This window comes from Cololabis saira, chromosome 7, assembly GCF_033807715.1.
Source record: "Cololabis saira isolate AMF1-May2022 chromosome 7, fColSai1.1, whole genome shotgun sequence".
In the NCBI taxonomy this organism is placed as follows: Eukaryota; Metazoa; Chordata; class Actinopteri; order Beloniformes; family Belonidae; genus Cololabis; species Cololabis saira.
In genome coordinates, this window is record NC_084593.1 from 48,582,452 (window position 1) to 48,654,540 (window position 72,089).

Genomic DNA, 72,089 nt, shown 5'->3' on the forward strand with positions numbered 1-72,089 from the left:
AAGCATTTGCCATGGAAGTAAGGTATTACTCAATATCACCTGTGGAAATTTGGTTGTATGCAACACACACGTGTGGTGAAGGGGAGGAGTCAGCTGACCGTCATTACTTCAATGCGGAGTCCTTCTTTGACACCTTAAAAGTGATCTGGTCGTACTCACCCTCCTCTTCATCAGACTCAGAAGTGACATTCTGATAGGTCTTGATGAAATGAGAGTGTCTGTCACCGTTGCAAGAACTTTGTTGAGCAATCCATATAATGAATGAATGTGTTCCCGTTCTGAAGCAAATCAAAGGTGTGTTAGTCACTCAGTCTCTTTGCATGCTAAAGCAGCTTTGTTACTCTTCCCCCATAAAGCTTTTGTAATTCGCCGTCTATTGGCAGTTTTCCACTAGTACCTACTCAGCCCGGGTCGGCTCACCTCCACTCGGTTTGGTGCTTTCTCATTACGGGTCTACCCGTGCCGAGTAGATACATTTCTGTAACTATTCTGCCGAGGTTCTAAGGCTGAGTCGGCTGTATCTGACGTCATCACACTACAGGCCACCGATCGGTCGGGGGGTTGGAGTCAGACGTCTGAGTTAGGAGGCGGAAATCGGCGAAAAAACGACTTGCGGCTTCTGGTTCATTTTATTCAACCAGCAATGGCAGCAAAAGTCTGCCAAGAAGTGGCATGACCATATTGCAATTGTCCAAAATCGCCCAAAGGGCAATGTTGCTAGCATTTTGCTAGGAAGCTAAAGTCGCAAAAATCCCACTGCGCACCAGCGGGTGTACAGCACGACCCCGCTCTGATATAGAAAAAAAAAAAATCTCCTCGCATGGCTGGGGGGGCTGCGTGCTCCCAGCGCGACCAGGCCGCGGAGGAAAGCCCAGTTGGCTGAGTCCCAACAGAGGGTGATAAATGAGGCAGAGTCTTCAAACAATTGCAAAGCAGCTGTGAAATATGGTCTCACAGATGTACTGTATTTATTTTCTGTATAAAAATTTAATTTGGTGTTCAAAAAGTCTATTTTCAAACTTGAAAACTTGAAAAGGAAGGGGTCGTCTTATAATCAGGGTCGTCTTATATTCGGGCCAATACAGTATATGTTGTGAACACAGTGCCAGTGTGGAGACTTTTTATTGACACAGAAAGATATTTTTTTCTTTAAAATTCTACTCATTTTATTTATTTTTTATTGAATGTATCTGTTGCAAATAAAACCCGTCTTCCAATTCATTGCATTTTTCATTGCATTTTTAGCCTTGTTATTTTTATGGTAGAAGTATCATATCGGTACTTGGTATCGGCAAGTACACAAATTAAAATACTCATACTCATACTCGGTGTGAAAAAAATGGTATCGGGGTGTCCCTAATAACTAGAAAATTTCCGGAAATTTTGATATGGGCATGCCCTACTGCCCATTTGTCCCCTCTTGCTGCTTTGGTTTGGGGCAGTAGTGTTTGTGTTCGGGGTGGTTCTATGTCAGTTTGAAGGGTTTATGGTTGTATTGCATTCATTCCTGTGCTCCCCACAGGGGGTGTGGTTTAGGGTGATTAATAATGGCCAAGAAGTAGTTTAGGGTTGTTAAGAAACCGTTAAAAGTTGTTGATAAACCTTTTGGGATGGGGCCATTTGGCAGGCATTTTGACTTACAATTTATGTAAATCACAGCTTCATGAAATTTGAATATGTTGTAGTCCACAGCGAGTCGATTTTTGAAATATTTGAATCATGTCCGTACAATAACCTGTTGCCTAGCAACTAGCATCCAACATCAAATGGACATTTTTTTTTTATATTGAAAGTTTAATATCTCAAAAACTATAATAATTGGCATAATGAGGTACTGTCCTTTAGTGCAAATGGGGCCGAGTGTTTGAATGTTTGAATGATGTCTTTACGATAAAGTATGGCCAAGTAAAAAGGTACAGAATTTTTGCCCTTTTTTTGCTTGCTAGCCGCTAGTGTTGCCATGGTAACATTTGACTGAGAAAAGTAATGCCCATTGAGGCACGATGGAGACGCATCTAACGATGTATGCCATGCATGGGTGCACGTTGTGGTTCGGGCCGCATTAATGGACGAAAAAGCAGTCACTATATAATACACACGTAACGACTGCCGGTCTGCATGAGAGACCGTCAGCACGTTACAACAACAATGCAAACATAATCACGCCAACTGCTTTGGAAACTGGCGTGGTCTCTCACCATCGGTACCTCGTTCTGCTGTTTCCCACTCAGGAGCCAGTGTCTGGGGTTGAACCCACCAAACTCACTCCATGCTTTTGATAGGAAACAGGAACTCGAACCGCTTTGGTAGTGACAGAACACATTACACAAACGTAACGACCGTTGTTCGGCATTAGAGACCGCCGGCGCGTTACACAGTCATAAGCAGACAAAAAACAGCAACAATCAACAAACGCTTACCGCTTTAAACTAACTCTGCCCAGACACAAGCCTCTTACTTTGAGATGCCCTGGAGGTAGTCGGCGGCATCCTGGGATTTGTGGAACTCCTGGTTTGGGTCTCGGTCCACAGGGTACTGATTTTATGCTCCCACTGTTGGTTCAGTTTGAGCGGCTTCTGTTCCCTCTCTCTTTCTGCCTCTCGGAGAAAAACGATGAAGCGCCGCTGGCAACTCAGAGAAAGCGAGATTTGGGAAGCAGACCAGCGTTCCTTGTTTAACAGCTGGTTGGTTACTGTCATAACCTGGCCCATAGGCCATGACAAAAATGGACAACAACACAGTGCAAATAAGAATATGCTATTTATTTTAAAGGAAAATACGGCAACGCAAAATAAACCAACTTGTGAGGTGTGGAGGTCAGCATCAGTAGTGTCAGTGTGTGTGAATGTGGAAAATGTGTGGTGCGTGTTGTTAAGAAAAATAGAATCAAAAACCAAACAAATGAATGGGGCTGGCAGGGAAGAGCGAGCCACACTGAAGGCAGGGAGGTTTTTTAGCCTGGAACACTGGGCCCAGGTGCTCGAAATCAGCCCAATCAGCTCATCTCACACCAGACTCCTCAAAAACAAAACAGAGAGAAAGTCTGGCATGCCCACAATTAGACAGGGTCGTCACACCCCCCCCCCCCATAAAGTCGGGGTCCCAAAGGGATCACCGGCACTCCAACACCCGCTCCTAAAATACAAAATAGAAACAATTTAAATTACTCAAAAGATCAAAAGGAAAACAACAAAAAAAACAAATGTACACTTAAGTTCCCCCTGCACCCCCAACCTGCTACTCCCCCCACCCATCCTCAGCAACCTCGGTACCTGAGGAAGCAATTTAAGACAATAGGCAGAGCAATAACAAGTCTAGCATGCAGTATGAAACAGTATACACTAGCTCAAGAATTCAGCTGACGTCAAGATCATAGGCCTGCAAACACAGGCACCACCTCAGTAGCCTTTTATCCGGGCATCTTAGGGATTGTAAGAAGGTCAGCCTATTCCTACAGCAGGAATAGGCTGCAGTGGAGCATGTTTGATACTCTGGTTTGGTGTTCCCGTTACCTGACACACATGACAGGTTTTTATGTAACCAGCGACATCCCTTTTAACGCGCGGCCAAAAAAAAAATGCGTCAACATGTTGAGATAAGTCTTTCTCACACCAAAGTGTCCACTCTCATCATGGGTCATTTTTAAAACCAAGGGACGAAACTTAGCCGACACAACCAACTGGTAAACAGTCACACCCACAGCATCATCACCCAGATCGACCCATCTTCTGAACAACAGTCCATTTTGCAAGAAGTAGCCACTTGCCACACTACTTATCACAGAAACAGACGAAGTACGATCCTGAATTTCCTTTAAGGATGAATCACCCTGCTGCTCCTGCAGCAGTTCACTGTGTGACACAGACAGCGGAAAATCAGACAGAGGGGGAACCCCCAAATACACGTCACCACACCTCCTACTCAGATTTAGCCATGGCGCGTTTGACAACACAAGCAGAAGAGACCTCATGTGAAGAGACATCACTGGAGCCATCAGGAACAGAGTCAATCGGACAAAGTGTAACCACTGGTGATGGGGGAGTGTCAGCCCAAACACGGCTACCGCCGAGCCATTGCCCAATATAACCTGCACCCCTTCAATGGGCAGCCTCGGCCGCACTCCTACAGCCACCTCGCCTTGCACCAGCTCACAGTCAAGGATAATTTTGTGCAAGGGAATAGGCAGAATGGTCAAACCCATCCCCCGACTGAGGATGCGGTCACCGGTGTCAGTTTCTCCTGAAAAAGGCAACACAGAGTCCACTATGTACGAGTCATAAGCACCTGTATCCCTCAAGATTTTTATGGGAACTTTTGCCTCGCTTCCAACTAGTGACACAAAACCATCTCTTATAAAAGGATGATAGGCAGCTAGAACCTCAGGTTCACAACTATAGAGAAGCGCATCAGAGACACCGCCTGTAGCAACAGGTGCAGCAGCCCCAGCTGGTTTAATGTTAGGCTTCACCCCCTCTTTCCTAGTCTGTAACACAGGGCAGTCAGCTTTCCAGTGGCCTGTCTTGTGGCAATAGTTACAGCTTGTACCCTTATTGACATTACCTCGTGGTTTAGGGTCAAACTTAAACGAGCCAGCTTTCCCTGGCCGCATCTGGTCAGACGAAACAGCGCCAAACTGATTACCTCTCCACGTGTCATCACGCTCAGCCTTGCGCTCTCTAAAACTCCCCTTGTGGAGCAGCATATATTCATCTGTTGACACAGCAGCGTCCGCAGCAGTGGTAACCTTCTTTTCATTAATGTATGTTGCCATTTGGCCAGGGAGCACATTTTTGAACTGCTCTAAAATAACCAAATCACACAAGTCATCAAAAGTGGTTACCTCAAATGCAGTTATCCAGCGTTTAAAATGACTAGCCAAGTCCCTAGCAAATTCAACATACGTCTGGCCATTTCTCCTCTCCCACGACCTGAATCGCTGACGATATGCCTCTGGCACAAGCTCATAAATCCTGAGCACAGCAGACTTTATCTTCTGATAGCTAGCGCTATCTTCAGAGCTCAAAGAAGAATATGCTTCCTGTGCCTTACCCGTTAGAACGCACTGGAGCAGTAATGCACAGTCCGCATCAGACCAACTCCTCGTCTTGGCAACACGTTCAAACAACGCAAAAAAAACATCTGGGTCCCTCTCACTGAATTGTGGCACCAATCGCAGATTACTAATATCAAAAGGACAAACTTGTCTGCCCTGATCTTCAGACCCCTCACTATCTTTACCCAGAGACAGACGCCGTACCTCCAGATCTAATTTGATCTTTGTTTGTTGGCGGATCACCTCCACCTCAATCTGCCTTTTCACCTCCAGTTCATGTTTACGCTCATCAAATTGCAGTTGCAGCAAAATAATCTCTTTTTGTTGTTCAAAAGTTAGCCCATGCGTCTGGATAGACATAGTAGTGGAAACTGGAGGAAATGCCCCAGGATCAAAAGTCATCACTCCTATCTCAATTAACTTCGCCTTCACAGCCACTTTAATATTCTCCTTGAGACGTTTATCCCCAACAATAACCACTGAATAATGCTCAGCAATTCTAAGCAACTACTCCTTTGTGCATTTTTCTAAGGCGTCCTCAGACGGAGCAGCAAAAAACGCCTCAATTTCAGCCATTTCAACCCTGAATTCACACAACTATGACCAGTCCGCCAAAAAACTTTATACGTAACAGGTGCAGCAAGCCAGTGAAATTATCTTTGCGCGCCGAGCAACCACATCCCCCAGCTGAGTTTGGAGCTTCCCACTATTTTTTCAAAAAACAAAGGGAAAAGGTTAACCCAAAAGTAATGAAACAAAAGGAGATGGAGATCACAGCCAAAAAGAACAAAAGAGGGGTCAGCACAGGGCCAGCCACGCAATGGGCTGTCGGACCACGCACTTTCCCCACTAAATAAGAAAACTAAGGTAAACCTTTAACCAAAGAAAACCGATAACAGGACTACCGGCAATCTCAAACTAAAATAAGAAAACTCTTCCCATGTTACGAGGATGCGCACAAGAAACACCTGCCGTCTGGACACCTGTTACGAGCATAACTAATGACTGGTCCTACGACTAGAGCTCTCCCCTACCGAGCCCAAAGTAACAAAAACAAACAAACTTATGCAAACCAAAACAATGCACAACACCTCGGCACAAATCTTCCAACTTATCACATTCAGACAGCCAAACCAAACAAAGGAACAACCCAACAGCAGTGTGCCAGCACCGAACCCAAAGCAACTTTAAGCACCGGAACCCCACCCTGAACTGCAGGCCACCAAAACAAGGCAAACATGTAACTAGTCAACAGATGTTCAAAAGCTACCAAAATACAACTAAACTTTAACAGTTCCAACTAAATTACGCAGCATAACCAGGAACAAAACCGACGAGCCCCCATTTTGTCATAACCTGGCCCGTAGGCCATGACAAAAATGGACAACAACACAGTGCAAATAAAAATAGGCTATTTATTTTAAAGAAAAATACGGCAGCGCAAAATAAACCAACTTGTGAGGTGTGGAGGTCAGCATCAGTAGTGTCAGTGTGTGTGAATGTGGAAAATGTGTGGTGCGTGTTGTTAAGAAAAATAGAATCAAAAACCAAACAAATGAATGGGGCTGGCAGGGAAGAGCGAGCCACACTGAAGGCAGGGAGGTTTTATAGCCTGGAACACTGGGCCCAGGTGCTCGAAATCAGCCCAATCAGCTCATCTCACACCAGACTCCTCAAAAACAAAACAGAGAGAAAGTCAGGCATGCCCACAATTAGACAGGGTCATCACAGTTACGCTCCGCAGGGGGTACTTGTGAAGAGCGGCTCTTTTCCTCGGTTCTCCTCGTCTCCGAGCATGTAGCATTTGTAGCTCATGGAGAGATCAGTGGAAGAGCTTGGAAGCCTGGAAGAAAAGAGGCCTGGAAGAAAAGAGGGCGAGGTTTGGGAAGTCACTGCTATTTAACCACCAGCGGGGACGTGCTTCACATCAGCAGCGCCTGCAGACCAATTCACTGTCCTTACTGTACGCGAGTGACCTCAATCCCGCCCCCTTTTGACACCTCTACATGCCGTAAACTGCAAAGCCTGCTGGGCTTTGGAGTTATTCCTTAATTTCCTTTGTTTTCAGGCCTCCGAGCTGGGCCGTAAAGTTGAAATAAAGGCTTACCAGCTTCGCATAGGACTGTGGCCCAACACAAAACCGTGACACTTATGGCGCTTTTCCACTAGTACCTACTCAGCGCGCTTCTACCCGCCACACCCCCGTCTTGCGCTTTTCCACTAGGGCTGAGGCGGGTGGAGTCGCGCCAAGCAGATTTTTTTTTCTGTATCTTTTCTGCCGAGGTTCTAACCAGGCTAACCGGCACTATATCTAACATCATCACCCTCAACGCCACTGATTGGTCGGGGGTCGGGGCCGTCAGACGTTTGAATCAGGAAGCGGGAGTCAGAGCGAGAGCGACCCGCGGCTCGCAGCAATTTTATTATACAGCGCAAAAGTCTGTTTGGTGATCCAACTCTGAGGTGCAGATGTTCATAAACCTGGTGGCTGACGAGAGAATTAAAAAAGGGATGTAGACGGGCGATAAGGAACGATCAGATCCATAGGAGCTCTGTTTTACTGTTTTTTACTCTCAGCCACTCGCGGCTCCAGCTGATTTCTCATCTGCGCCGACACGAACAAAGGGGTTGCGCAATCGAGTACGTCACAGCAGCTTCGCTCCAACCCGCCCACTTCTCAAAGCGGTTGGAGCCGGGACGAGGCGTCCCGAGGCAAGTCGGGCTGAGTAGGTACTAGTGGAAAAGCGAATTAGATGCTACCCTGCTTCAGCACACCATGATACGAGGAGCCATGTCAAAAACAGAGCTTTCCAGACCTTTATGAAAAGCTGGTGACGAACGTTCATTTGAATCAGGTGTGTTGATGCAAGGAGACATCTAAAACATGCAGGGAAGTGTTGCCCCGAGGACCATTGTTGGGAAACACTGCTTTAAAACATGTTTTGTTTTTTTATTGCAGCCTTCGTCCCCAGATGACCAGTAGGCCTATAAAGACTTGTCCCGACCAAAGATTGCTTGAGGTAATTTTCTGACAGAAATCTTACGACATTGACAACTGACCAGCCCGTCAAACCGCAGCATGAAATTACGTTTTAATTCATGTGAATCACCTCTTCTGCCCAACCATGACCAGGTTAGTTTTTTTTGGTATACATAAATAATAAATGTCATTCACTTTCTTGTTTTGTTTATTGTTGATCATTTACTGTTACTGTGCATTCACATCAAAAGCATCACCGGCTGTGAACGCTCGCTGCGCATCTGCAATCAGCCCTGGGCTTCCACTTAAGCACTCTTCTTGTGTATGCCTGACTTGCCAGCGTTTTCCCCAAACTACTACTACTATTGTAATTTAGCTGATGCTTTTTACCCCCCCAAACAAGTAGTAGTAGTAGTAGTTTTCCCCGAACTACTACTACTACTGTAATTTAGCAGACGCTTTTATCTAAAGCGACTTACATCTGAGAGAACAAACACAACATTTCGCCAAGGGAGCAATTAGGGTTAATGGCCTTGCTCTGGGGTGGTTCCCCCCAGGTGGTTCCTCTTGGTTGCCATTCTGGGGCAAACCCAAGCCCACCTCTGTAGCCACTAGACTACCACTCCCTCTACCACAACTGATCACCTAGTGCCCTGCCTGTCCCTGACTTGTTTGCCTGTTTCTGTCCTGGTAATTACCTAAGCCTTCTGTCAGCCACCACGAGCGTCTTTGGTTTCCATTTGCCTGCTCCCTGGGCTGCCTGGCGATTCCTCTGACTGACCAGCATTTCAGTTCCTGTGTTCCGGCTTCCAGATCTACTCAGCATTCACACCACTCTCCTGCCACTCTTGAGCTTTATCACAATCCTGAGGACTGAACTTGGCTCAATTGCCAGCTTGGAGGTTGGCTTTAATAAATACTTTCATTGAACACTCCATGCTGTTGTGCTGCGCTTGGGTCTGCCACACACCCTTGTCACAACCTTGTTAAGGAGAGCATCAAACACACTCTTATCTAGCTGAAATAAAAAGAAGGCTTCCCAAAGTACGATCCATGGTGAAATAGGAAATTGAAGATATGAGTACATGTATGTATAGACACTTTTCTCCCTCCAGTTCTGCAGCGCAGCTTGAAAACCCACGTACTGTAAGCATCTGCTAGCGTCGGCAAGCAGTCCGACCTGAGCAACCACAGGAAATTTTTGTCGCTTTAGGTGTGAATCCAAGGTTAGCATCTGCTAATGATGCTATCTGCCGTGGTGGTTGGTTCAATTCTCACCATCATACAGTCTTAACGTCTTCCCCAAGGTTAAGTAAATGCAAGTCGTAGGTCCACAGTGTGAGATGTACTAATCTTATACAACGGTAGAAATCGTGTGGCGTACAAGAACCTTGAGACCATCCTCAATACTGGTCACATGTAGAAATAAAATTCATTAACTATTTCCCCTGTAAAGACAAAAATTAGTAGACTGTGTGAAATAACAAAAACAGATGTTAAAAATGAATACTCAAATCTTCACAACCATATTAAAAGGAAAAATAAATTAATTTTAGCTGAGAGAGTAATAAAAGTATCACAAAACAGGATTCTGCTCTGTTCACTTAATTATATTACAATAGTGGGTGTCATATTTAAAAATTTGGAAGAGGTTGGAAGAGGAGTTGGAGAGGAACTCCATTTCACACAGAAAAAGGAAAGGACATGTGTATTGAATGGACATACCTTGATTGAAAAATGAAATAAGATGATTACTGTGAACATGAAGGCAACTAGAGCCCGGAGAGAGCGGTGTGCATTCGCTGTGTGTAAGCGTGCTTCCGCATAAAATTAAAGAGATTATAAACTGAGAAAGTGGAGTCTAACCCCATCAGTATGCTGCTATATGAAAACACGCTGTGGTCTTTTAAAGGAAGGGTTTCCACAATGCTCCTGAAATTAAATGGCCGATAGATAGATAAGGGTCCAAAATACACATGCAAATGCCTGAAAGTAACAAACCAAAGCTACGCTGAGCCAGTGCAAAAGCATTTTTATTCTGCCTCTCTTTAGATGGGTTTCTATGAATGTCACTAAATGGTGCTAAAGAAGCAGCGACCAACAGCACTCTGGGCTTGGTGGATGTTTAATGAGGCAGCTGTTGGAGAAGCCAGGGTTTTTGTATTTCCTCTCAAAGCAGATACAAGGATTCATTTATGGTAACCAGGGAGATGCCACCCTTTCTCAAATGCCTGCCTCACAGTGACATATGCCAAAAATACCGGGGTACCAGCACATTGTCAGCATTCAGCCGACACGAGTCACTGTTGCTACAAATGTGCCCGAGAAGCTAATTCCATGTTGATACCAACTAGTGGCTAACAATTAAAATAAAAGAAATCCTAGTTTAGGAGGTTGAATAATGTGAAACACACCTCGCCAATTTTAAAAGGGATGTATGAGGTAAGAAAGTATTTGTTTTACATGAGAGTACAGCTGATTGTCTGAAGGGACCACCACGTCAAAAAGTCCAGCTTTTTTGGGGGGGACTGCTTGGTTCTGAAAATGTCTGACTCAATGTAACATACAAATCAACGCCTCACTTGACATTATGCAGCTCTTACCGTTCGTCCAAACGGAGAAGCTCAAAACTGAAACAACAGATTTAAATGTGGCAGACTGCAGTGGAGAGGTGTGGATACTTGGTTGAATACGGAATCGGGGTTACAATTACTGGACCTAACCTATTATGAGTACCATGTCCTCACATAAGCCCAGGTCCGCGGTCCGCGGTCCGGCTGTTGTGCACCAGCCGGTGTGAACCACAACTCTTTTGAAAACGAATGCGGTCCCACCAGAACCACCACCGAGCAGCGAGGAAGACCATTAGAGACACGGCTCTGCTCCAAAAAAGACAAATCCATTTCTGTTCATCCAAGTTTACAAGCGGCAGATCGAGCTGAATGAACAGAAGTCAGACTTAAGAACGATAGAGAGAACCCCTTCAGGTTTCAAAAGGAACCACCATGAGGGCGCTCCGACTCAGACATCAACATGTTCAAGGAGAAGTTCATAGAAGTCAAAAAGCAGATTTTTAATCAAAAAGTGCTCTAGTTGAAACAAAATGTCAAAGCGTTCTGGTGCGAAGATGAAGGTGCTAAAAACCTTGGTGTAGCCGTAGCGCGGCGTCACTGGTGGGCTTCAAGGCTACGAATCAATCACACTCGGTTCACTGGACTCTATAAAAAGCTGGCATTCCCAAGGGAATTCCAAGGCTCTTGCAGAGGAAGTTAAGCATATTTGTTTAGAATTTTACACTTTTGTGTTGGAGACAGAAATTAAATATTGTCCTTTGTGCTTCCCTCTTTATTCTTTTCTTCTAGAAGGTTTGGCGATTGTGGTGAGACGCCCTGAATTAAGTGCTCATTGGCGAGTGAGCAGTCTCGACCAATGGCGTGCGTCGCTGGCCTATTTAAGGGAGGGTGATTGTGAGTTCGGAAAGCGTGACTATTCGTCCCCGCCCATTGCTGTTTCCGGTTGTTTCCTGTCTCGTTCCTCCCGTTTACCTGTGGCCGTGCTTCCACCACTTGTGGTGGGGGGGGGGGGGGATTATATTTTTCTCTTGGGTTAATTTGGGTTTTGTTGCTCTTGCTTTAGACCTGCTCAGGTTCCACCTATTGGCAGGAGAACCGTTTCTATAGCTGCAGATAACCAATAGGCTGTTATTGGGCCGGATTTATGTTTTTCTTTTTTTTATTTTTCCACATTTGTTATTTGGTTTAGTGCTCCTGAGAGCTTGTTTAATCTGTATTTTGTTCCAATCTCCTTATTTTGTCTCCCTCCATTACTTCTGTGCTGTTTATATTTGTGTCCTTGATTGTCCGCCTCCTCATAACCCTTTTTCTTTGCTTTTCAGGTGCTGAGCGTCCACGGCAGGGTGGCAGCCAACCCTTTTGGTGGTGGTGTTCTACTTCCGTGTGTGTGCGTATGCTTAGTCTTCTTTAGTTTGCTGTGCTTTTTGATTTATATTATATTTTGTTTGCATTGTTTTTGGTTTATTCAAGTTATTTCCTTTTTGTTTGCAGTGAGTGTGACACATGTGTTTGCATGGTATCTTGCTCCGTTCCTTTGGTAGCTCGCCCCCTGCTGGTGGGGGGCGAGGCCTCAGCCCTGTCAATAGTGATAATCCCTTCACCCCTGCCCCAAAATACTGTTGAAGTGTGATTGTATTTTTGATGTGGCACGCTCGTTGCCACTGGGGCCGACCGACAGGACAGAGGACACAGGGTTTAGTGCAGGAACTCTTTATTTCACCAGACACACGTGCAGTCACCCTCAGCCAGACCTCTGGCTGGTGTGCAGCCACTTCTTATGAAGGCAGGCAGGGTGGAGAGGTTGATTGGGCACACCTGTGCCCAATCACACCTGTGCCCAATCAACTGAGTGGCTGCTCCTCCACCCTGCCACACATTTGGTCGCTGGTGTATTAGTCAAATGAAATGTCATATGGCCTTACAGTGTGCAAGGCCACACAATCTACAATGGTGGTTCCCCTTTTAATTCATTTTTTTATTAAAACTATTGTGATCGAGGGAAGATTCCAGAAAAAAACTACAAAAAAAATCTCTGTCTATGGTCAGTTAAAAATATTAGAGAATAAGACAAAATGGTGTCATTTTAATGATGCTCTCCCCCCGGTCGCTGTTACGTCATGAGTCCGTAGATTCCTGAGAATAGATCCAGAAGGAGGGGAGTTGTCAGAGGTCTAAACAGTTATCTATTTTGGCGTCGCTCTGTTGGAGACATTAATTGCCATTTAGCTTCAAATACAGAACAGAACCTTGTCACTAAATTAAAACTCAAACTTGGTTTCTTCTTCTGAAACATATCCTGTTTTTCTCATCAGGTACATAAGTACTTAGTTTCAGCAACTTTTCCTTCCATTGGCCATAGTTACATGATTTTTAATTCGGAATTAATTATTCTGAATTAAATAATTCCGAATTAAACTATTTTCCTTCCAGTTTACATGGAAATAGTAATTCTGAATTGAGGTTTACATGGAAAACACGTTTGATGGTCTTTCTCCAATTCCTCTCCAGGTCTGGGGGTTGGGAAGGTTCTGATTGGATAGGGGGGGACCGGAAGTTAAACTACCGGAAGAAAAACTAACTTAGCTGCTACAACTTTGAAAAGCTCACAATTTTTATGTTTCCTGTTTCCATCTGTTCTTTTAATGATTTCTATTGATTAAATAAATGTTCTCTGCTCTTGACCAGCGTTTACTGCTGCTGCATCTTGAAACTTTGTTTGGAAAACCAGCCCAGTGGAATATAAGATCATGGAGACAGACGGGCGAGGGAACGAGCAGAAAGAAAGACCGGGATTAATTTAAAGAGGAATGAGTGTATACATGATCTGGAATTATTCTTTTCGGATTTAAAATTGGAATAAACCAGCCATTTACTTCGGAATTAAGTTTAATTCGGAATTAAGTTTAATTCGGAATGGCCATTTTCATTTGGAATTAGGCGTTTACATGGTTATTTTTACTCATTTTAAATCTGATTTAATTTTAATTCTGAATTAAAGAGGAATTAAACTTCCCATGTAAACGGACTCATTGTTGGATTATGGTGATGGGCTCTACATGAACTCTTCAGAAGTTGGACTATGTTTACCCATCACTGTGCTCTCTACAGTGGCTCACCTTCATTTACAAATCCATACTCGGACTGTTCCATCCAACTTGTGCAACTACATGAGCCAAACGTGAAACCACTGTGCGCTCCGCTCCCAAAGCACTGTGCCATGCACGTCACAAATGTTTTCACAGAACGTGGAAATAAAGCTTTGGAATATGCCTTCTCATCATCCTGAAACCATTTTCAAACGGACATAAAATTGTCAGAACTCATCACTCCAGGTGAATTCAAGTTAGTTTAGCGTGACAGAAAAAAGAGGTCCCTTGATGGTGTTACTGTTTTAATTGATTTATTCTGTCGGTGTTGATTGTTTGTTGCTTTGCTTATTGTCTGATGTTGTTTTAACTAACTGCTGCCTTCTTGCCCAGGTCTCTCTGTAAAAAGAGCTTTTAATCTCAACGAGACCCACACCTGGTTAAATAAAGGATAATAAATAAATACATATGGGCCCGGTTTCACAGACAAGGCTTATATCAAGCCAGGAGTAGGCCTAAGTCAGACTAGTAAAGCTAGGTCATTTAAGTGGCTTGCATGAGCGTGGTTTATATTTGTCTTAGTTAGTCCCAGACTGTGGAGTCCTGGAGTAAGCTTAAATGAGAACGCCTCATTAGCCTAAGTGGGAGCACAGTCTGTTAGCCTAATGGTGTTCATAAAAACCTGGAACGGAATTGAGGACAGTTTTGCTGGAGGGAATTTTGCCACCAAACATGGTTGAAGCTAAAAGAACACGCTCAAAGAACTCTACTATGTATGAAAAAAAACTCTACTTAAACAAATTTTGGGAAATCATGCTGTTATTGAAAGTAAAGGGCATAGTGCTGCTGTTGAACATAAGAAGAACAATGCTTGGGCTGCCATTTGCAGTGAATTCAATGCAAATGAAAATGTATGACTGTGCACCCTCCACATCTGGCATGGCATCCCAGAGAAAAGATGCTGCCAAAACCTTCCAGCAGAGACCAAAAAGGATGTCAATGCATGAAAAGTTAACCTTAGAAGTTCATGAGCAGAAAATGAAATATCTGAAAGAAGAGCATGACATGAAAATGAGAATTCTACAGGTCGAATTGGATATGAAATTAGAAGAGAGAGTTGTTCAAAGAAAGATGCATGAGATAGCTATGTAATGTAATGAAATACACTTGACAAGAGTTTGAGTATTGTAGTCACCACAACCTAAATTTTAGGACAGCCTTGGTTGAGTTTCTCATTTAATTTTTCAGCACACTATTGCACTGCAATATTGCACTGCAATGTGAAAGCAGCTCTGAGTGCAAGTCCTCGTTGGACTGGCATGGGCATCTGAATCATTCTGGCCTTCCATTTGAGGGTCAGGACAATTATACTGCTTTAAGTAATTGTTCAGAACAGTTGTAGCAATGATCACCTTGCAGCATCTTCTTGGCTCAAAACGAAGTGTATTGGATAAACACTGGAATTGATTTTTCCACACTCCAAACATACGCTTGATCATCCCTCTAGTGCGAATATGAGCTCTGTTATATCTTTGCTGCTCAGTTGTTGTGGGATGTGGCCAAGGTGTGAATAAATAGGAACTCTGAGCATATCCACTGTCACCAAGTAGTATTCCGCTATGTTGCCCTCTCTCAAACTGAGCACACAATGAAGAGTTGTGAAAAATCCTTGAGTCATGTGTTGCTCCCTTCAAACGGGCAACAATGTTTGAAAACTCTAAATTGGGAGTGCATGCAGCCTGAACATTGATGGAAAACCAGTTCTTACGGTTCCTGTACTCCTCAGCATCAGGAGTTGATGGACACTTGATTTCAACATGACATCCATCAATAAAGCCAATCACTCCTGGGAAGTTCCATAGTCCATATTCCATATTCGTAGAATCGCGATTTATAGTTGGCTTGCTCAGCAGCATCAGGGAACTTAATGTACAGATTTCTCAGTTCACAAATGGCACTGCAGACATTGTGAACTATTCTACACACTGTTGCTTTGCTGACACCACACAAATCACCAGTTTCACAATGAAAGGTTCCAGATGCCAAGAATCTCAAAGTGATCAGAACTTGGAGAGAACTGGGTACAGGCCTTCCTCTTTGAGACATGGAGGAAAGTCTAGGCTCAAGCAAAGTAATTATCTCCAGTACATCTTCTTTGTACATACGAAAGCGGTCTCGGAAAGTTATTTCATCAAACTGATTCAATGGATTACTCCTATCCACAAGTATTTGTCTGGCTGGCCTCTGTAGCGAATATTGGTCTTCATTTAGATATTCCAAATACTCCATGCTCCCAAACCATCTGTGCTCCCTTTCACAAACAGGACTAAGGTGAAGTTAAACCTGCCTCTTTGCAGGATTAATATAAACTTCAATTTAGTCCTAGAGTAGCTCTAATCCACCATCCTGCAATTGGCTTTGTTTAATCCAGAACAGACTAAATCTATGACTATTTTAAGATATGTCTGTGCAAGTGACTTAAAGTTAAGCCAGCTCAAACAGCATTTTAGTCTGAGACTAGGCTTAAGCCTTGTCTGTGAAACCGGGCCATGATGTTTTAACTCCAAACTGCATCATTTTGGTCCCTAATGGATGTTAACATTCCTTACCATCTACTAATAGTCAGAATTGTTTCACACATTAATGTTTCTTAAAAGTTGGGGATGTAGAAAAGATCTTTGGCTAGTGACAGTATTTAGAAATCAGAGAAGATGTTGACAGATTTAAACGTTTTCTTTCTTTCTTTTTGGTGGATATGTTGAACCAATTATTTTTTCAGTTCATTTTTTAAACTTTTACTTTGTTAAGAAATATTAAAAGTACTAACAGTTAAAAAGAACTTTCTGAACTTGACTAAACATTTATTAAATATTGACTAAAGTCACACATTAATAGGACGGTGATCCACTTCCCTGCAGGAAAAAGAGGATTGTGTGAAAAGGGCCAGGAGTTGGCCTGAATATTTGATCTACTTGTAGTCCACGGCTCTTTTTCCTTCTCTACTTTACTGTTAACCATTTTGATTTTGCAACTCAGTGAGGGAAATTGGAGCCTCAGCGTGGGAACAGTTCTGATGAGAAGAAGTGAGAAATACCAGTTGAACTTTGGGAAAATATTTTCCCAGAGAAAACATAACAGAATAAAAGCATTTTTCGCTGTTGATGACCATATTCCATCTCTTTTCATCATTCCAGCAGTTGTATTACTATATCTCATCCGTCATTTCCTTTTTTGCTTTGTCCTTCTCTCAATAGACATCAACTCAAACATTTATTCACTCAAATTACTGTCTGGACATAAAAAAAACTATCACCATCACCAAAAAGCAGCCATTGTGCTTCTGAAATGCCTGTTGCCTTTAGTTTCCCAGAAAAGTCTTGATAAATGAGAAAATGACAAAGAAACTCAGCATTTTTCTTCATTCCTGTTACTAAAACGCGTTTGAAATAGCAGAAATGCTTCGGTCCAGACTGAACTCTGAGCTCACGCTGCCCCTTGTGGCCATTTGCTAAATCAGGGAAGGCTAAAGCCTTTTTACTGCAGGTTTGAACCAACCGTTCACATCTTTATAACACCCCACAAAGAAATATTTGATAAAAATGTACTCTGAGACGCAACATATGATTTTACAGTTAAAATTCACAACTGAGAGAAGAGGAAAATCAGGCTATTTTTGTTCCTCTGATGGATTAAATGATTTCTGCGTTTTCTAGCTACGCGAGAAACGTCCAGAACCCTGACTCTATCTGGTTTTTCATCCCAAATTACATATTTAATCAAATTGGAGGTCTTTCTTTTCTTTTGAAATGTAATTTTTTACCTAATGGATTCAAATCAAACCCTCCTAGCATGGAAGCTTTTGTCCACAATTTCTCACCCCACAAAGCTTTCCTCTGGAATAATAGCAATATTCTTATAAGAAACAAATCTTTATTACTGTTAAAGTGGTTTGAAAAAGGTATCATCCATATCCTTGATGTTTGTGATAATGCTGCTAGTATGTTGTCAGTTTTCCTGTTCCCTCCAGAGGATTCATATCTGTAACTCCTGTTATCCCAATACAGTTCATTCTACTTATGAAAAGCCACTAGAGTTACAGTGAATATAAAACATATACGTGAATATAAAAGTCAACCTGTACTGAATCTGAGTGGAATAGAACTATCTGATAGAAAGTGTAATAATAAACATATTGGCCAGTGTTTTGCCTAGAGGCAAGTTTTACTGGAGCCCAAATCCAGGACATAATTGGAGAAGAGCTCGGCTTCTACCCCATAAATATTGGATATCTAATAAGGCTAAAGAAGCACATTTTAAAATACTGCATAATATATACCCTGTTAGTAGTATTATTTATAAGTTTACTGATGTTGATGATTCCTGTACTTTTTGTAATCATAATACTGAAACAATTTCACATGTGTTTTTTTATCGTGATATTTCTAAAATGTTTTGGAATGATGTTGAATCTTATTTTTTTGATGCTGCTAAATCTACATGCTCTCTTAACCTTAAAGATGTTATTTGCTATTATGTTAACTCAGAAGATTATGCTCTTGAATACCTGATAAACTTTGTTATCCTATAAGCAACATTTTTTATTCACAAACAAACTTATTCGCTGCTTTTCTCCTGGAACTGAACTCTTTGCCTAAATCTCTGAAAAAAAGTAATACCTTATTGAGACATTTTGAAAGGGTTTTTCCTGAAACCCCTGTTTGATTTAGTTATGTATTTCCTGTACTCTCGATTTATGTATTATTTTGTATTATTTAGTTATTTATTTTTTCTTAAACCATCTCTTGTAATGACTTACTTTTATTTGATATATAACTACCCCTGATGTAATTGATACGTATGTACTGTCAGTAATGTGCTGTTTGTTACTGTATACATGTGGTTTTGTATATTTCAATGATAAATAAATAATAAGAAAGGTCCAGAGTTGCAGGAAATCACAATAAAGACCATGATCCAAACATCTCTGAACCAGGATAGGATCCAGGGAGGGAAGTTGGTGAAAGGTTGGACGTATCAGGCTCCTCACGTCCTCTCCCCAGCCCTGTTTTACTTCATAACTTCCACAGGTTTTAATCATTAATGAGGACAATTCTCCAGAGTGTGGAATGAGTCATACTTTCTGCTACTTGGTTTCTCAAAAGCCCAAAAGATTGGATTAACGCGGAGGCAGGAAATTTTAATTTTTAACCCTAAAAGGAAATGAATCTTTGATGGATGCCTAAAAACAGATGGGACCTCGGTGCCTGCAAGACAATAGCTGGTCTGGAGGGAAAGAAATGCCCAAAAAATGAAAGGAAAGAAAACATTTAGGGGTGAAACAGAAAGTGAATAAGAAATGCACATGCAGGGGTAACAATATATGCACTGCATGTTTTAGAGTACCAAAAGGAGACATACGGAACAAAAACATCCTGTTTTTCAGCCCAAGTCCCCATGAATACATTCAGCTCACTGTTACAGATGTGAAATAAAAAGCTTCTTTTTTCGGCCAGTTTCTGAACTAAACAAACAAAAACAACAACAACCTTTGATTATAATCCACGTATTGTTTGTTCTTTATCCAACCAACCAATACAAATGTTTTTTTGTGTTTCTTTTCAAAATCCAAATGAGGAACTAGGATTAGGAAAAAATGACATGAAAACTGGTTATTGTTTCCTTGTTTGTGTTTTAACTCCAAATAAAAAGTCAGTTTTACTCCATTAAATGTTGGATTCATTCCCCTCTTAATTAATTCATAAATGTGCCTCTATCAGACTTTACTGATCTATGGCTGAACTCTCATTTGAGAACTGGACATGTTTTCTGCCCTCTTCCTCCATTTAGTGTGAGGATACGCAGACAGATACAACTGTAGAAGAACGATAGAATATTGTGATTTTCTGTAAACAAAAATGTCATCCATTCTGGATTCATTACAAATCAACTGAAATATTGCAAGCCTTTTATTATTTTAATATTGCTGATCATGGCTTACAGCTTAATAAAACTCAAATATCCCATCACAAAATATTAGAATATTCTGGGAATCTTAATCTTAAACTGTAAGCCATAATCAGCAATATTAAAATAATAAAAGGCTTGCAATATTTCAGTTGATTTGTAATGAATCCAGAATGTATGACATTTTTTGTTTTTTTAATTGCATTACAGAAAATAAAGAACTTTATCACAATGTTCTAATTCTCTGAGACAGTCCTGTAAGTTGGAGTAAAACCGTTGTGCTGTATTGTATTTCAGAAACCGGACTGGATTGTTCCGTCTTTCCTCGGCGTGATTTCCTCGTTTCATGTCTAAATGAGTAGGACTTCGCAGCGGCAAAGCGTCAGCCTAGATACAGAGAACCTTTAGGGGAACAGAGTTCTGAACCTTTAAGGGAACAGAGTTCTCCTGGGACGCTTTGGGGTCGAGAACATCCCATAAATCAGAGCAGCTGCAGCTGCAGCCGACCCTGGCGGAGGATCCCGGGCTCACCAGCCACAACCTACACTTTTAATTACATCTCAAACACGCTTCCATCTTTGAAGGCCGTGTTTGATCCACAATCTTTCCATGGCCTTAAACGGGGAACATATTTTTAAAACAAGCATCAACTCCAGCTGCAGCCCTCACAAACCCAGTCACAGATCAATTATCAACTTAGGGTTATCTTGCCCCTTAAATCGCCTCGGGTCAGGGCTCAACATTTGAGAACTCAGGTTCTCAAATTGTCTCTGTGGCCATGGCAACGGGACCAGCAGTAACACGTGTGATTGGTTGGGGAAAGGAAGCAATAACTGCAGAGTGAGCGGGAAAAAGGAGCTCCGGGGAGAAACAGGGAATTGTTGATTCATGCTGCAGGAACCAGAACCAGAGGTTTGGAGTCACGTGGAATAGACATTTCTTTTTTACGTTCAATATTTACGACGAGTATTAGGGCCAAAACTAAGACAAAAAAAAAAAAGGAAATTACGAGTCATAATAAAAGTCATAATAATATGAGAATAAAGTCGTAATATTACGAGAATAAAGTCGTAATATTATGTGAATAAAGTTGTAATATTACGAGAATAAAGTCGTAATATTATGTGAATAAAGTTGTAATATTACGAAAATAAAGTGGTAATTTATGAGAACTCTAACAGGAAGAGCAAATACGTCTTTTGTGGAAGAGGAGCTGTCTGGTATAGTATATTATATTATAGTATACTATAGTATACTATAGTATAGTATAGTATAGTATATTATAGTATACTTTAGTATGGTATAATATAGTATAGTATAGTATATTATAGTATAGTATAGTATAGTATAGTATATTATAGTATACTTTAGTATGGTATAATATAGTATAGTATATTATAGTATAGTATAGTATAGTATAGTATATTATAGTATAGTATAGTATAACATAGTATAGTATAGTATATAAAATAAAATCATAAATATATGATTTATAAAATCATAAATTACGACTTTATTCTTGCAATATTATGACTTTATTCTCGTAATTTTATGACTTTTTTCTCATAATATTATGACTTTATTCTGGTAATTTCCAATTTTTTTTGTCTTAGTTTGGCCCTAATACTCCATTGGAAATATTAACAGGGATGAAAGTTGTAAAAATGGGACTTTAACAATTTAGCACGAGGCTTAGATTTGACACCAAGAAAGGAGCAGAACAGCACAGTTTGGGAGTTTTCTTTGGTGACTTTGGTTCACAACAAACACACAGATATTTCTGGGTTTTCCTGGTTTGGATCTGAAACAGAAAAAGGAAAGAGCACATGTGTTAACTCCGCCCGGCGTGCAGCCAGCGGCTCCAAACTGCAGCTAAAATCCCACATTTACAGAGTTTGAGAAAAAAGCAGCAGGGTGAAGCGTGGACGCTAAGCTTAAGGAACAAAAGGGGGACACAGTGCAAATAGGTTCTGATTTTAATACCTTGACTTCAACATGATTATACAAGAGAAAATTAACCAATATACAGGAGATTTATGACCGATATAAAATTGTATTTATTATACTTTCCATGATACATTCTAGTCATTTTTAATGTCAAAAACACTCGTAATTTTAACTTAACATAATTTTTTTTTATAAGAACCAGATAGAGTTAAGCTGATGAAAGAATTTTGAACTAGAACTTGTCTTGACAGGATAACAAACTAAAAAGAAATTAAAACAAAATGACTTGAAGCCATCATGTCTGAGCATTTTTACGGATATTGCACACGGTCTTTGAAGAAATGATTCTATCCAGTTCAAACAATTTAGAGCCTGGATCTGTCGCCTCCCCCGCTCCAGACAATGCCACTAGCAGGTCAAGTTTAATGCACATTTATTTTGGTTGCATAATGTTGATAAGAAAACCTTTTACAAGATACTGTTGGAGATATAAGAAGGAGGGAACCGCGGAGACTCTTATCGGGCTCCAGCTCAAGAAAACAGAGAGGTGGCGGGTCCCGTTTGTCCAGAAGGTTGAAACTGTTCAGAAAACTGAGAAACAAAAAAGATTTACACTCCACAGTCACTTCTTGCAGCTCCGAGGCCTCACCCTGTCAAGTCCTCTCCATTATTCTTTTTAAACACCAGTAACTCTTTAAATAATCCTGCATAGAAAAATAAATTAACTATGTTTTACAATGTTTTAAACTACGAATTGAGAGCTGACATGGGAGGATGGCCGATTGAATTATATTAGCAATTCTTTTTTTTTTTTTTTGACAACTCTGGCTTGTAGTCTCTTGGTGAAGATGCTCCGTTACACAGTATGACTGATGTTAGTCCTTCCTTGTAATTTACAAAGCAGTCCCACAGATACAAATAATGTAAGACTTACAAAATAAATTCCAGGTTACGCTTACATGGCAAGCAGCTTTGTAATTTTTTTCATCCATTTTCTTTTTCTTTTTTTCGTTGTTTTGTCTGTTGTTTTTCAGAAATGACGTCCTCTGACGGTGTGTGTGCCGTTGGATTTCACCCAGAACAAACGTTTTTACTGTAAGTAGGAACTTGAAAGGGAAACACAACTCCATCCAGAAGACACAATATCTAACATGGCTCTTTACACAAAGAAAACAAGCGGTGAAATCATTCCCAAAGACGGTTCCCAAAAACAGTTTTGCAGCGCCTCCGATTTCCGGGAGGTGTTTGTCCTCCTGGAAGAGAGCTGGCAGGGTGGGGGGTAATCCAAACAGGAGAGAGCAGACAACCAAATCCATGGATTACAAAAAAAAAAGAAAGCAAGAGTAAAGCAACAGTAAAGTAGCATCCACTGAATCACTAATTATGTTTGTTAATTTCCTTCCAGGAGATTCTGGATTGTCTCTCGGCCGAAACAACAACCAGGGCTCTCTCCTTTACTTCAACAGAGGCTGTTGATGGCGATGGCGAGGTATATTCTTAAGCACTGTTTTCAAGACCTTTTGATTTGGTTGGAAAAACAGAAGCAGGAGGAAAAGAGCAAGGAGAACGAAACAAATCAGAAGTACCCATTTCAATAGCAGCAAAAACACTCCAACTGTCTGGTAGCTTTCTCAGGGGTCCTGCAGTATGTTTGCCAGATTCATACAGGCGTGGATAATCCAAAAAAAGGTCCTTCACTCTGAAATAAATCCACTCTTTCTTGTAATAGCTTTGTAGCATGAGGCCATTTTGTCTATCTGCATTGGTCATAAAGGATTTCCAGAAGGCACTTTTTTGGCTTGTGTGTGTGTGTGTGTGTGTGTGTGTGTGATTGCGTAGAGAGAGTTGAAGTCAGAGGACGGGCAATCGTGGACGCTGAATGCTGTGTTTTGTGAGGAGGACAAAGAACAAGCGAGAGAGGGGCCGTTTTCGAAACTGCATACTGCATACGGTTACAACGTAGTAAACTATGTACGCCAGTACATACTAGTAGTTATGGTTTAGAAAACGGCCACAGATGTGTTGAGCTGTATGTCTGTCCTCATGTGAATGTGAAATCAATGCAGAAAACTCAACAGAACAATTCTTACATTTTACTGAGCGCAGTCTGCTCTTCCAGCACCTGAAGGTAATCAGGTGTTCCTTGGAGCTTGGCTTTCAACTCGTAATACTCACTTTTCCTCTGTTCCACCACAATCTTACTGTGGTTCCCACCTATCAGTGATTTCTTCATCTTTTTATCCATTGTTTTCTCTGGGTAGCGGATTTCATACCCACCCATCCCTATACTGTTGAAATCCCTTTTGGTGTCCATAAAGTTGTGGAGGAACATGCTGGGCTCTCGGTGGGGGAGAAACTCCTCGAGCTCGTCTATGGTGCTGAGGCGTTTGTTATACTCCAGGGTGGACAGTGGGTCTTTGTCCTTGTCAGAGCAGTTTCGGAAGATGATCTTCTGCCTCTGTGAGTCTGCAAACTTGAAGCCGGCATCCATGTCTGAAGAGCGTCCAATCCCACAGGTGTGGCTCTTGCCGATGTGCTCGATAGTCTGGGGGATGAATGATTCGGCACCCAGGTCATCTCCCGGTATGGAGCCTTTCTTGCCGGATTTGTGGCTGTGGCGGCGGAGCTGCAACGACATGGAACCACACTCCTGATTGCCCAGCCCCTCCTGCCGCCCCACAGGTTTTTTATTTCTCCTCAGGACAATAACGAGAACGCAGAAGGCCACAAACACAGTAAGGATAAGCACCACAAGGATGCTGAGGATCATAATTGAGAGAGGTACAGGCCCACCTGGAGGGGCTTTGCCAACTCCCGCGGGAGACTCCGAGGTCAAAAGTGGCGTAGCGCTAGTCACAAGTGGCCTTGCAAGCCTTGGACAGAGGACCACGTTTTTTATGAGGCGTAACTCAATGTTGGAGAACTGTGCAGGAGAGGCACATTTCACCTCTTTGGCAGCCACTCCATCACTCAGCTTCTGCAGCCAGAGTTTGAGGGCAACCACATCACAGGCACAGTCCCAGGGGTTCCCCTCCAGGTCTATCTGTGTCAGGGACCGCAGCTGGTCCAACACACCACTCACAGGCAGGGTCATGAAGTGGTTGTTCTTCAGATTGAGTCTGGCTAAAGGGACACCAGCAAAGATGTAGGCAGGGAGGCTCCGTAGAACATTGTTGTTCAGGTATAGGAGTTGGAGGTTCGGCATGGAGTCAAATGTACCCGCTAAGATTTCTTTTATGGCATTGTATTCCAAATATAGGTACTGGAGGTTTGTGAGGCCCAGAAACATCTCAGGGTGTAACTGCTCTAGCTGGTTTCCATTCAAATACAGTCTTCTCAGATTAGTGAGGTTAGCAAACACACTTTTCTGCACTCCTGCAATTTGATTGCTGCCTAGATGAAGCAAATCTAACCCTTCAAACCCCTGGAAATCAGTTGGACTGATTTCACGGATGTAATTCCCGCTTAGGTGAAGCTTCTTGGCATTTGGGGGTCTAGGAATGAGCTGAGCGAGATTTTTAATGTTCCTCTCCTGACAGCTTACACTAATGCCAAAGTCTGAAGGGTGGGCTTTACAGCTGCAGGGCTGTGGACACGACAGTGGCGGCGTCCGAGTCTGGAAGGAAACAATCTGGCTGTTTCTTCCAAAAGGGGGCAAACCGGCCACAATGCCATTTCCATAAATCTTGGACGAGTCGGTGGCTTTTGGTGCTTTTGTGGCAATGGAAGCCACAGTGGTCGGGGACATTTTGGACGGCGATTGCCCATTATCTGGTGGTAGCATCCTGACATCAAATTCACTTCCTGTTCCCATAGGGCAAAGCTCCTGTTTGTTGGTTTCTTTCAGGAGCCTCCCATACAAGTCACTTGGAGTTTCACAAATGGCCTCACCAATAAAAATATTATAGGGCATATTTTCAAGCCATGCTTTGAGAGAGGCCAAATCACAAGTACAATTCCAGGGGTTGTCATCCAGCTGCAGTTCTACAATACGTCCAATGTGCTCCAACACTCCCAAATAAGGAAGCTTCTGGATTCTGTTCCCTCTAATATCCAAGTGTGTCAGTGAGGCAAATCGAAATATGTTGTCAGGAAGTGCCTGAATGAGATTATCATTCAGGATCAGCACTTTTAGTTTGTGCAGTTTGTTAAATGATCCCTTTTCGATGTATTTTATCAGGTTATAGTCAGCCTGAAGGTATTCCAAGTTTTCAATGCCTTGGAAAGTGTCTGCTCTCAGCACCTTTAACTCGTTATTGTTCAGGTGCAGCTGTTTCAAAGCACTCATCCCAATAAATGCTCCACCTTCGATGTTCTGCAGTTTATTATTCCCCAGATGCAGGGACACAGCATGGGTGAAGTTTTGGAACGAGTTTGGATAGAGTATGATGAGGAAATTGTTCTGGAAGTTCAGGTGGTACAAGGATGACACCGGAGGGACTAGCTGCGTGGGCCGGTAGACGGCGATCTTCTCGCAGTTGACGTACAGCACATTCTCCACTGACATGCAGGAACAGGCGACACACGTCTCGGCCATCAGGTCCGAGGGGGATGGGTCTGCCATGGGGGGTCCGTCCGACATGGAGGACTGGGAGGAGGAGGAGGAGGTGGAGACGAAGATGGAAGAAAAAAAGGCCGCCAGCAGGAGTACGAGCAGCATCTCGCCGGTTAGAAATCCTCCCCCAGAAAACCATTTAATTGCCTTGGGAGAGAAAAAAAAAAGAGACAGGTGCATGCACAAATGTTCAATCGCACCGTAATACATACGTGCAAACGCAGACACACAGAAAGCAAACATCAAAGTGCATCCTGGACTCATTTATGATTACTTTTTACAAATGTATTTTTTATGTTTTACTGGATAAAAGACACAAAATGTTAGCATTTCAGTTATTCTCCCTTTGAGATTCTCATTACTGACTCCTACTGCGTATCAGTGCATCTGATGTCCTAAATGTGGTGCAGCAATTTGGAAAGACAACAGCATGATGGATTGTACGTCCTTTTAGCTTTTGCAACAAAGTCAAACCATTTTTCGTTTCCTTTCTCCCTGGGTATTCCTGGAAGCCAGAGGAACACTCATTTCATTTAAGCAGAAAACTAAGCAAAGCCAGGATGGAAGAGGGAGTATTGGGTCTGTGCCCGCTGCTGGCAGATTCAGAGGATCTTCAGCGGGATGCATTTATCACAGGGCCAACAGTCTTTCTCCTTTAAAATCAAAACCTCATGGAAAATAGTGAGGAAAGTTGTTTTTTTTTTTATGTGGCGACTTTTAAGGGTGAGATGCAAATAAAGGCGGACTTACTAGAAGCTGCGGGGGTGATGGACGCGGCTCCCCCCGGAGACACAGGGCCGAGGCGGTGAGACATGGATGGAGACGTGCGCAAATGATCCTCCGCTTCAGGGGCGCAACAAGGTCCCCCCTGTCCTCCCCATGCGGGCCGCCGTGGATCAACACGAGTCAGAGAGATAGGGGTGAGGGAGTGGGGGGTGACGGTGGAGAAGGAGAAACGAAGGAGGAGGGGTGGGGATAGGGGGGTCCGATTTCATCCGATGCGTCTCTTGCTGACGGGCTCCTTCTGTTCGGAAAAAACACCCCTTTCCTCGTCTGGCCCCCAAGGTGGTCGGACTAACTCCATGAGAGAACCTTCATCAGGCTGCAGAGGCGATAAAAATGAGAGGTGGGGGGGGGGGACGCAGAGAGAGCGCGAGGGAAGGGTGAGGCAGACGGCTTTTTCAGAGATGTTGGCAGCGCATACGGTGATTCCCAAGCACGAAAATGTGCGCAAGGGGGGGAACGATGCGGCGAAACAAGTCTGTCATTCTTGGAGGGTTTTTTTCTTTAAGAACTGAGGGGAATGTGTGAGGAATTTAAACTGGTTTGTTTCAGATGAAGTTGCGCACCTGGACGACGCTTCAGAGGGCAAAAGCTCCAGTCAGATCGCATTCCCCATCCTGGAAACGTAAATCCAGCTCGGTTGAGGTGGAAAACTGATATTTTCTATTCCATTATTAGTCCATTTTTACAGAGGAGCGATTATTCTCTTTTAGATTTCGAAAAATGATTAAAAAAAGGTCCATGGTAATACTGAAATTCCCTTTTATATCAGAAAAGGAAGGAAAAAATTAGAAACAGGTAGGTAAACAGAAGAAAGGTGAGCCAGGACATCGGAAACCGGTGCGTAAATATGAATAATGCAGTTATTGAGCCTTCAGTCGTCCGCGGAAAGTGTGCAAGCTCTGCTGCTGCCATCCATCCATCACCCCACCCGCCAAAGACAGGAGTCCAAAACCACAAGGAAAGGCAAAAAAAGGAAATGTGAGAATTGAAGAAAAGCGAGCCTTGCTGAAAGGGAGAGGGAAGGAGAGGAAAACGAGCCTCATCCCCCTCCTTCATAGACGAGCTCCTTCTGCAGCCGCGTCCACGGAGCTTCCCACACGACTGAGGCGGAGGAGAGAGAGAGATGAGGAGGGATGGGAGGATTGGGGGGGGGGGTCTCTCCTCTCACACAGACCCGACAATCCTCAGACCTTGAAACAGATCCACTCTGTGGAGCTGCGCGTCTTCGTCTTCTCTCCACATCCACTCATTTTCTTTCCTCCTGTCTTCCCTGCGAGGGGATCCGGATCACCGCCGACGGAGAGAGAGAGAGAGGAACTGTGTGTCAGAGCTTCTACCTGCCAAATAGTCGCAACTGCGCTTCACTTGAGCGAGGCGGCACTGCGCGTCCCCGTCGAGCGGAAAAGAGAAAGTGTGTGCGTAAAACGGGAGCGCGCATGTGAGCAGCATTGCAAACAGGGGGTGCAGGAGGAGGAGGAGGAGGAGGAGGAGGAGGAGGAGGAGGAGGAGGCTGCAGTCAGGCTGCAACCAGAGGAGCTGAGCAGAGGGGGCCTCTTTCTGTGTCTGAGCGTCTTTTATTACCAACATGATTCAAAGACAAGACAAGAACCCGTGAGACATGGTGTCTCACTTGTCCGCTCGCGCTGCAGGAAGTTCCAGCTCCGGTGTCCTTCTGCAACAGGTGGGGGAGCTACAGGTGGGGGAGGAGCATGAGGCACGTGACCAGGCCCACTCCTGTTTCAGGAGAAACTCCGGGGCCTGCTGCTTGGCTATGACATTTGAGCAAAGAAGAAAAAATATCCAGTAAATGCAGTTCTGCTGCTGACCATTTGCCACGGTTACATGATGTTATTTTATTTGGAATTAATTATTCAGAATGAAATAATTCAGAATTAAATTATTTTCCTTCGAGTTTACGTGGAAATAGTAATTCTGAATTGAGGTTTAGATGGAAAACACGTTTGATCGTCTTTCTCCAATTGTGCTTTAGGTCTGGGGGTTGGGTTCTGATTGGATGGGGGGGGGGGGGTCTTTACGTATTTACGTCTACCGGAAGAAAACAAACGTACTCGATTAGCAACAACATGGAGGACCACATTATGAGCATCCTTTTTGGATTTGTTTAGATGTTATTTTTGAAGCAGCAGCACGACAACATCATGTGGATGATTTTCTTTCATGTGGTGGTGAGGAGGAGGGAGATAGAAGACCGTGCTTTGGCACGATCACCGTTTACTGCGTGCTGCCATCTTGAAACTTTGTTTGGAAAACCAGCCCAGCGTGGAATATAAGCGTCATGGAGACAGACGGGCGAGGGAACGAGCAGAAAGAAAGACCGGAATTAATTTAAAGAGGAATGAGTGGATACATGATCTGGAATTATTCTATTGGGATTTAAAATCAGAATAAACCAGACACTTACTTCGGAATAAAGTTTAATTCGGAAAGGCCATTTTCATTCAGAATTAGGTGTTTACCTGGTAATTTTTAATCATTTTAAATTGCATATAATTTTAATTCTGAATTAAAGAGGAATTAAACTTCCCATGTAAACGCACTGATTACCTCACCTAGTACAGAGAACATTTACGGTCTTAAAGGGGACCTATTATGGCATTTAATGTATATTTTAAACAGGCCTTGAATGTCTTAAAAACAATCTAAAGCTTGTTTTTTCTACATAAATCATAAATCCAGCCTGTCACTAGTTTTACTGCTTCTAACCTCTTTTTCTGCGCCTCATTTTTAGGGAATGGGGGGGGTATGATAATGAGGCTCTGTGCTGATTGGCTCCCTGAATGACGTGTAGCAGGGGAGGAGCATAAACCTCGCTCCGCCAGAGCAGCCCGAGCCTGTAAATTATCACAACACTGAATTTTCACAAATGGAAACTTTATTGTTAAAAAAATAAAATATGAGTTGTATATAAATAACATTTATGCACTATTTAAGCCGGATCTACCCGGCGGATGCTGAACGCTGGCCCCGGAGCCACGCCGGGCACCCGGGAGCAGCGCTGCTGGATCAGCGCGCATCACCGCGGCTTTAACCGGGAAATCTGACCGGTTCCGACCGGCCGGGACCGCAGGAACCGGCCTGGACTGGTAGCAGGGACTCCCGGGGACCGACCAGCGGAATTTCAGCCGGATCTGCCCGGCGGATGCTGCGCGACGGGCGCCGCAACCCCACGGCGGGCGCACAGATCCGCTCCGGAGCGCATCCGCGGCGCATCTCCCGTTACGGGTGATCAAACCAACAGATTTGGCTGAAAATCTCATAGGGTGAAGCTGGTCCTGCCTGGGACGGACCCCCGAGGACCCAGCTCCCAAACCACCCGGGAACCTGGATGATTTAACCCGGATCCGCTCCGCCGCGGCGCCGTGTCCGACTGGCTGAAGGATGGACCGCTCCAGCAGCGGAGAGAGCTGGTTGTGGGCGTGGTTTCAGCAGCGGAGGCTGAACCTATGGAAATCTGCTCCCGTCGTGACGTCACGACGGGAGCAGATTCTAATCGGCTCAAACAAAACCACGTGACACTGGGGGACTCTGTCCAGTGGGGGTCAGAGAGCTTGCAGAGATTCATGGTATTTTGTCTCCCCTGTGCTGGCAGGGTGAGGGGAGACCACTTTATATATGTTAAAACAAGAAAAAACCTGTTTTTCATAATAGGTCCCCTTTAACTGTTGTCACTTTAGCCTCCTCTGCTGAACTTAGAACCAAACCGTTCTGATTTAAAAGATAATATGTCTTGTGATGTTAACATTTCTGAGAGGCTGGTTCTGGGAGGTTCTGGGTTGTTATAAAAGGTTCTGGGTTGGTTATGGAGGTTCTGGGTTGGTCTGGGAGGTTCTGGGTTGGTCTGGAAGGTTCTGGGTTGGTCTGGAAGGTTCTGGGTTGGTCTGGAAGGTTCTGGGTTGGTCTAGAAGGTTCTGGGTTGGTCTAGAAGGTTCTGGGTTGGTCTGGAAGGTTCTGGGTTGGTCTAGAAGGTTCTGGGTTGGTCTAGAAGGTTCTGGGTTGGTCTGGAAGGTTCTGGGTTGGTCTGGGAGGTTCTGGGTTGGTGTAGAAGGTTCTGGGTTGGTCTACAAGGTTCTGGGTTGGTCTAGAAGGTTCTGGGTTGGTCTGGGAGGTTCTGGGTTGGTCTAGAAGGTTCTGGGTTGGTCTGGGAGGTTCTGGGTTGGACTAGAAGGTTCTGGGTTGGTCTGGGAGGTTCTGGGTTGGTCTGGAAGGTTCTGGGTTGGTCTAGAAGGTTCTGGGTTGGTCTGGAAGGTTCTGGGTTGGTCTGGGAGGTTCTGGGTTGGACTAGAAGGTTCTGGGTTGGTCTGGAAGGTTCTGGGTTGGTCTGGAAGGTTCTGGGTTGGTCTGGGAGGTCCTGGGTTGGACTAGAAGGTTCTGGGTTGGTCTAGAAGGTTCTGGGTTGGTCTGGGAGGTTCTGGGTTGGTCTGGGAGGTTCTGGGTTGGTCTGGGAGGTTCTGGGTTGGTCTGGGAGGTTCTGGGTTGGTCGGGGAGGTTCTGGGTTGGTCTAGAAGGTTCTGGGTTGGTCTAGAAGGTTCTGGGTTGGTCTGGAAGGTTCTGGGTTGGTATAAAAGGTTCTGGGTTGGTCTGGGAGGTTCTGGGTTGGTCTAGAAGGTTCTGGGTTGGTCTGGAAGGTTCTGGGTTGGTCTGGGAGGTTCTGGGTTGGTCTGGAAGGTTCTGGATTGGTCTGGAAGGTTCTGGGTTGGTCTGGAAGGTTCTGGGTTGGTCTGGGAGGTTCTGGGTTGGTCTGGAAGGTTCTGGATTGGTCTGGAAGGTTCTGGATTGGTCTGGAAGGTTCTGGGTTGGTCTGGGAGGTTCTGGGTTGGTCTGGAAGGTTCTGGATTGGTCTGGAAGGTTCTGGGTTGGTCTGGGAGGTTCTGGGTTGGTCTGGAAGGTTCTGGGTTGGTCTAGAAGGTTCTGGGTTGGTCTGGGAGGTTCTGGGTTGGACTAGAAGGTTCTGGGTTGGTCTGGGAGGTTCTGGGTTGGTCTGGAAGGTTCTGGGTTGGTCTGGGAGGTTCTGGGTTGGTGTGGGAGGTTCTGGGTTGGTCTGGAAGGTTCTGGGTTGGTCTGGAAGGTTCTGGGTTGGTCTAGAAGGTTCTGGGTTGGTCTGGAAGGTTCTGGGTTGGTCTGGGAGGTTCTGGGTTGGTCTAGAAGGTTCTGGGTTGGTCTGGGAGGTTCTGGGTTGGACTAGAAGGTTCTGGGTTGGTGTAGAAGGTTCTGGGTTGGTCTGGGAGGTTCTGGGTTGGTCTGGGAGGTTCTGGGTTGGTCTGGGAGGTTCTGGGTTGGTCTGGAAGGTTCTTGGTAGGTCGGGGAGGTCCTGGGTTGGACTAGAAGGTCCTGGGTTGGACTAGAAGGTTCTGGGTTGGTCTGGAAGGTTCTGGGTTGGTCTGGGAGGTTCTGGGTAGGTATAAAAGGTTCTGGGTTGGTCTGGGAGGTTCTGGGTTGGTATGGAAGGTTCTTGGTAGGTCGGGGAGGTTCTGGGTTGGACTAGAAGGTTCTGGGTTGGTCTAGAAGGATAAGATTCTCAAATTAGGACTTGTTTTAAAAATATTATTATTACTCATATCACGTTTTTTATTCTTGTACAACTGACTTATATCTCATAACACCATGATTTGTTACTCTCATGAATTTTTTTCTTGTAAATTTACAACTTTATTCCATGAATTTAACAATTATTTCTCATGATTTGAACATTATCTTCCAAAATGTTTACAACTTTTGTAACTTGTAAATTTATATTATTTTACACAAAATAAATACATGTTTTTCCTGTTAAGTTTGAAGTGCATTCTTATAACTTCTTTCATATAAATATTTTAGGTTTTTTCATGTAAAACAAGATATTTGTCACAATAAGACCATTTCTCAAAATGTATTCTTATTGAAATTACTTATTTTTTCTGGTTTATTCAATAATGAATTTCTTGTAAACTTATTATTATATTATAACAACTACTTTTTCAGTTATTTCAAATCAGAAAAAAAAAATGTTATTTTAACTTTACTCTTGTTTTTTCATGTAAAACTATTTCTTTTTACTTGTAAAAAATTAAGACTTTTCATAATTTCGTGACTTTTTTCCCTTTTTTCCACAGGTTTATTCTGGTATTGTTAAGAGTTTATTATCAGTTTTAGAATTTTATTTCCCTAAAACTCTATCGTTCTTCATTTTGAAGTGAACCTGAAAATCCAAAAGTCTAATAAACCAAATCAATTTTCATTCATTTTTTTCAATAATTTGATAGTCAGCACATTTTTCAGAGCAGTTTGGTGCATTTCCAGTGTTGTAAAGTATATTTATTATTATTCTGCTTGTGTTGCTGCGCATTAATCTTCCTAATGGAAATGAAATGGAGCTTTCAACTGCGCTACGACGTCTGAGATAAAAAACAAGTTCATAAAGTGCCACCACAGAAGTGTTGCGCTGCAGTGTCACAACATGAAATAAATTAGGTTCAAAACAAAAACATTAAAGATGAGTGGGCTGATCAAGTATTATGGGGTCTCTTTGAATGTAAAGGTTCTGTTTCTGTATAGATCATAGAGTGTCATTTATTTATATCTGAAACTATTCACTTCATGTTTGAAAGACAACTAGGAGAGCATTTCTGAAGCTGTGGCATCTTCACTGAGGTAACAGATGTGTCCTGTGATCAAACATTCCCGTCATTTGTTGCTCTTATTGTGCAGAGTTTGTGCAGTAAAAGCCTCTCCATATTGGTTGTTTAGCTGTAAGACATGAAACGTGCCGTGCAGCTTCGGCAGTCACCACCTGCATGAAGAGACAGAGCCAGGCTCCTCCTCAGTGTGTGTGTGTGTGTGTGTGTGTGTGTGTGTGTGTGTGTGTGTGTGTGTGTGTGTGTGTGTGTGTGTGTGTGTGTGTGTGTGTGTGTGTGTGTGTTTATGTGACTGGACTCGTTCCCTGGCTGGCTGTGATTGGCCTGAGGGAAGCTGGCCTACCAGAGACGGAGCCAGACAGTTGGCAGAGCCCCCACTTCCGTGTCAGCTGCTGTCGGTGGCCCAGTTTCCTGCCTCCTAACCCCGGAAAAGCCTTCACTCCCGTCGGATCAAACAAAAGCAGTGGAATATGTCTTTTTAACAGGTCCATAGCCCTCCGTTGTTCCTGTTTTGTTCCTCACAGCCAGTGCCAGAACTGCTGGGTAATGTTCCCTGTGCTGGGGAATTTACAGTTTGATGCGTTGCCCTCATCTGGACAGAAGAGGAACTGTGCGTCTTTTTCCCGTTGTGTTCCTCATTTTAACAGCATTCCCAGGTTCTCCTGCTCATGAGTCACTTGTGGTACCAAAAGACAACACCCCCCCTCCTTTCTTTTTTATTTAACATGGTTCAAAGGGTCATCATAACAAAAGCAGTATCTCTTCATAAGACATAGTGCAGAGGAAGGCTTAAAGACGTGACCTAAAGTCAAAAAACGACTGGAAGTGGCAGAGCCTTTCTGGAGGAGGCTTCTTGGATAATCTGTCACTCTGCTCTAAATCTGGTCCCGGCACTGGCGACGTCTGCGGAGTCTCATCCAGCGGGCCTGTCGCTGGTTTATGTCGCTCTAATGTAAGCAGTAAAAGTCGGTTGAGCATGAAGCAGATCCTACTCCAAACTCTCCCGCCAGCAAACAGATGCACACATGCAACTAGACTGCTACAACACTTATGTCAGAAGTTAGCGACCCCTCCTTTGATCATGCATGGAAAATCTTCTGATTGTGGTAGACCTGTGTCAATAGTACACAAATGAAAATGATGAACAACATATAACCTTTTCACCATCCATTTCTTTAGGTACCTGCTTCCCGTCTCCGTAGGTTGGACACAGGAAGGGGTTAGGGTTAGGGCAGGGGTGTCAAATGTGCGGCCCATTTTTTTAGTTTTCTAGAATGCATTTGCCGATTTTATTTCTTTGTAGACGGTCGTTTATTTTTATTAACTGACTACTATTATATATTTTTTGCAGGAAAAATATCACTGCTAAAAGGATGGAGGATATTGACAAAGTAAAACAGTTAAAAAAGAAGTTCTGACTTTTCCGGCACACTGGCGTAAATATCCGCGCCAATTTTTAAAAATAAATACACTTAATTGTACTGGAAAATTCTCTAAATCACAAAGAAACACTCTCGGATGTAATAAAGATTTAGCTTTTAATTAAATTTCCTATAAAAAAACGAAATATAAAAAAAACATACTTGTTTCTTTTATCTTTGTAAAATGATATTAAAAGTATCTTACATAATTGGAAAAAAAACGAGAAATTTCAAGAAAAGATCCTGAAGAAATATATTTTACATAATTAGAGTGTAAACAAAGGGCATATTTCTTTTAACTAAACTGATATTGGATTAGATAACAATAGTAAAAAAAAAGAATTAGAAAAAAAAATGTTAGGGGTTAGGGTTAGGGTTAAGGGTTAGGGTTAAGGTTAAGGGTTAGGGTTAGGGGTTAGGGTTAGGGGTTAGGATTAGGGGTTAGGGGTTAGGGTTTAAGGGTTAAGGGTTAGGGGTTAGGGGTTAGGGTTAGGGGTTAGGATTAGGGGTTAGGATTAGGGGTTAGGGGTTAGGGTTAAGGTTAAGGGTTAGGGGTTAGGGTTAGGGGTTAGGGGTTAGGGTTTAAGGGTTAAGGGTTAAGGGTTAGGGGTTAGGGGTTAGGTTTAGAGGTTAGGGGTTAGGGTTAAGGGTTAGGGGTTAGGGTTAAGGTTAAGGGTTAGGGGATAGGGTTAGGGGTTAGGATTAGGGGTTAGGGGTAGGGTTTAAGGGTTAGGGTTAGGGGTTAGGGGTTAGGGGTTAAGGGTTAGGGTTAGGGGTTAGGGGTTAAGGGTTAGGGTTAGGGGTTAGGTTAAGGGTTAGGGTTAGGGGATAGGGTTAGGGGTTAGGATTAGGGGTTAGGGGTTAGGGTTTAAGGGTTAGGGGTTAGGATTAGGGGTTAGGGGTTAGGGTTAGGGTTTAAGGGTTAGGGTTAGGGGTTAAGGGTTAGGGTTAGGGGTTAGGTTAAGGGTTAGGGGTTAGGGTTAAGAGTTAGGGTTAGGGGATAGGGTTAGGGGTTAGGATTAGGGGTTAAGGGTTAGGGTTAGGGGTTAGGTTAAGGGTTAGGGGTTAGGGTTAAGGTTAAGGGTTAGGGGATAGGGTTAGGGGTTAGGGTTTAAGGGTTAGGGGTTAGGGGTTAGGTTTAGAGGTTAGGGGTTGGGTTTAAGGGTTAGGGGTTAGGGATAAGGGTTAGGGGTTAGGTTTAGGGGTTAGGGATAAGGGTTAGGGGTTAGGTTTAGGGGTTAGGGTTAGGTTTAAGGGTTAGGGGTTAGGGATAAGGGTTAGGGGTTAGGGGTTAAGGGTTAGGGTTAGGTTTAGAGGTTAGGGGTTAGGTTTAAGGGTTAGGGGTTAGGGATAAGGGTTAGGGGTTAGGGGTTAAGGGTTAGGGTTAGGTTTAGAGGTTAGGGGTTAGGTTTAAGGGTTAGGGGTTAGGGATAAGGGTTAGGGGTTAGGTTTAGGGGTTAGGTTTAGGGGTTAGTGATAAGGGTTAAGGGTTAGGGTTAGGGGTTAGGTTTAAGGGGTAAGGGTTAAGGGTTAGGGGTTGGGGCTAGGTATAGGGGTTAAGGGTTAGGGGTTAGGGGGTTAGGGGTTAAGGGTTAGGGGTTAGGTTAAGGGTTAGGGGTGAGAGTTAGGGGTTAGGTTTAGAGGTTAGGGGTTAGGGTTAGGGGTGAGGGTTAGGGGTTAGGTTTAGAGGTTAGGGGTTAGGGTTAGGGGTTAGGGGTTAGGGGTTAGGTTTAGAGGTTAGGGGTAAGGGTTAAGGGTTAAGGGTTAGGGGTTAGGGGTAAGGGTTAGGGGGTTAGGGGTAAGGGTTATGGGTTAGGGGTTAGGTTTAGAGGTTAGGGGTAAGGGTTAAGGGTTAAGGGTTAGGGGTTAGGGTTAGGGGTTAGGGGTTAGGGTTAGGGTTAGGACTTGTTTGGTCTTCATGTCCAGAACCATGTTTGGAGAAAATCCAAGCACAGCATTTCAGAAACGTCTCAGACCCACGATGGATACGGATGATGGTCTGTGACCTGGATACCCTGCCAGTCTCTGTAGACCAGAGTATTCTAGAGACAAATCTGAGGACATCTGTCTGGCAGTTGAAGACTGGCTGAAACTGGGTCATGTGACAGGAAATGATCCCAAACACAGCAGCAGTTCTACATCAGAATGATAAAAACAAAGAATCCAGTTCTGGAATGACCTGGCCGAAGTCCCAGACCTGAAATTGAGATGCTGTGGTGAATGTCAAAAAACCTCAATGACCTTAGTATTGCCCACATGATTTGATCTTTTTAGCTTCATTTTTTTTAAGTAACATCACTTCAACTGCAAAGTAAATATGATCTTATTCATCAGACATTGTATTTATTTAATACTAAAGCCCACTATGGTCAGATAATTTTTTTGTATTTTGATGCTCAGTAGGATTAAAAGATGGGTAACGTTTCACATGACTGTAAACAATACCCTAAACAATAAGATTCTGACATATTAAAGGAGCAACTTTATGGCCTCCAGTGTGTAAACTAATGCTGTGTAATAAAGCGGTCAGGATTATTGCATGTTATCAGCGTTATGGGGACAGCTTAAACACCAATAGTGACACCTCATTCTGAGCTGAGCAGAGTGTGCAGCCTATTACTCTCCAAACCAGCGATGGAAGGAAAATAAATGCTTACAACAGCAGCTAGTTGAACATAAATCTGCACTCTTTCATAGCTGTTAGTTTTTTAGCAGCGTGCATTGTGGAACGAGGTACTAACCCCTTTTATTGCAAACGGCTGAGGTGTACAGAGCGGGTGCAAATATGCAAATAGAGACTTCAGGAAGATGGAGGGAGTGTTTAGTGTCCTGGAGATGACAGGCAATGAGCTACTGGGAGTATATTGAACAACAACAGCAAAATAATTCAGCCTTTCTTGAGTCACCCATCTGTCAGAGGCGTCATTTCAGGATGCTGCACTACCATCTGACACTGCCGAGGTTCAATCAGGAGCTCTCCTCCAGATGTACACACACATAGAGAGAGGATAATTGGGCTCAGATGCAGCTCGGCGTCCCGGTGGGCTCAGTCTGCCGCTCAGCAAACAAGCCCCCATTTCCGGTTGAAGACACACTGGCTTTTGTTTACAAGTGAACTGGAGTCTGATGGGGCTCCTGACAGGACTGGACGTGGTCCCCGTGTCTAAGGGTGCTTTCAGACCTGTGGCCCGTTTGTTTTGTTCTGATTCAGGGGCTAAATCGATACAGTTGTTTCGTTTTTCGTTTGTGGCGTTTGTGTTCACAAGGCAACCGTCTGTAGCGGTTCAAAGCTGTTAACAAATGCCATGAACCAACTGTTGTTTGGTCAGAAATGAACGTGAAAGAGTTTCCTCTTCCGTACCTCAGGAAAACAACAAGCCCCTTTCACAGAGAGGGTGTAAAGCGCAGACCGCCGCAGGCGATCCCATTTATTTTGTATGTGCTACCGCGGCGCAAGAGCGGACCGCTCTGCCGCCGAGCTCAGCGGCGCCTGCCGCGGCGTTTGCGCCGCACCTGCCTACCCCGAATTGAACATTTCGGCACATCTCATATGAAGAGAAGGGAGAAGAGAGAAAGTTGTGTCCAATAGGAGAGAAGGGGGTGGAGGCTCTGTGCCGACTCTTCTCTTGCGCCGCTGTTGTGCCACTGTCTTGTGGTTATGAACTTTTATGAACTTATATGATTATTTGAAATTCGACTTTAAAGCCTCAGTCTGAGACCAGCTCGAGTTTCATTCACTGGCCACTTGGTTGGGAGAATAAAGGGAAAAGACTACAAGCCCAGCAGGTTTGTAGTCCAGGATGTGTCAAGAGAGGGCGTGCCTTCCGACGCCCTTTACAGGAAGGACATGTGAACTGCCCGCGGGCGCTGATGACGTCAGCGCATCCCAGTGGATAAGGACAGGTGAGAAAATCTTCCTCTTTCCTTCCAGCTCGTTTTTGGATCCACGTCTTTCCAATTGCTCCAGAGCCGGGGGGAAAGGGCCGGCTCTGAATCAGGTTTACCTGCGGAGCGTAACGATCAGCTGTTGCCACGGATTGCTGCGCGCTCCGATTTTCTCTCTTCTAACTTCCCCTGTCCACTCTGAGTTCTCTTTGTCAAAGGAACCATGACGTTTCGAGGACGTCGATCAGCGTGTCCAGCATCAGCCGCAGAGCACCAGTCACCTGGATCCGTGACGCTCACACACTCATCAGCGATAAGACGAGGAGGCCCGCACGTTCCGACAAAAGTGAACCGGGCCCCGCGCGCAAGAGACGTGAACCGCTCCGAGACCAGGGGGGGAAAGCCCGGCCGACAGCGGCGCTGCACACTGTCCCTTTCGTTTCAGAGTTAGGGAGGAGAAGGTAACCTGGAGGCCGCTCAGACTGGACCACCGCAGGAGCGTTAATCAGCATCCGGTGGGACCTGAGCTGAACCGAGAGGCTCCGGACCCTCAAGGCGCCGCGACAACTCCAGAACCAGGAGACGTAAGAGGCTGTGTCTGGGCAGAGTTAGTTAAAGCGGTTAACGTTGATTTTGTTTACGGTTTGTGTTGTATATTACTGTGTAACGCGCCGACGGTTTCTCCGGCAGCCGTTATGTGTGTTTTTTTAATGTGACTGTTTTCCTTCCTTCTCATTAACCACACGGACACGTTACCGCTTTTTTATTTTTTAATTTTTTATTTTTTATTTTTTTTATTTATTTGCACAGTTAAAAATTACACAAATAAAAGTAACAACATTACAAATTAAAGTGCAAGAAGAGGCGGAGACTCAAAGAGCTTATTAGGTGCCTCCACCTATAGTTAACATAAAATTTAATATCATACTTATAAAAACAAAATATACAAACGAGACCACGAGGCCTCCCCGCATCAGTAACCCGGGGGGGTGGGGGGACCTTCCCCGTAGTCAAATAACGCGCGACCCAGTGACCACGTCATCTGGTCAGTCATCATTTCCGTTTTCAGCCGATCACGTGTATGGTAGATCCATGTGACGTCATTTTAGCCATTTCTTTGTTAGGCTCGCGTGGCGCTGTTTCGCCATTTCACTTGTGGTCTAAGTAACGTTTTCCTTTTGGCCTTCAATTATATATTCTGTAGAATAATTTACCTTGAGACTGATTTCTGCTGTTTAGTTGTCATTGTTCCTGATTACATCGGTCGGTGCCCCCGTTTTGATTAAGTCATTTTGATAGTTCAATTTGATAAATAATCTACTTTATTAATTATTAAGGACTGTCATCCGACAGTCATTGATAACTCTTTTGATAACTAAACTAGCACCCTCCCTGTGGCACAACACCGCAGTCGCACATACACAATGAATAGAGTTGTGTCGTTGCTGTGTGGATTATGTTCTCACTGCAAACCAGGTCTGGAATGGAAGCAAGCCGAGACCACCTCTCCTAGGAGATCTCAGCTCGCTTGTTTTGTCCCGCATCCGAGTGCGATTGCTGTGTTCACATATACCAAATGAACCGATCTTTAGGGGGAAACGCTCCCTGTTTCGGAACAACTGCTCCAAACGGGACAGGTGTGAAAGCACCCTTACTTACCTCAGGTACCAAAAGCACTCATATCCGTCTGCTCAGCAAGGGTCAAGTATATTCAGGGCTGCACATAAGTGGGCCGCCAGAGCGCATGCGCCGTCAAAATCCACAGTGCGCTGTCAATCTTGTGCTGCGAAGCGCTTTTGCGTACCAACAGCTGGGGCTCATATTATTGGTTGTGGCCAGACCAGAATACTAATATTAAAACATCTATTGGGAGAGCTTTTCCCCAGAACTGCCACTCAAAGTTGGTACTGGGCTGGCCAATCACAGCGCGTCCGTTGCTGCGGTGGGTTGCGCAGGGAGAGAGGTAAGGATCAGTTTTACTGAACAAACCCCGACGCGTCTCGTCAAAATGTCCAAGAAGCAAGCGCCATTAAGTAATTATTTTGGCGTTCCACCACCACCAACTACAAAGAGACGCCAAACTGAACCACTACCCGTGGATAGAAACAGAAAACGTGTGTTCGCCGAGAAGTGGCTGCATGATGTTACGCGGCGACGCGCACCGTACGTAGCGTTACCGCGTATCCTACCCCGTAAGCTCTGCGTTGGTGCAACGCGGAACCATAAATCAGCCAGTGTCCGTCACTGCGTGCAGCAGTTACCTGCGCCAGCAAGACGCTGCTCTCTGATTATGGCTCAAAGTTTATGAAAACCCCAAATAAAAAATTAATTAGAGAATATTTTATGAAATCAATAAACAATTCCATCATCAAAATTATAACAAATAAAGGTTCAACATATCTTGCTTTGCATGTAATAAGACTAGGTAATATATTAGTTTCACCTTTTAAGTTGAATTATTGAAATAGATTAACTTTTACACCATATTCTAGTTGAATTATTGAAATAAATTAACTTTTACACCATATTCTAGTTGAATTATTGAAATAAATTAACTTTGTAAAGGACCATATTGAGCCATTCATCTTTATAAGTGAATAAATATCGTTTTGCCTATAACTTATTCCTGCATCCCTCTTTTATCGATCCGGCGAGATGGGTCACCGCGTTTTTGGAGCCCCAAGTCACATATCCAGGGGCTCCTCTGAGCACCAGACCAAAATAATTATGTGCAGCCCTGAGTATATTTTCCATCACAGCAGATCTGCTAGTTATTCTTACTAAGTATTTGATGTTTTTCAAGGATATTTTACTATCAGTCACCATTACTACGGAACCAACTTCCAATCTGGGTTAAGGAGGCTGACACCACCTCCACCTTTAAAACCAAACTTCAAACCTTTCTGTTTAGTAAAGCCTATAGTTGGTGTTTAGTAAACCTCTAGCTGGTGTTGGTAAATCTCTAGTTAGTGTAAACTCTAGTCTGTTAGAGTCAGTAGTCATAGTTGCAGCTATAGAACAAGAGTATAATAGTTAGTCTCAAACATAGCTTGGTGGTAGATATGCTGCTATAGGCCTATGCTGCAGGGGGCACCGACATGATCCACTGGGCGGTGCCTCTCACCCTTCTTCTCTTCTCCTCTTTCCTTCTTCTCTTCTCCTTTTCAATTCAATTCAATTCAATTTTATTTATATAGCGTCTAATACAACAGATGTTGTTTCTAGATGCTTTCCAGTGATCCAGAACATGAACATAAACATAAACATAAACATAAACCCCTGAGCAATTATTACATAAACAATGGCAGGTAAAAACTCCCATAGTGGGAGAAAAGCCTTAAGCCAAACAGTGGCAAGAAAAACTCCCCTTTAGGAGGGAAGAAACCTTGAGCAGGACCAGGCTCATAAGGGGGGACCCTCCTGCCGAAGGCCAGACTGGGGGAGTCGGGGACGTCAGCAGCACACAGCAGGCAGGTGGAAGCAGCAGCGGGATGACCAGAGGTGGGGGGGGGGGGGGGGGGGGGCGTCAGCAGCACACAGCAGTCATGTGGAAGCAGCAGCGGGATGACCAGAGGGGGGGGGGTGCAGGCAGGCAGAAGCAGCAACAGCAGACATCCACGTAGGCAGGTGGAAGCAGCAACGGGATGACCGGGGATGGGGGGAGGGGGGCCGGGAACACAGGCCAGAACGCAGCTCCCGAGGCTCCAGCCTGCAAACATGCACAAAAGGTACGATGGAAAAAAATGATAGCTATGAGATATTTATAATAAATAAAAATGGAAATGGAGAAGAGAGGAAGGGAAAAGGAGAGGAGAAGAAGGGTGAGAGGCACCGCCCAGCGGATCATGTCGGCGCCCCCCTGCAGCATAGGCCTATAGCAGCATATCTACCGCGAAGCTATATTTGAGACTAAATTATTATAGTCTTGTTCTATAGCTGCAACTATGACTACTGACTCTAACACACTAGAGTTTCCACTACCTAGAGATTTACCAACACCAGCTAGAGGTTTACTAAACACTAACTATAGGCTTTACTAAACAGAAAGGTTTTAAGTTTAACTTTTCCATTTTTTATTCATTATAAGTATCTCAAAGCCATCATTTTTGTCCATCGCTCCTGTAGTTTCTTGTGCTGGCCCCCTTTTTCTCCTTTTGTGTATGTTTGCAGGCCGGAGCTTCAGGAGCTGCGTGCTGGCCTGCAGTCCCCACATCTGATCATCCCACTGCTGCTTCCACATGCCTGTGTGGATGCCTGCTGTGTGCTTGCTGACGTCCTGGCCCGCCGCGCCCCCGAACCCCCAGTCTGGCCTTCGGCAGGAGGGTCCCCCCTTATGATCCAGGTCCTGGTCCAGGTTTCCCTCCTAAAGGGGAGTTTTCCTTACCACTGTTTGGCTTAAGGCTTTTCTCCCACTATGGGAGTTTTTACCTGCCATTGTTTATGTAATAATTGCTCAGGGGTTTATGTTCATGTTCTGGGTCTCTGGAAAGATCCTAGAGACAACTTCTGTTGTTATAGACGCTATATAAATAAAATTGAATTGAATTGAATTGATGTGTGTGCTGGATGTGCTTGTTTTTTTGGGCCAGAGATTAAGATAATGTATTTGTTTCTTGAGACACTTCAAGGGGGTGTGGGCTGTTCCCTTTACACCTTCAGGTCTGCATGAAACTAAAATTGAAAATGTTGGATTCCAATGGTAACGCTTGTGTAACTTAGCTGTGTGTCCACATAGCAAACACACACGCCGGTTCAAATGTTGGGGGCACAACGATCATAGCTGCTGATTCTCATCCTTTTATGGTCCGTCTCTCACCAGCAAGAAACAAAGCGTTTGACGAACGTGCCTCTCACATCCATCCGCTTTCACATTCAGGGAGACTGACACCTGTCTTGGTTTGATTGATCTCTTTTCAACTCGTGATTAATCATTCTCATAGTTGAGTATTGAGCATCAGATTGCTTAAAAAAGGTTTTTTAACCCTTTTTGTCAGGGTTTGACATTTCCTGTTTTATTTTGAAGCCCGTGTCTTTGTGTTTAAGTTCTTGTTTGACCTTCCTGTTTCCATCTGCCCTGATCGTCTGCACCTGTGTCTCGTTAACCCTTGTGTATATCTGGTCTTTTTTTTTCCCTGCTGGTCCGTACTGTTTCCTCCCTCTGTGTTTTTCCCAAGCCCGGTTTTTGTAGTTTTTGATTCTTGTTTTAAGCTCTAGTCGTTGCATTCTGTTAAGCAGTGCTTTTTGTTAATAAATCATTGTTTTTGAGAACTCCTGCCTCCTGCTCTCCTACATCTGGGGCCGACAACAACCGTTTCATAACCCTTTTCACATGGATGTGCAGCAAAAACTGCTTCTCTATGGCCGTCCCTGATTACGTTCCCTATTGGCATTGTGCTAACACACAGGCAAACTGACAAAACACCTGCTTTTGTGGAGGCCTGTACACCTCCTGGCGATGAATGCATGTAGGACTTGAGAAGTTGTTTATCTGGTTGTATTTGCTTAATCATCCCCACATGGTTCAGAGAGTTCATTATACTGCATGTCCTCAAGAAAGCCCATCCCAGCTGCTTAAATGGTTATCGCCCCGTTGTCTTGACCTGTGTGCTGATGAAGTGTTTTGAGAGACTGGTGAAACACCTCTTAACCTCCGTCCTACCTGCAGCCCTGGACCTGCTGCATTTTGCTAATGGCTTCTGGCCGTGCTGGCTCATCTGGACACCACAGAGGGTCCCACCGTCAGTCAGGCTGCCCTTTAATGGCTGCCGCTGCCCTCTCCGCCAATGGGTTGCCATTTTAAGAGGTGTGGGACAAATTCAAAAGTCGATAAAGGTTTTGAGAGAGCAGGCAAACCAGGAGTTTGCACGTGTAAAATCAGTTTCCACATGCATGAACTGCATTTTTTAGACTTGTTCTCTGGAGTGCAGTCATAGATGGACCGTGCATCCATCTCCATGTGGGGTCAGACAGACCACATTCAGTTAAAACAGAAACTTCCACAGTTGTCTCTGTCGTCGTGGTAACGTGACTGGCATTAACAATATCGGATTGGTTTTAAGAAGGCAATCAATAACGACGGAGTGAACAGGGAGCAGTGGAGGAGGAGGAGGAGGAGGAGGAGGAGGAGGAGGAGGAAGAAGATGTTGCTCACTGGAGTACACAAAGAAATAAAAGATTTATGCTGCACGATCTAACAAATGCAGAGAGTTTTTGAGACGTGATCAAAGTAAACCCTGTGATGCGTTGTGTTTGTTGCCTGGCAACAGCTGTACTGATGATGTCCCATGCATCATCAGCAGGTATCACAAGTGAACTATTAAAATTCAAAATATGGATGGCAACCCATCCCTCCTAAATGACCCTGTCTGGCTACTGGTGTTTTGCAAGATCTAGTTGACCATTTCTGATCAAGCTGGGAGCAGATTAAGTGGAGCGCATGTGTGAAACACATGAACAACAGCACAGGGAAGAGACAACATGCCACTAATTAGCACTGAAATCTTTCAGTCTGACATTCCTCAGCGTTGGGTAGAGTCACAGGTCTCCGCCACGTCAACACGCCGGCTGACTGACAGTGTTAACCCACTTCAAAAACTCTCCTGTCTTTTCTGCACTCTTCATCTTTCAACTTCTCTTTTCCTCTTCCATTTCTCTCCTTCTCTTTCTGCTTCTCCCCTTCTCGCTGCCTCACTATCTTTTGATATGATAATCAGCTCCCTATTTATAAATCAATGTGAGAGAAAACATTGTGGTTTAGGGGGCGAATAGCAAATGCCCCACGTCTGCTGGGGGACAAGAGGGGGATGAAAAGAAAAGGAAAGGAGCTGGAGCAGAGAGAAAGGGCCGATTGTCGGCTCTGCAGCTTCTTATGAGTATCACCTGTGTTGATTAAATGCATATATTTTTATGTCTGCTGGGTTCACAGTGATTATGACATATGACAATAAATTAAAAGAAAAGAAAGGATCCACTGTGAGCTAATACATTACCAATTTTCTACAACAGCTTATCAGGAAAGGACAAAAAGTTAAGGTGGGGAGGTGGGGAGGTGGAAGAGTGGGGGTGGGGCAAAATTCTGAGATGCAAAAGTAAGCACTAAAGCAGCAGTAGCAACCTCAACTTCTCCCCTTTGAAGCCTGCGTGACAGTGCAGTGTGTGGTGTAAGTTATGTGCAGTGATATGCCAGGACAGTAGGGGGCTGTCTAGGCGGGGACTTCCTACACTATATGTTGCAAGGCATCCTGGGTAATATAAATGTTTGGTGTGCTAGAATAAAAGGAAGCCACAGAAAACCCTCAGAAGTGGGATCTGAACCCACGCCTCCACAGGGAGACCAGAACATTTCTCTGCTCTCAGGGACAAAGTTCTTCTCAAAGATTGACGCCAACATGGGGTTCTGGCAAATCCCACTGACTAAAGACTGTGCCCACTACACAATATTTTGTCCCCCCATGCGGACGCAACTTCTACAACCGCCTATCAAAAAAGAACCAGTGGTACTGGGGCTCAGAGCAAAGCAAAGCATTCAATGGTCTCAAAAAAGAGCTGTCGTCCACCCCGGTGCTGCAGCTGTACGAACAAGAACCTGAAAATCTCTGCCGACGCCTCATCATACGGTGTAGGTGGGGTTCTTCTTCAGGAGTATCAGGGCACCTGGGCGCCGGTGGCATACGCATCTAGAGCACTCACGAGCACGGAGCAGAGGTACGCTCAGGTGGAGAAGGAAGCGCTGGCCCTGACCTGGGCATGTGAAAGGTTCAGCGACTTCATCATCGGCCTTCACTTTAAGCTGGAGACCACAAACACCTCGTGAGCTTGCTTAGGTGGACAGGCACTGGACATACTCCCTCCTAGAATACAGAGATTCAGGATGAGACTTATGCAATACAGGTACACCATCACACACGTTCCAGGGAAGAGCCTCACGGCTGCAGACACACTCTCCCGTGCTCCGCTGAAATCAGGTGGAGTCACAGACGGCGATGGCCTGATGGAAGAGACAAACATTTATGTGGACTACGTGCTGTCAAACGTGCCAGCGAACGAGGCCTACCTGTCAGAGCTGCGCAAACAGCTGAGCGCAGACAGCATCTGTTCGGAGGTGATGAGACACTGCGCAGAGGGCTGGCCAGATCGCAGCAGACTGGACACTCTGGTGAGGCCCTACTGGGTTGAAAGAGACGTACTCAGCACACACATACCCCTTTTACACCAAGCTGGTTCCAGGGCTGGTTCTAGTGCTGGTGCTAGAGCCGGTTCGCGGTTGGTTCTAAGTAAGAACCATTTGCTTTTACACAGCTGGTGCTGGCCAGCAGCTGGCCAGAGAGCCACATCATCACGTCACCACTCCCCCTCGTTTTCATCCCTACCCTGATCAGGAAGCTGAGAGCCAAAAGCTGTTTTAATTTCAGCTGTAGCGCTGTTAATATGGCACTTTATTAAGTTTTAATATTTTTTCAGGTAAAGTAACCTTTAAGATCCCCAACCTGGGCTCAGTTTATCCAAATAACGCCTGTTAAGAAATTTGCTCTGAAAATTTCGGAATTTCTGGCTGACTGCCGGCTCCGGAGCTGATTTATGGTTCCGCGTTATATCGACGCAGAGCCTACGGCGTAGGGTACGGCGTACGGCGCGTCGCCGTAGGCTCTGCGTTGGTGTAACGCAGAACCAGAACCGCGGGCCGGGAATTTTTATTAAATAAATGGATCGAGCGTTGAATACGGCGGTTAAGTTAGCAGACTCTTTTATTATGACATCCATTTATTTAATAAAAATTCCCGGCCCGCGGGGACGGGCTGGGAGCGGGCTCGGACGCGAGGCTGCGCTCCACGGAGCCCGCAGACGTTACTGTTGATGGATTGTACCGTAGACCACTGCTGCTTCTGTTTTACATCCATTATTAAATAAATGGATGTAATAATAAAAGAGTCTGCTAACTTAACGGCCGTCTTCAACGCTCCGTTGTTTAAAAACGGCGCTCTTCCGTGTTTATTCTGCTTTGGTGGTTCAGTAACACCCAGTGGTGGACAGTAACGGAGTAAATTTACTTGAGTACTGTACTTAAGTACATATCCAGAGGATTTGTACTTTACTTGAGTATTAGATTTCTTTGGTACTTATTACTCTTACTTGAATACATTTCCAAGACAAATATTTTTACTTTTACTCGAGTAAATTTCTAGGAAGGCTGAAAAGTACTCGTTACTTTCAGGTCTGCTTTTTTCTTCTTCCCTAAAATCCTATTGGATTCTATTGCTGTTTTTGTCAAAGGAGGAGACCTATCACAGTGCACGCTCTCCACTGGGATGTACATAAAGCGGAAATACGTCAAGTCTCCTCAAAACGATACCGCCAAAGTAGCCTGCGTTTGTCAAGACAGACAAGTCAAGACAGAGCCACAACAAGTCAAGACAGAAACAACAAGTCAAGACGGAGCCGCAACAAGTCAAGACAGAGCCGCAACAACGGCTACGCCTGCGTCAGGAGAAGAAAGACAATCCGCTGAGTCGTCTGAGTCTGATAATGAGCCGGACTCGGAGCAGGGACTTTCACAAAATCCTTGGCCGTATCGTAACTCAATGTTTGAGTTCGACCGAGTAAAAAACGAGGGCACAGACAAACCACAGACATTTATTTTCAAATGTTTATTGTGTCTGCCGAAGCAGAACTACCTCTCTGCTTTCAACAACTCAACAGCTGGTTTTAAAGAGTTAATTCTCAGAAACAAGAGTTAAAAGATCCTTAAATTAATGTATAAAAAATATAGTAATTTACTGATGTGGAAAATAAGAAATGTACTCTTACTCTTACTCTTACTTTTACTTAAAGTAAATTTAAAAGCATTTACTTTTGGATACTTAAGTACCTTTAAAAGCAAGTACTTTTCTACTCTTACTCGAGTAATATTTTGACTGAGCTACTTTTACTTGTAACGGAGTAAATTTTGACCAGTAGTATTTGTACTCTTACTCAAGTACTGGGGTCGAGTACTCTGTCCACCTCTGGTAAAACCGCCCCCAGCCCCGCCCCCAGCCCCGCCCCCAGCCCCGCCCCCAGCCCTTGACGTAAGCACGTAGCCCCCGACGTAAACTGGTTCTTTGAGCTGGCCCAGCAGCTCAAAGGGGCTGGCGTAGCACCAGTTTTGAGAGCCAGGAGCCGGTGCTTAGGCTGTGTAAAACCAAAGAACTGGTGCTAAGTCTGGCTCTAGCCCAGACCCAGCCCTGGAACCAGCTTGGTGTAAAAGGGGTAACAATGGACTGTTATTGCGGGGGACTAGACTAGTAATCCCCTCAGTGATGAGGAACAGTGTGCTAGGGAAGTTACATCACGGGCACCAGGGAATAGTCAAGTGTCGCGAGCAGGCAAAACAATCAGTGTAGTGGCTAGGCCTCAGTAGCCAGATCGGAGAGCTGGTGCTGAAATGTGCTGCGTGTGTCAAGGAACGGAGCAACGCAGCCGAACCTCTCATGCCTACCAGGCTGCCGGACAGACCATGGCAGAAGGTAGGAGCCGACCTGTTTACATTAAAGAACACTAATTACTTACTGATTGTGGATTATTTCTCCAGGTACATTGAGATTGCACAGCTGAGCCCGACTAGGTGTGCTGATGTCATCGTGCACCTCAAGTCCATGTTTGCCAGGCATGGCATACCAGAGACTTTCATCACAGACAATGGGCCACAGTTTTCAGGTGCCCAGATGTCAGCATTTGCAGCAGAGTACGAGTTTGAGCATGTGACAAGCAGCCCGAGATATCCTCAAAGCAATGGCCAGGCCAAGCGCTCCGTCCAAACCATCAAAAACCTGCTGAAGAAGGCGTCCGATCCCTACCGTGCACTGCTGGCCTACAGGAGCACTCCCCTGAGTAACGGCTTCAGTCCAGCCCAGCTGCTTATGGGCCGGAGGCCAGCCATCCCAGATCTTCGAGCAGTACAGAGCAGGGAGCAGGAGAGGAGGCAGATGGACGCAAACAACTACAATCACAGACACAGGGTGAGAAATCTCCCTCACCTGTCCCCGGGAGATTGCGTTGTGTCACTGACACCAAAACACCAGGTACTGTAACATCCACGCACAAGACACCCAGATCCTACCTGGTCAGCGGGCCTCAGGGCAGTATCAGGAGGAATCGTCGCCACCTTGTGCCCATGGCCAAAGACAACAGGGGCACGAAACAGGGGCAAGCAGCTGAGGAAGACCTGCAGGACACTGCCCAGGACACTGTTGCTGTGTCCACAGAGGGATAACAAGGCTCCCCTCCAGTTATCCCAACCAGGTCAGGCAGACCTGTCATTAAGCCAGAGAGACTGAACTTGTGAAACATGTGAAAAAAAGAGAGAGAAAAAAAGAGGTGTACTATGTTATGTTGAAGGAACAAAGTTATGTGGAAAAAAGGGAAATGCTGTATGCTGTTATTATGTTGATTTTCAGAAGCTTGCAGTTATGGGTTAAGCAGGACCAAATTTATGTGACTAATATGGTGAAATATTCTTGTTTGGTGAATTTTGGTCATCCATCCCTCATCCACCCCCCGGTGGCCGGGCACCGGGGGTGGATGAGATTCGCCCTGAGTACCTCAAGTCTCTGGATGTCGTAGGGCTGTCTTGGCTGACACGCCTCTGCGACATTGCATGGAGGAAGGGGACAGTACCGCTGGGGTGGCAAACCGGGGTGGTGGTCCCTCTGTTTAAAAAGGGGGACCGGAGAGTGTGTTCCAACTACAGGGGGATCACACTTCTCAGCCTCCCGGGGAAAGTCTACGCCAGGGTACTGGAGAGGAGATTACGGCCGATAGTCGAACCTCGGATTCAGGAGGAACAATGCGGTTTTCGTCCCGGTCGTGGAACACTGGACCAGCTCTACACCCTCCGCAGGGTGCTCGAGGGTTCATGGGAATTTGCCCAACCAGTCTACATGTGTTTTGTGGATCTGGAGAAGGCATTTGACCGTGTCCCTCGTGCCATTCTGTGGGGGGTGCTGAGTGAGTATGGAGTCCGGGGCCCTCTACTAAGGGCTGTCCGGTCTCTGTATGATCGAAGCAGGAGTCTGGTTCGCATTGCCGGCAGTAAGTCAGACTTGTTCCCGGTGCATGTTGGACTCCGGCAGGGCTGCCCTTTGTCACCGGTCCTGTTCATAATTTTTATGGACAGGATTTCTAGGCGCAGCCAGGGGCCGGAGGGGATCCGGTTTGGGAACCTCAGGATTTCATCTCTGCTTTTTGCAGATGATGTTGTCCTGTTGGCTTCATCAGACCGGGACCTCCAGCATGTGCTGGGGCGGTTTGCGGCCGAGTGCGACGCGGCAGGGATGAGAATCAGCACCTCCAAGACCGAGGCCATGGTTCTCGACCGGAAAAGGGTGGCATGCCTTCTCCGGGTGGGTGGAGAAGTCCTGCCTCAGGTGGAGGAGTTCAAGTATCTCGGGATCTTGTTCACGAGTGAGGGAACAATGGAGCGTGAGATTGACAGGCGGATCGGTGCAGCGTCCGCAGTAATGCGGTCGATGTACTGGACCGTCGTGGTAAAGAGGGAGCTGAGTCGAAAGGCGAAGCTCTCGATTTACCGGTCAATCTACGCCCCTACCCTCACCTATGGTCATGAACTTTGGGTAGTGACCGAAAGGACAAGATCGCGGATACAAGCGGCCGAGATGAGTTTCCTCCGCAGGGTGGCTGGACGCTCCCTTAGAGATAGGGTGAGGAGTTCGGTCACCCGGGAGGAGCTCGGAGTCGAGCCGCTACTCCTCCACATTGAGAGGAGTCAGCTGAGGTGGCTTGGGCATCTGTACCGGATGCCTCCTGGACGCCTCCCTAGGGAGGTGTTCCAGGCATGTCCCACCGGGAGGAGACCCCGGGGAAGACCCAGGACACGCTGGAGAGACTATGTCTCTCGGCTGGCCTGGGAACGCCTCGGACTCCCCCCGGAAGAGCTGGAGGAGGTGTCTGGGGTGAGGGAAGTCTGGGCATCCCTGCTGAGGCTGCTGCCCCCGCGACCCGGTAACGGATAAAGCGGGAGAAGATGAGTGAGTGAGTGAGGTGAATTTTGGTAGCAGCAAACTCAAGTATAACTGTTAGAATAACTAAGTTCAATGTTATGGTAAAACAGTTCTCAGAAGGGGAGATGTGGTGTAAGTTATGTGCAGTGATATGCCAGGACAGTAGGGGGCTGTCTAGGCGGGGACTTCCTACACTATATGTTGCAAGGCATCCTGGGTAATGTAAATGTTTGGTGTGCTGGAATAAAAGGAAGCCACAGAAAACCCGGTCTGGTTGTCCATTGATGTTATTTAAGGAACCCAACACGACACAGTGCTTCAGATGACCACTAGGGGCTGGCTTCACTGAGTGCAGTTGCTTGTTTCCTCCATATGGTTCTCAGATTGCACTGATTCTCATACTGCTTCACGCCTGGCCCCTTCTTCATCTCCATCTTGTCTTTTAGGAGTCGTTTGCTTGCCCAGATGAATCCAGAAGTTAAACTCTCAGCGACCATTACCACTGGTTGTCTTTCTCAAGGCAGATTGATGTGGATGGACCAGACTTAGAGTGATTCCTGAATGAGACACATTACAATCCTGAAATCAGCCAGAATCATCCCGATCCCCAAAAAATCACCCACTGCAACTCTCAACGACTTCCGCCCTGTAGCACTCACCCCAGTCATCACCAAGTGCTTTGAGAAACTGGTCTTAAAGCACATCAAAGCCTGCCCCCCCCCCACCCTGGACTCACACCAGTTTGCATACCGGGCAAACAGATCAACGGAAGACGCCATAACCATCGCACTCCACTCCGCGCTGAGTCACCTGGAGTATATCATTCTAATCCCCAAGCTATCCACCCTGGGGATCCCACCACCCACCTGCTCATGGATTAAAGACTTTCTAGTGAACCGACCCCAGCGCGTGAAACTCGGTCCTCACCTCTCCTCCTCCCACACTCTCAGCACTGGCTCTCCTCAGGGCTGTGTGCTGAGCCCACTACTGTACTCCCTCTCTCAGCACTGGCTCTCCTCAGGGCTTTGTGCTGGGCCCACTACTGTACTCCCTCTCTCAGCACTGGCTCTCCTCAGGGCTGTGTGCTGAGCCCACTACTGTACTCGCTCTACACATCGGACTGCAGCCCTGCCCACCCAGAGAACGTCATTGTCAAGTTTGCTGATGACACAACGGTGGTGGGGCTGATCACAGGGGGAAACGAGGCGGCCTACAGAGATGAGGTCCCTAAACTTGGTGAGTGGTGCGCACTGAACAACCTGGCGCTGAACACCACCAAAACCAAGGAGCTCATCCTGGATTTCAGGCGGAACCGAGCCGCCCCCGTCCCCCTGCACATCAACGGTGAATGTGTGGAGCAAGTGCAGTCCTTCAAGTTCCTGGGCGTCCACATCACTGCAGACCTCTCCTGGTCTGTCAACACCACTGCACTCGTCAGGAAGACTCAGCAGCGGCTACACTTCCCGAGGGTGCTGAGGAAGGAGCACCTGAACACACAGCTGCTGGTGACCTTCTACCGTTCCACCATCCAGAGCCTGCTGACCCATGCCGTGACAGTGTGGCACTCCAGCTGCACAGAAGCAGACAGCAAGGAAGATCATGGGCTGCCCTCTGCCCTCTCTGCCCTCCCTGTCTGACATCTACAGCTCCCGCTGCCTCAGCAGGGCAAGGAACATTTTAAAGGACAACACCCACCCCGGTTTCCACCTCTTCGACCTGTTGCCCTCTGGGAGGTGCTTCAGGTCCATACAAACCCGCACAAACAGACTCAGGGACAGCTTCTTCCCCAAAGCTGTGAACTTTCTTAACCAGTAAACTACCTCATACAGTGCAATATTTTCTATTTTCTATTTTCTATCCATAATGTTCAAATATTCCCTACTTATCTATGTGCAATACTCTTCCATCCTCTCAAGTGCAGTATTCTTCTATTCTTCCATCCATTCAAGTGCAATATTCTTCCACTCATTCATGTACATTTTTATCCTCCCATCCACTTTTATAGTGTATATATATATATATATATATATATATATATATATATATATATATATATATATATATATATTTATGTTTCCTGTTTTTCATTTTGTTGTTTACAGTACTTGTTTACATAGTGCATAGTGCATGTGTGCACTTTTACAGAGCTGCTGCCTAATCTCATTGTACCAGTATAATGATAATAAAGGCTTTCTATTCTTCTATTCTATTCTAAGGCTAATATCTTTCACCCAGAAGTGGGCCACTGGGTTTCCGCCCTGGAGTCAGGCTTGTGGGAGGGATTTGTTGGCTTGCTGGGTAGTGGTTAACCCATGACGCCCATCCAGGCTAAACATGTTTAAATTTTTACGGATAGCCCCTTGAGATGAATCATGTTGTTTTCGAGGGGGTCCAACATAAAACATACAAGACAGTACAAAACAGTCACACACAACATACATAATACATAAGGCTCTCACACACAAACCCGTCCACACACCAGTCCCCAAGACCTACCACACCCGAAGAGCACAAGTAAACACTGCATATAACACAGTAATAACAACAAGAACAACAATACTAGAAAATGTCTGGACATTTTGATATGGGCATGCCCTACTGCCCATTCGTCCCCTCTTGCTGCTTTGGTTTGGGGCTGTAGTGTTTGTGTTCAGGGTGGTTCTATGTCAGTTTGAGGGTGCTCCCCGCAGGGGGTGTGGTTTAGGGTTGTTAATAAACCACAGCCCCTGCTTTGGGGTTGTGTGGTTTAGGGTGATTAATAATGGCTAAGAAGTAGTTTAGGGTTGTTAATAAACCGTTAAACGTTATTGATAAACCTTTGGGGATGGGGCCATTTGGCAGGCATTTTGACTTAAAAGTTATGTAAATCACAGCGTCATGAAATTTGAATATGTTGGAAGTTCACAGCGTGCCGAGTCAGGGGACATTTGTACGATGTCTCTACGATAACCTGTTGCCTAGCAACAAGCGTCCAAAATAAAATGTAAATGGATATTTTTTTTTAAATTGAAAGTTAAATATCGCAAAAACCGTAATAATTAGCATGATGAGGTTGTACGGTCCGTTAGTGCCAATCAGGCCGAGTGTTTGAAAGTTTGAACGATGTCTCTACGACTTTTTTTGCTTTTTGGCATCTAGCGTTGCCACGGTAACACTTTAGACTGAGAAAATTCCACTTCCGGCTCTCGACGAATGGCGGACACTTTTTCTGCTCCCTCTCCCTATCTGTCTACCCTGCTACTGCTTGCTTGTCTCGTCTCCAGAGTTTCCTTCTTTTCACTCCTCCGAAACTACAAACATGGAATTGATTAACTGGTCTCTCAGCACAATTGACCACATTTTTTGCAACAAGAAGACTGGGGGTAAGGGAGCCCTCTTGCCCTGATGGGACATTCTTTGCTGGATACACAATGGACTTGTACAAGGCGTGGAAGCCTTTGTGTATGGCAATATTGTCAATCGAGGATGCAGAAGATGCCTACATATTTGGATTTATGATCGCAGGATTTCTCCTGATTATCTCCATGATCGGAGGTGGGGGTTTCCTGATGTATCGACAAATGCGTAAGTCGTCGGTGGCCTCTTTCATTCACTTTTCCAGGCTGCCGGACGTGGCAGATGGATCAAGCAAAGCGATCAGCGCTCTGACTTTTACGCTGGGGGAGCAGGCCCGTAAGCTGGATGCGATTCTCGAGCAGAACCGCAGGCTGGCGGGGGTCTTTGAGCTCATTAACAAGATGGATAACAAACATGGAGAAGATGGGAGCTCAGCTTGGCCGGAATTGATTGATCACTATTCGTCTGATTGGAGTCGCTGATGATGATGATGATTTGAAAGGCAGACGGAAAATTACTGGGGCTGCCTGTTCTCAAAACAATTGCTGATTCTACTAATTTGACCCCGACAGAGCAGTCTTGGCACGACCGCTCCTGCTCACAATCTCCTGGAGGAATGTAAACAAGATGACTCGGTCCCCTAGCCCTCCCCTCTGCCACAACACTGCGGATCCTGTTTTCAGAACTGACCGAGCCGCCTGATAACACCGAGGACACTTGGCTGTGAGCAGATCTGGGCGGAGGTTCTCTTGCTTCACAGACACTAACTGATAAGCACATACACTTCTCTCAACGCCTTCCTCGGCCCCCCTCTTATCAGCCCCTCCCTCACAGACTCCATGTTTGAGCGGCCCTCACCTGGATGACCTGTGCCGGGTAAAGTTTTTTCTGATTCTGATTTCTGATTCTGATTCTGAAAAGTAATGCCCATCGAAGCACGATGGAGACGCGTCCAACGATGTATACCATGCATGGTGCACGTTGCAGTTAGGGCCGCATTAACGGACGAAAAAACTTACGGAATAATACGAATAAGAAAAGGGAAACCTTTTCTGTATACTAATATATCGCCTTCATTTTTCAGGTTTTTTCGGGCGTGTTTTATTTTATTTTTTTTTTCCACATCAGAGCGGGGTCATGCTGTACACCCGCTGGTGCGCAGTGGGGCTTTTGCGACTTTAGCTTGTTAGCAAAATGCTAGCAACATTGCCCTTTGGGCCATTCTGGACGATTGCAATATGGTCATGCCACTACTTGGCATGCCCATAATTAACAATAGTCATTGTCATCATCATTATTATACAATATATGAAAAAATAGATACATTATGTATAGAAAAAAAATGAGACAAATGAGAAGGCAATACCACTAGAGGCAACTACATGGTTTATTGAGATTGGAAAATAGTGAGTTTTTAAAGAGATGTAATGAATTGAGTTTTCGTATATTGATGGGTAGGTTGTTCCAATCTGATGGGGCTTTGAACTTAAAAGGAACCCTGGCTATTAAGACATGTAGGTCTTAAAAGATAAATGTTGGTATCAATTATAACAATGTGATATAAAAAACCTTTTTGATGTCTTCGTTTTTATAAAATTTGAAAATATAATTTAACATGTAGGTCGCCATTGTTGTAGTGATTCTGGGTAGTAACGTCGCACGGTGGCTCCTGCTGGCCCCCGTACACTGTTCTGACACCCAGAAACAGATCAAAACATGTTCTTGCCTATTTGAAGCGAAGTCTGCGCCTCCCGTTTCGTCAAAGTCCGGGGCCAGTCCCCTTAGCCTCTGGTCTGTCATCAAACGGTGGACCCAGCACCCGAAGCCGGTTTTAGGGGGGGGCAGGGGTGGGCTATGCTCACCGGCATCTCCATCCCGGCCAGAGCGGAGAGCGCAGAGCGGAGAGCGGAGAGCGGGTGGCGGAGCGCTGCAGGCTCTAAGCCCCGGCTACGCAGGCTACGGCGTAGCCTACGCCGTCTGCGCCGTAGGCTCCTGCGTAGACGGCGTAGGCTACGCCGTCTCCGCCGTAGGCTACGCCGTCTACGCAGGAGCCTGATGCACTGGTAAGATGCTCACGACATTGATCATTTTTGCAGATCTCCCGTGCATCACAGAACTTTGATCCAGTTTGCCGGAACTGAGATGTCTTATGGGCTCCCTCGTCAGCCTCCACGGCCGGGAGATGCTGCTCAACTATGTTTTAGATACCTGTCCCAGTTAAACTAACGGGGCTTATCTTCCCAGAGCCACCGTTGTACGTCATCGCCCCCAGAATGCATTGCACAGGTAAAACATGGCGCCTCCCGCAGGTCAAAATATGTGATAAACATTGTAGATTTTTAAAGCAATTAGATTATTTTACGTGTTTCTAACAACATATTTTAGTATAAGAGAACAATTGTGGCTAATTAGGGACTACATGTCTTAATAGCCAGGGTTCCCTTTAAGAGCACATCTGCCAATTTCTTTAAATGTCAAAAAGACAAGACTTGAACAATTCCTAAACCTGAACAATCTGCATGGATTTGTGTGTGCTCACCACTCACAGACGTCCCTCAGCAGCATACATACCTGTATACCAGGAGTCTCAAATTCGGGGCCCACGGGCCAATTGCAACCGGCGGGATTATATTTTGTGGCCCCCACCTTAATATGAAAGTTTAATGTTAGTGCGGCCCGCGAGTTTTATACTGTAGCAACCCTGCAGTTAGCTGCTGTGTAGGACAATGTTATGATGTTCTGATTTCCTACTGTGTGCTTGTCCAGTGAATGCGGCATGTATGTGAGTGAATTGAGGGAGTGTGTGTTTCTGTACGTGTGAGAACAAGGGAAAGAGCGAGCCGGGAGAGAAAAGAGGGGCTCTGGATGTGCGTAGAGCAGGAAGGTCGGAAAACGGAGTCGGTGGTTAAAATAATGTATATACGTGTCCTCCAAAATTCAATTCAATTCAATTCAATTTTATTTGTATAGCGTCTAATACAACAGATGTTGTCTCTAGACGCTTTCCAGAGATCCAGAACATGAACATAAACATAAACATAAACCCCCGAGCAATTATTATGTAAACAATGGCAGGTAAAAACTCCCATAGTGGGAGAAAAGCCTTAAGCCAAACAGTACAGTGAGTGATGAGAGAGAGCAGGAAGCAGCAGCGCCACACAGCCCCCCCTCTAGGAACATAAGCACCAAAGCAAACAGTCACACCGGAGTGAACATTCATGCTAGCAACTCCGCTAGCATGAAGTGGAGCTAGAAGGGGAGCTGTGCGGCATTGCAGCTGCCCTTTTGTTTTGTTTCTATACATTTAAATATGAACTGCCTCTTGTTAGTGAGAGAACACTGGGAATTGCCACGGAACTGCTGTTAAGCCTGAAGCAGATAAAATATATGTTTAAATAAGTTTACCCCCTGAAAAAATTGAATGCCCCCCTCTCATTTTTTGCTGAAGGTACTGGAACACTAAGAACATATGATAGCGCAGGTACGACGAGTACAGATCCCGGAACGCACATAAAACGATGCTTAAAACAGCACACACTTACAATGCAGTAGGACTTATTTAGGCTACACTGCAGTGACGGTATCAGTCTTTGTGTCAGTGATTAATAAAGTGGCATCTTGAGCAAAGGCAACTTCTGAGTCCAGCGGAGACTACGGACGAAACAAACACACTTTGTTAAATTGAAGGCAGTTTCAAGGGACACCACTGCTCCTTTACTCACGCGCTGCGCTGTGAGGTTTTGGGAGCTGCTACTAAATAACTGAGTAATGACATTTGAGACGACATTTGAGTACGTGATGTGGCCCAACCTTACCCAGATACTGCCTCCAGCAGCCCCCAAGTCATTTGAGTTTGAGACCCCTGCTGTATACAAAGACTGGCTCTCATTACCTGAAGTACTAAAAATCTAGCCCAAAACGAGCTTGTCGTCTCCTTAGCCAGACTATACAGACCATAATGTATGTATAATTAGGAGCATGTCTTTTTGAGTTTGCTGCTACAGACCCAGTCCCAGGTCATGCTAGCCCTAAAAGGCTTGAATCAAGACAACTAGACTTCCTTTTCTTGGTTCTTGAAGATGTGGTCTCCTTCCATCCAGAAGCTTCGTAGGGTTAGAGTTAGGTTGCTGGGGAGTTTGGAGATCATCATCTCTCCCGTCACTGCTGCGAGTCCTTAAGAGTCATTTGTCCTCTCTCAGTGGCTTACCTGGTTTTGGTCACAAGAATCCTGGTGTGAATTTTTGGGAAATCACCTGGGAAGGATATTCAAGTGATCATGTGGAGGGTCAACAATTTACACTTCAGAATCTTAACAAAGCTAATTTGGTGATGTTAGCTCATAGAAGATAACTCATCTGGGCAGATTTAACTTCTGCCAAGAAGGTTTCCAGTGGAGCTCCAACAGGTGGGAAAAGCACTGGCTGGTGTCACAGAGGAGTGTCCAGCTCTCTGTCTACAGTTTATGATGATAGCAAAGACAGTGCATATTGAAGTCATGATACCTGTACTCTTTCACTTGATCGAATTATACTTCTCTAAGTTCTCCATATGTGACATGTTGACCTTTTTTTTCTTTTGCATGCAGCACTGGTGCGACAAAGGTTGGATTTTTGATTGGTGGAGTTCAAATATTCTACCAATCAGATGCAGTCCCTTCTGGAACTCCTTGAAACCTCCATCCATCCATTATATACACCTTCATTCTGTTCACCTGGACATGTCCACCACAGGCTCTGGAGCCCTGTGAGGCACCGGAGCGGCCTCCCCACGTAAAAGGGGATAACGCAAGCTGGACTTGAGTGATGAGGTGTAAAGGAGAACACGCAGAGCGTGGAATGCCAAAAAAAAGGGCTTTTTATTTTATGCAAAAAAGCACAAAGACATACAAATGGAGGACAAAAAGCAGAATTCAAAAATGGCACATTGAGCAAACCTCGCAGCAAGCTACCTCCACTCAGCGCCCAAAAGGGGCTTCTTCAAGTACTGCACAGCCTGCCAAACTTAATTGGGGCAAACCATTACTGAGGGGAATGTGAGACCCTCACAATTAGTGGAGTAGTTTTATTACTTTTTCTTGAAAATGTAACGCACTTAAGAGTCGAAAAGTATTAGTCTGTACATTTATTATTTTTTTATTCAAATGGTTATTCAACCAAGTAACACCAATAGTTATCCACTATAGATCACTAGGATGGGAAACGGAACCTTTCTGTGGTGCTGCGTGGTGCTTCCTCTATAGGTCCGGGTATTTCCTTTTCCTCCTTTTTGAACGCAACACGAACGGTTCAGTGTTTTAATGCCTGTGATCTTTACCTCTATTTTTCTCAGGTTAGTAAAATGTGAATGTTATATTGCAAAAGATAACGTGACACGTAACTCAAGTCGGAGTTGACGTGACTCCATTTATTTCAAACCCAATAACATGAATGAATGAAAAACCCACTGACTGCCTTAAACCGGAACGGGCAGTGTCGTAAAACCGAAACAGTTCTTAAAGTGACAGAACCTGTTTAGTGTGTGTCTGTGAACCACCAGACATAACATTTCCCCCCCCTTCACACAACCTAGGTGTGATACTCAGTCTCAAAGTCCCCCAGGTGTCTAGGCCTGGTGCGAGCCCGAGCTGGGCGCCCCTCGGGTGTAGCAGCAATGTCCGGTGGCCGCTCTTCGACTGCGGCCTGTGCTTGGACAGCTGGGGCGGCTGCCACATCAAGCCGTGTAGCCGGTGGGGCTGTAACGGCCGGTACACCCAGTCCGGACCCAAGTGGGACCTGCACCTTACGCAGGCGGTTAGCATGCCAGCGAGTGCCATCGGCTAACCTGAATGAAGCTGGGCCAAGCCGTTTGGTAACTTGGACGGGGTCTGACCAGAACGACTGGAGCTTGTCGCCACGATGAGGTCGTCGGATCCTGACCCAATCCGAGACAGCGATGGCAGGTGGTCTAACCCGTCGGGTCCTGTCGAAGCGGTCCTTCATCTGGCGTTGACGGGTAGTGACTGCGGCTTGAACCGGGTGAACTGGAACCTCAGCCAGTGTGGGGCGGAGCCTATCCAGTGGCAGCTGGAGCTCCCGTCCCAGCATGAGGGAGGCTGGGGAAACTCCTGTGGTGGCGTGTCGAGTGGCCCGATAGTGCAGCAGCGTCTGTAGGAGACTGGTGGTGAGTGTGCACCCTTGTGCCAAATGAGCCCTGATCCCGTTTTTCAACGTTTGATTTAAACGTTCCACCCCCCCGTTCGCCGCCGGGTTGTAGAACGCCGTGCGGATGTGGCGAATCCCTTTCCCCGCCAGGTATGAGGACAGTTCATGGGAGACCATTTGAGGTCCATTGTCAGTCGTGATCCTCCTGGGCAAACCCCAACGCGCGAACAGAGACTCCAGAATGTCGATGAGCACCTTGGCCGTGACGGAGCCCGCGGGTGCCACCTCCGGCCACTTGGAGTGGAGGTCGTAAACCACGACGAGGAACCTCTGGTGATGTGGCACCCCATGCAGCTCACCACAGATGTCAAGCTGCAGGTGCTCCCAGGGCTGTGATGGCCAGTCCAACGGCTGCATGGGCGGGGGCGGGGCCGGGGCCCTGGTCTTGCCGCTAAGAAGGCAAGCAGTGCAGTCCCTGACCAGGGCCTCTATTTCCCTGTCGATGCCTGGCCACCACACGACATCACGGCACCTCTGTTTGAGCCTGACTATGCCCAGGTGACCCTCGTGCGCCATTGCAAGGACACGCGCCCGGAGGTCACCAGGGACCACAGTGCAGAGCCCACGGGCGACACAGGTGTCGTTCCAGCATGACAACTCCTCCCTGACCCTGTGATAGGGAAGCAGCTCGTCGGGTACCCTCCCAGGCCAGCCTTCCCTGACGTAGGTCGAGAGTGTGGACAGGATGGGGTCGTCCGCGGAGGCGTCCCGAAGCTCCTGCAGCGACACTGTCTCGTGGAGGGGTGAGTGGAGGAGCTGGATGAGGTCCTGTTCGGCCTGGTCCCGTTCGGGGGCCAAAGGTTGGGCTGTGGGCGGGCTAGGGATTGCACGTGACAGCAGGTCAGCCACCACGTTGTCGCGGCCTGGTGTGAACTGCAGGCGAAAGTTGTACTGCTGCAGTCGGTCAGCCCAACGATGGAGGCGGAGCGGTTTGTGGCCAGTGCCTGACGTTGCCAGGAGGGTAGTGAGGGCCTGGTGGTCAGTCCTCAGTGTGAATGTACGCCCGTAAAGGTACATATGCCAGCGCTCACAAGCCCAGAGGCACGCTAAGGCCTCCCGCTCCCCCACCGAGTACCTCTGTTCTGTGGGACTGAGAGCCCGCGAGGCGAAGGCAATCGGTCTCTCGACGCCCCCCTGCAGCTGGGACATCACAGCGCCGATGGCGAGGGCGGAGGCGTCGCACGTGACGAAGGTGGGGCTGACCAGGTCGAAGTGGGCCAGGACCGGTGCAGAGGTGAGCTGGGACTTCAGTAGGCGCACGGCGTCGGAACATGCCGGTGTCCAGACCCAGGGCTCGTCCTGCTTCAGCAGTTTACGCAGTGGCGCAGTCGTGGCAGAGTACTGTGGCAGGAAACGGAGGTAATACGCCGTCATGCCCAGGAAAGAGGCTACCTGAGCGGCTGAGGTCGGCTCCGGGACACGGTGGATGGCCTCTGTGTTGGAGTGGAGTGGGTACGTGCCACCCGCTGAGAGGCGGAACCCGACAAAGTCAATGGCTGGGGCGGTGAAGACACACTTCTCGCCATTGAGTGTGAGGTGATGTTTGGCCATTGCACTGAACACCCTGTGCAGGCGCTCATCGTGTTCCTCGACCGTGGCCCCGTGAACCACAATGTCATCCAGGTAGACGGCCACCCCCGGTATACCTGCGAAAACGGAGGCCATAATCTTCTGGAAGCAGCTGGGGGCGGAGCTTAGCCCAAACGCCATGCGTTTGTAGCGGAACACCCCTCTGTGGGTGATGAAAGCGGTGAGGTTGCGGCTTTCAGGGTGTAATGGCACCTGGAGGTAACCCTGGCGGAGGTCCAGTTTAGAAAAAACGATGGACCCGTGGAACTGGGCGGTGAGCTCCTCTGTGGTTGGCAGGGGGTATTTGTCGGGGATGATGGCCTTGTTCACCGCTCGAAGGTCCACGCAGAGTCGCAGCCCCCCAGACTTCTTCCTGGCCACCACCAAGTTGGAGATCCAGGGTGACGCGTTCACCTGCTCGATGATGTCGTCATCCAGCATACCTTGAAGCTGAGCAGAGATGTCATCACGGAGGGCCAGGGGAGAACGACGGAGGGGCTGTATGACAGGCGTCACAGTCGGGTCCAACAGGGGCTGGTGGGCGAAACCCACGAGGCAACCCACCCCGCTGAACAGCGCAGGCCACTGTTGCTGCCAGGGGATGACAACGGCGTTAATCTCCGAGCCGGTGGTGTCCAGCAGGGTGAAACCGAGGCTGGTGAAGAGGTCGAGGCCCAGGAGGTTGGCCCCGTGGCGTGCAACATTAAACCTAAAGACTGGCAGTGTCTTATCCCCGTATTTTACGGGCAGCTGGAGGGAACCCACGATGTCAATTTGGGAGTTGGCGTAACCACGCAGGGTGGTGGTGGCCGGTCCAAGTGGCTCGCAGGGGAAAAACTGTGTGACAGTCGCCAGGTTCAGGAGAGACACTGTGGCCCCTGTGTCCAGGAGGAGGGGCAGAGTGACATCTCCAACCATTAACGAGCACGTTTTGAACGGTGCTCGTGCTGAGCTCACGTTGTGGATGACTGTGGTGTTAGTGGGTGGCTGAGAGGCTCGAGCTGGGGCAGACCTGCAGACTTTGTGGAAGTGGTTTAATTTCCCGCAGTTGGAGCAGGTTTTACCACGGGCAGGGCAGTTCTGGGCTCTTGAGTTGTGTGCAGAAGAGCCACAGTTACCACACTGCTGATGGTACTGATCGCGGGGCCGAGCGGCCAGCAGGATGTTCTCCTCCCCGCTGTCAGTGCTCACATGAAGGAGGGGCGTGTGTGAGGTGAGCGCGCCCGCTGCCTGTGTCTGTGAGGGCGGGGGAGTAGAGAAGCTGGCCGCGCACTCCAGCGCAGATTCAACCTGAACCGCGAGGTTTATTGCTGCTGATAAAGTCAGATCATCATTTTCCAGCAGCAGTCTTTCTCTGATTTTGTTGCAGCTTGTGTGCAAAATCAGTTGGTCTCTGACCATTTCGTCCCGCAGTCTTCCAAACTTGCAGGAATCAGCCAAACCCCGCAAGTCCGCCACGTACTGAGCCACTGTTTCCCCTGGCCTTTGATGTCGCCGCCGGAACAGGACCCGGCGCAGCAGAGCGCTCTGTGGAGCCGCGAAATGTCCTTTCAGTAACTCCACGGCCAGGGAGTATGACGGTGCGTCGCCGAGTGTTCCGAACACCCGCTGCCCCTCAGTTCCCAAACAGTGCAGCAGCAGTGCACGTTTCCTCCCGACGGACACGTCCGTCAAGCCGGCAGCCAGGATGTACGTCTCGAACGCGGAGATCCAGCGGTGCCACGGGACCGGTGGTTCGCCCGGGAGGGCCAGGAACGGAGCGGGTGGTGGTAGGGAACAAGCTTCAGCCATCTCTCGTCGCCAATGTTATATTGCAAAAGATAACGTGACACGTAACTCAAGTCGGAGTTGACGTGACTCCATTTATTTCAAACCCAATAACATGAATGAATGAAAAACCCACTGACTGCCTTAAACCGGAACGGGCAGTGTCGTAAAACCGAAACAGTTCTTAAAGTGACAGAACCTGTTTAGTGTGTGTCTGTGAACCACCAGACATAACAGTGAAAACCACATAAACTTATCCCCTAAGGTTCTGTAGCCCATGTGAATTGACCGAGAGATCGTCGGTGACGTTTTGGGTGCTTTAAGTGCCGTTTAATACACGTTAAAAACTCAGATTTTCGCGGGCTTTGTTGCAGCAGTTTAACATGGTGTCAAGCAACCTGCAGTAGTTGTCCAGACACACAAGATGGCGCCACGAACTGTATTAAATGTAGAAAGATGGTTGCTTATAGAAATGCACGACATTATTACTGTTGGTTCCCTGGTTACTTGACAGTTATATATATTTAGATTAAGGGTTTTGTAAGCTTTGCATTTATTATTGTTGATGCGTATTTGAATATTCTTTTATTTTCTATTATTCCCAATTTGCACTGATGTCCATGCGTATTTGAATACTCTTTTATTTTCTATTATTCCTATTTTGCACTGATGACAATATGTTTTGAAAGAGATATTATTGCAGATTTTTGAAATATTTTGTTGGTTGATTGATTGATGATGTGTTTTAATGCCTGTGATCTTTACCTCTATTTTTCTCAGAGACCGTTAACGGCGAGACACTGATCCACCAAATCAATACTGTGACGTGGTACCCGGCCCAGCTTGGGACCCGTTACAAATTGTGGGGGCTCGTCCGGGATCAGCGCCACCTGCTGGTTGGAATGCTGATCCAGTGATACCAGAACCACGAGACCACGGTGACCAGACGTGACAGGCCCGAAGTCAGCCAGTGGGTGTCCAGGAGCGGAGATCAGAGAGAAGATCTCGTCAGGGAGCCGCACTGCTGAAGTGGAGAGACGGAGCACGTCAGTCATCAAGGATCAACGCTGCTGGTTCATCACCCCAGCAGTTACCCCCAGTAAGACATCAACAGATCATCAGAACCACACACCATGTCCCAGCAACGAAAAGAGGTTGTATGGAACATCAAGAAGAACTTGTTTCAACTACCAAGCGCCCACATCTACGAGGTTGCGAGGGATCTCGCATCCGGCAGCGAAAACATCGAACAGCTTAGTCCGACTGATGGGGAAGGATGCATGGACTACATCATCACCTACATGCAGTCGGCAGATCTTCTAGGAAAAGAGGATGAAGGTCTGAGCACACTGTTGATGCTGAATGATGTCATCTGCAAGATAATGGCAGTGTTGTGCGTTCAAATGAACGCGTTCAAATGAACGCGTTCATTGAACACGTTCATTTCTGTGAGAACGTTGAACTGTAACAGGTAGACAAAGTAACAGTAACAGGTAGACAAATTGATAATGCACTACAATGTTGGAGATTTACAGCCTCTGAATAAAGTTGAAACGCCACTAGGACAATACATGATTGTATTCAGCAGGGGTCTCCAACCCTGTCCTGCATGTTTTACATGTTTCCTGCATCATCACACGTGATTCTAATTAATGGCCGTCATCAGCTTGTCATCCAGGTCTGCACAAGTCTGTTAATGACAGTCATTTATATCAGGGTTCTGAGGGGAAACATCTAAAACATGCAGGACAGGGTCCTGAGGACCAGGGCTGAAGACCACTGCTATACGGTGAACAGTTTTAGGATGGTTTTAGGATGCGTTTCATTTGTACTTCTCACCTAAAAATATTGAAATGAACTGAATTTGAACTAGTTCAAAATGAAAATGGTGAACTATGAAAGCGAACTGTTCATTTTTAAACTATGTGAACTGAACTTTGAACTAGTTCATGAGAAGTATGAACTTGCACAACACTGGATAATGGATACAGAGTCGGCAGCTGGCATCATGTCCCATGTCACACCCAGTACCAGCCCAACCCCCGTCCCTCCAGACCAATCATCAGCACCACCCAACCCCCCTGACAATGCAGTTTCCCAGCCAGGAGAAGAACTGAGGAGAATGTATGAGGAGCTGGGAAAGAAACTGAGACTATTAGAAGGTGCAGCTGCCTCCCCCGCCCCCACGCCCAACCACCATGGTAGGACAGTGTCATATCCCCCTTCACAGAGCCCACCAGAGAGAGTGGTTCCCCTAAAAGACATCCCTTTCCTCCAGCGGCGAGAGTTCAAGGTTCATGGAGGCCAGATTGGAGACCAGAGCTCAGAGATCAGCTACAACAGCATCAGTAAACAGATCGACGAGGGACTTAAAGATGGCTTCCCGGAGCCAGAATTGGTCCGGGGCGTGCTGAGAATCATCAAACCAGGGACATTCAAGGACATGCTGTCAAACAAGGATGAGTTGGCTGTCCCTGAACTCAAGGTCTTCCTCAGGTCCCATCTTGAGGTGAGGGCTACAACGGAGATGTTCCAGGAGCTGATGTGTGCCCGACAAGCTGAACAAGAGTCACCTCAGCAGTTCCTGTACCGCATGATTGGACTCAAGCAGAGGCTCCTTTTCCAGTCAAAACAGGCCAACACAGACATCTGTTACGACCCTAAGACCATTCAAGAGGTCTTCCTCAACACTATCTACCAGGGCCTGGGAGCGAGACATGCTGACCTCCGACAGAGACTGAGACCCCTTATCTCCAACCGCCAAGTCACTGATGAGGAGATCCTGGGCCAAATGACCAAAATGATCAGCGACGAGAATGAACATCAGCGCAGACTTGGCCAGCCGCCCCACCAGAAGAACACACAGGCCCACACTGCCAAGGTAGAGACAGGAGATGGACGGAAGGACGACAAGCCACGACCCACCCCTGCGGATGACAAGAATCACCAGACCAGAGGAGGCTTTCCAGACTTCTGCAGATGAACGTATCATTAACAAAATAAGGAAAACTAAAATAGAATTAAATAAAATAATTGACGCAAAAACGCAGTTTCTAGTACAAAGGCTTCGCCTGGAAAACTTTGCACATGCTAACAGATCGGGAAAATATTTAGCCAATCAATTAAAAATAAACAAAGAAAAAACAACCATAACATCCATTAAGGACCAGTCAGGGGGAGTTACACATGACCCCTGTTTAATAAATTCAATCTTTAGAGACTTTTACTATAAATTATACTCGTCACAAATTGAACCATCTGATCAATCCATTAATGAGTTTCTTGGAGAAATTAACCTGCCAAAGTTACATCAGGAACAGGTTACGAATTTAGATTCACCGCTCTCAATAGGAGAACTCCATGAAGCTCTTCAACATATGCCCAATAATAAAGCTCCGGGCCCAGATGGTTTCCCAGCTGAATTTTATAAGGAATTCTGGAGCATATTAGCACCAACATTTTATAAAATGATTCTAAATATTAGGGAAAATAAAAGCTTACCCTTAAATATGAACTCTGCTAATATTAGTCTTTTATTAAAACCGGATAAAGATCCCTTGCTCCCATCGAGCTACCGCCCAATTTCATTGATAAATGTAGACCTTAAAAAAATTAGCAAGGCCTTTACTGAACGTCTGAAAAGAGTCACCCCTTCTATTATACATCCTGATCAAACAGGCTTCATTAAAGATAGACATTCCTCTACTAATATTCGCAGATTATTAAATATTATAGATTATTCCAGTATCAATAAACAGGAAACTACTATTATATCCTTAGACGCGGAAAAAGCATTTGATAAGGTAAATTGGAAGTTTCTATTGGCAACCTTACATAAATTTGGATTTGGTGAATCTTTCATTGACTGGATAAAAATATTATACAGCTCTCCCAAGGCACGTGTAAGGACAAATGATCAAATCTCTACAAGTTTTACCTTGCAAAGAGGCACTAGACAGGGTTGCCCTCTATCTCCCTCATTATTTGCAATATTTATCGAACCTTTAGCAGCAGCTATTAGACAAAATCAAAATATTAAAGGTATACAATGCAAAATAGTAGAGCACAAAATAAGTCTTTATGCGGATGACGTACTCCTCTTCCTCCAGAACTCACGATCTTCACTATCACAGACAATCACACTTATAGAGGGATTTTCATCTCTGTCTGATTATTCTATTAATTGGTCTAAATCCACCGTTTTGTGCGTGAACTGCAATTTTAGGAATATATCCAATACTCAATTACAATCAGGGAACATTAGATATTTAGGCATAAACATCTCCCCTAGGCTGTCAGAGTTAATAAAATTAAATTATGTTCAGCTTATAAAGAAAATAGAAGATGATCTTGCTAGATGGAGCTCTCTTCCCATTTCACTCATGGGTAGAATAGCCACCATTAAAATGATGGTCTTACCAAAAGTAAATAATTTTTTCTCAATGATACCATTCAAACCCCCTATTTCCTGGTTTAAATCGTTGGACTCAGGTGTTTCAAAATTTCTGTGGAAAAATAAAACTCCACGCATTAGTTTAAAGACATTGCAGAAATCTAAAGAATATGGAGGTTTAGAGCTACCTAATTTTCAGTATTACTTCCTTGCCAATAAATTACAGTATATTGTAAAATGGTCAAAAGATCATCCTTTAGATAGTCAATGGCTAGACTCAGAGCAAGTGTTTTGCAACGAACTAGAAATCTCAGAGTTACCATTTATTAGTCAAAGTATCAAACGTCATCAATGTTTCAAAAGCATTAATATTAGCACAACTTTATCAGCTTGGTGGGAATTTCTTAAAGTAGCTAAAATTTCACTTTTTCCATGTGACCGTACACCCATATGGAAAAACCCAGGCATCGTGAAAAATGATAAAAAGATGGTTAACTTCGTTCAATGGAGAGATCAAGGAATACGGTATTTACAGCACGTAATTGTAGGAGGACAGTTTGTACCTTTCAATACACTTATGGTTCAATACGGAGTTAGCAGGAGTACATTTTTAGAGTATCAACAACTCAAGGCCATAATAAATAAAACATACAAAATTAGCCAATTAGACTTACAACTTCCCGCTAAGATAATAGATTTATTAAATCTAAGCACTTTAAAGTTGTTATCAAAACTTTACAGGTTAGTGTCTAAACTGGACGATTCAGTCTCTCTCCCGATCTCTAAGTGGGAGGCGGATCTCTCTCTGAATACCGACCAGTTTTCTTGGTCACAAATATGCTTAAATACGTTTACTATGACTAAAAACCCAAACTTACAACTTATACAGTACAAAGTTCTTCATAGAATACATTATACTGGACAAAGGATGTTCCAGATGGGCTTTGTCACCTCTAATATCTGTTCACAGTGCACAGAGAACACCCCAGATAATTATATGCATGCTTTATGGTTCTGTACACCGGTACAGAGGTTCTGGAAGGAGATTTGTGAGGATTTATCCACATGGATCAACCACAGAATCCCAGTGTGCCCCACGGTATGTATATTAGGTCACCTGGGAGACACTCAAATAGAACCTAATTGGATACACCGGGTTCTCACTGCTTTATGTATCGCAAAGAAAACCATTCTAGTAAATTGGAAACAAAAATCCAGTTTATGTATCAACCATTTTAGGAATCTTTTATCAGATCATATTAGTAGTGAGATAATGTCTGCCTCCACCGAACAACACTCGGCTGAATTGCACTCTCTGTGGTCCCCGATTATTGGCTTCGTTACCTAGTGGGGGCGGGGGGGTGGTGATCTCGTAGCCCTTGGGGTTGGGGGTCGGCTTGGGGGGTCTGGGGCGCGGGCCTCTGGTGGCCCCTGGGGGGTGGTGGGTGGGGCCGCTGGGCCCTGTCCCTGGCCGGTGGGGGCCTTGGGGGCCTGTGGGGGGGGATGCCTCATGGCGGTGGGGGGGGTGGCTGGGGAGGGCTCGGGCGGGGGGCTGTGGCTTGGGCGTCTCCGGGCCTCCCGGGGGGGGCTGGGCCGTGGACGTGGGGTTCCCACCCGGAGGGCCCGGCCCTGCCTGGGTGGGGGGTGGCTGTCTGCGCTGGGGGGGCATTGCTGCCTTGGTCCTCCGTCGCTGGGCGGGGGCCAAGTGCCCCTGCGGATGTGGGGACTCCGTGACCCTTGGGGTGTCCACCGGGGTGGCCTCGGGGGGGGGTGGGGCCGGGTCCGGGGATCGGGCCTCCCCTGACCGGGGGGTGCACGGGCGGGCGCGACGGCGGGGTGGCACCATTCCCAGGTATCTATGTCTTATGTTGTCAGTATGAATGGGAGGATGTTGTACCGTTTCCCCCTCCGTCTGGGGGCTCCGGCGGCGCCGGGGGCGCCCGTGGAGGTACGGTGGGGCCCTGGCCCGGCTCGGAGGGCCGGCCCCCCGTCTACTGGATGGCCGGTGGGGGGACGCGGGTGTCTTATCAGGGCCGGCTTTGCTGGTCCTGCTTCCTGGCTTCGGCCTCCGCTCCCCCTCTTGCCCCCTCTACACGATTCATACGCACATAGGCGAAAGGCGGGGGGTCCGGGTCGTGGGGGGCACCGTCCCGCGTGGCCCGGCACTCCCCGCCTCACGGTTTTAACAGCAAAATAGACACTGCACATTCAACACTTTATAAATACACTTGACAAGGACACGTAGTTCGGGAGGGGGGGGGGGTCGGTGTCAATCGATACTTGGCCCTCCCTCCTCCCTGTTTTTATGGCATTAATCACATGCACTCAACACCAGGGGCGGGAGGGGGTCCCACATCACCCGCGTTCCCTCACCGGCCTGGGACAGGTGGGTCGGGTTACCCGGGCCTGGCGGGGCCCGCCGTGCAGCCTGGGGTGCCTTCTGGCGGTGCTGGACCCCCCCGGGGAGGGGGAAACGGTGCGTGATTGTATGTCTGTGTCGGTGAGAATTCGGTATGAAAGGGTCCTGCCATGGAGGATTTGAGCCTCCATTGGCAGGACATCAAAAACTTAATAATTTATCAATATTATATTATACAAAGATGGTTATTATTATTATTATTATTATTATTATTATTATTAGTAGTATTATTATTATTAGTATTATTATTATGTATAGTATATTATATTATTATTAGTATAGGTATCGGATAGGTGAATGGATGAATGAATGGGATGCCTGGGTCTGGGGCCCTCCGTTGTCGGGCCTGCGCGGGTGTCGCCTTGTTGGGGGGTTCCCTCTCTCCGGGCCCGTCTCCGGTCCCCCCCGCTGCCTCTGCGGCGGGGCGCCCCTCTGGTCTTGGAGGGCCACTTTCGTGGGGGACGGGTGCGCCTGCCCGCGTCGGCGGCCGGGGCGGCTCTGTCTCTCCGGGCAGGCTGGCCCCCTGCC

At 46.0% G+C, this 72,089-nt stretch overlaps 1 protein-coding gene across 1 annotated transcript; it reads right to left on the reverse strand.

Annotated features, from left to right (window-relative positions):
• Positions 1 to 23,357: 23,357 nt before the first annotated feature.
• Positions 23,358 to 28,364, reverse strand: slitrk4 (SLIT and NTRK-like family, member 4). Its single transcript, XM_061726004.1, has 2 exons — positions 26,909 to 28,364; positions 23,358 to 26,305 (listed from the first exon to the last, which is right to left on the reverse strand). The coding sequence occupies exon 2, from the start codon at positions 26,261 to 26,263 to the stop codon at positions 23,690 to 23,692; it is 2,574 nt and encodes an 857-aa protein (XP_061581988.1). The 5' UTR covers positions 26,264 to 26,305; positions 26,909 to 28,364; the 3' UTR covers positions 23,358 to 23,689.
• Between the last annotated feature and the right edge of the window lie 43,725 nt (positions 28,365 to 72,089).

Excerpts from the sequence above, each read along its gene's own strand:
- slitrk4 (XM_061726004.1), bottom strand. The coding sequence starts at position 26,263 with ATGCTGCTCGTACTCCTGCTGGCGGCCTTTTTTTCTTCCATCTTCGTC.